The sequence below is a fragment of the Geotrypetes seraphini genome, chromosome 13, assembly GCF_902459505.1.
Source record: "Geotrypetes seraphini chromosome 13, aGeoSer1.1, whole genome shotgun sequence".
NCBI classification, from domain to species: domain Eukaryota; kingdom Metazoa; phylum Chordata; class Amphibia; order Gymnophiona; family Dermophiidae; genus Geotrypetes; species Geotrypetes seraphini.
Window position 1 is genome coordinate 14,485,775 of NC_047096.1, and position 59,506 is coordinate 14,545,280.

Sequence of the window (59,506 nt, forward strand, 5' to 3'; positions counted from 1 at the left end):
ATATTGTGATGTCATGTCTCATTCCACCAATAAAAGCCAAGCTTATCAGTGATGTCACAATGGCTTCATTATCCTATACTTGGCTCAAATAAGAAACAGAGTATGAATGGCCACAACCACTGACCCACAAGCTTTGCTTTGAAGAATGCTGGTGTAGAAGGACCAAGGTTGAAATAGACACTAGAAAATAACATGGGATTATTTCCCGCAGCTATCCGCGGGGACGGGAACGGTGACAAATTTTGTCACCATGTGATTCTCTAAACTGAACCATCCGCTTAAAAATAAAAGAAACAAAAATTAACCGCCAAACAGTCTCATTTGCTTCTACATGGCTGTAAACTTACAGAAAAGTTTTGAGTGGCTTTCTAAAAACTAACCCCCCCCCCTTTTTACAAAAGCGCGGAAGAGATTTTTAGCTCCTGCTGGCGCGCTGAATGCTCTGCGCTGCTCCGATACTCATAGGAGCTCTCTGATCATCGGAGCAGCGCAGAGCATTCAGCGCGCTGGCCAGTGCCATAAAACCTCATCCGCACTTTTGTAAAAGATGGGGGGGGGGAAATAATGATCAATTTTTATAACGTCTAATGCTAAAGAATTCCAAAGGTTCACTCTCTAATATGAAAATGAAGAGGACATTAACCTCCCTCCCCCTTATACAAAGCCGCAGTAGTGGCTGCCGCATGACAAACACTCTGATGCCTAAGGATGTCGGAGTGATTACCGCAGCAGTAGCCTTTACCATGGCTTTGTATAAGAAACCCTAATTTAGAAAACTTAACCCTATTCACAGGGGGGAACCAATAAAACGTGGTCATGTAGACCAGTGTTTTTCAACCTTTTTACACCTATGGACCGGCAGAAATAAAAGAATTATTCTGTGGACCGGCATCGGTCCATGGACCGGCTGTTGAAGAACACTGAGCTAAGTCATGGGCCAGACTCCGCCCATCTCTACCCAATCTCCACCCCAGACCCCGCCCCCATAATAGTACTAATTGCACCTTGCACGTCCCGTGCCTCATCTGGAAGCCTTCCCTCTGACGTTGCAACGTCAGAAAGAAGGCTTCCAGTTCAGGCGCAGATTGCCCATAGGAGCCGATGCCCGTGGCTTTGTGCACTGAATCAGTTAGGAAGAAGGAGCTGGCTCGAAGATAACGCTGCATCGATCGCACCGTGGACTGGCAGTTGAAGAACACTGTTTTGGGCCTGATGCACGTGTTGGCCCTGTGGACTGGCAGGAAATTTCTGTGGACCAGTACCGGTCGTTGAAGAACACTGAAGTAGACAGTGGCGTAGAAAGGGTCGGAGGTGCCTGGGGCGTTGGCACCCTCCTCTCTGCCCTCCCCATGCCACCCTCGCGTTGGCTTTCCCTCTGATGTCACTTCCTGGCTCTGCAACCTGGAAGTGATTTCAGAGGGGAGCCAGACCGGCGTGAGCAGCAGGCTGGAAAAGTTGCTCTCGCTGGTGAAGATTTAAAGAGGTGGGGGTGGAAGTGGGGAAGTGAGTGCCCGAGCGCGGCATAGGGAGGCAGAGAGGTGTCGCACCCCCACCAAGACAGCGCCCAGGGTGGTCCACCCATCTTTACTACGCCACTGCATGAAGATAATCAGACTTACAAAAATAAAGATGTATAACTCAGAAATTTCCATTTAGTTTGGTTTTTTAAAATATTTTTTTTCATTTTGGAGCCATATCGTGAGTGCACACTTTTTTGGGGAAGAGCACATGCTATTTATGACACAGGAGTACACTTCCCTCTCCGTATTTGCGAATTCCGTATCTACGGATTCGCTTATTTGCAGTTTAAACCCAAGAAAGCATTTTCATTTTTCAGGCTATTTTAAGCCCTGTAAGCTCCCCCCTTAAGCCCCACCTGGTGGTCTAGCGGGTTTTCGGGGCAGGAGCGATCTTCCCACGCTCCTGCCCCGTGCAGATCGCTCACAGGAAATGGCTGCCTTGAGCTCCCATAGTCTCTCGAGCCATTTCCTGTGAGCAATCTGCACGGGGCAGGAGCATGGGAAGATCGCTCCTGCCCTGAAAACCCGCTACATCACCAGGTAAGGCTTGGGGGGGGGGGGGATTTCAGGTCTTAAAATAGCGAGGGGAAGCGGGGGTTAGGGCAGAACCGGCCTGAATATTATTCACGGGCCGGCTCTATCCCTAACCCTCGCGAATACAGAGGGGGAAGTGTACAGCCATTTCACACAATGCATATTTATAGTAATCCACGTCTACAAATTTTTTTGGGGTGTTATTCAGTTGTTTAATTACTCAAGGTACAAAGACCATGAACGATAAAGTCGTAGGCATAGATTTCTGCATCAAAACTGCTTTTAATTTTGAAGCATACAGCATTTATTTTAAATGTGATTCCCTGTTCACGGAGGCAAACGGTCTGTTCTAGAAGCAGGCAGAAAGGCAGGTAAACACAGCTTGAGCTGTAAAGGAAAGCACTGTGGAAGCCATCTTGGGCGCGCGTGATCTTTTCTGATGCGGAACAAGGACCGCTTAGAAGATACAGAAGTTTAGACCCTCTGTGAAACCATTTGTGATCACACGGTCATCATCTTCCCCAAAATAAAAGAGCCCCAAAGCTTTCCTAAATCAACAGATCTGTATAGGATGCAGGGCATTAAGGCACTCTGTTTCCACACTTACCACATTCCAGCCTCTAGCTTTCCTCCTACTTGATCACAAGAAGAATTATGGGATGTTGAGACTGACTGAAAGAGCTAAAGGCAATAGTTTGCTAGCTGGGCTTCATGTTATGCAATTTGAGTTTCCCTAAGAATAGGACTTATGTACATAGATGCCATGGGATGAAATCAGGACGAGTAAACCAGCAGGTACAGATGACCCAGAGTCGCCAAGAAGCAAGGTAGTGCATTTTTTAAAAATTTCTGGATACTCTCAAATGCTCTCCCGCAGAAACTTTGGAGGATCTCTTTCACGAATATTATGAGCAGCTTGTAATACTGGTAGTATAAGGTTAGCAAATCACAGTGAAGAATGATACCTGTGTGTCCCTAGTGATTCAGGCCTCTTATCGCCAGAGAAAAACTGTTTAGATAACAACATCCCCCCAGTTTTAGGCAGTACAGGATTTTTCATGGAGCCCGAGAAGACTGTGCGATTCGTTTAGCTGTCATTGTCGGCTTGATGTTTGAAAGGTGCTCTCAAAACGTCCCTTTAGAATTTATTTCTAGCCCCTCCTAATGAAGGCAGAGGTTCAGTGCAGTGCAAATCAGGCTCAGACCAAAGATTTTGCCACTTCTATGACTGGAGAGTAGGGTTTCCATCCTTAAACCTCCTGGAGATCAAAGAACAAGGAAGGGTGCGGATGCAGATATATGGCTATAAAGCAAATTTCTTCTCTTCAGCCCAGATATTTGACACCCTAAAAATCCGGTGTCTTAGCGAGTTGTCTGTGCCATCTACGCATGTATGCCTTACATTCTACCCACAATGCACTGCACTGTTCACAAAAACCAATGCCCATTGTGAGTCTACCAAGTCATAGCTGGTTGCAAATTGAAGGCAACCACTGAGTCTTTTAAAATTGTTTTATGGGCACTCAAACAGCGAATAGACGGGGGGTGGTAGCTGGATAGTGGAACCAACTGATATGGATTCCTTGATGAAGAGCCATGAAGGGCTGCCATGATGGAGGAGACAGTCATGGGCTCCCCTGCACAGTAAGTTCAGAGCTGTAGAGGGACAGCGTGTGATGTAAGAACTGGTACTGCTCACTTGTCTGGATCATCCCACCTCTGAAAGAGGAAAAGTACATTTAAAAGGCAGTGCTTATGTAACGCACTACATTTTGAAAAAAAATTTATCAACACCAAAAAAATCCAACAAAGTCTGCAGTACACTAGGCAACAAACAAAAAACCAAACTGCAGACTGATAGGTACAAGATACAGGCAATGTTTATTATACCAAATATTTAATGCAGTTAATAATACCACCTTATTACAAACCACGTCTCGGGTCCTTTGGTTTGTAATAAGGTGGTATTATTAACTGCATTAAATATTTGGTATAATAAACATTGCCTGTATCTTGTACCTATCAGTCTGCAGTTTGTTTGTTTTTTTTAATTTATAACTTTTTATTGAAGAAATCAGTAAATATACAATAATATAATACAATAAAATAGTAATTATATTAAAATTCATCATATTAATTTCCATCAAATGTCTTTCATTTCTTCAAAATATATTTTCAAATTACCCATTGCATTTCTTAATACCCTCCCCCTATTTCCTACCCCCCTTCCCTTTTCCCTATTTACCTCTCCCCCCCATCCTCCCTTCCCTACCCCCCTAAATTATGTGTAAACCTTTTATTAAATAAATAAAATAACCCAGAAATTAAACCCCCCCAAACCCAATGAAAGTTGACAAAAATAAAGAATAATAAAAATAAAGAACTGGAAATTTAAATAAATAATCATAGCTTCAATGTAAATCATTAAGAATTAAACTTTTTGCCTTAGCTGAAAGATTCTGAATATACGGATCCCATCACTACATTTTTTAAGAGTTGCTACCGTTAGGACTTAGATAGGGTTACCATTTGGCTCCAGAAAAAGAAGGACGGATTGAGACATCCGGGTTTTCCTTCCATTGCTTTCCATGGAAGTAAAACCCAGATGTCTCAATCTGTCCTCCTTTTTCTGGAGCCATATGGTAACCCTAGTTTAGGCCTAGCGGCAGAGTGTGATCCAGTCCAGGTTTTCCATGGCACCTACTGTATTCTGGGATTTCTAGTCTTGTACAAATACCAAAGGGGTCGATATTCAGCCAATGGTAGTGTTTGTTCTATAGCTGCAACTGGTGTTATTCCTAAATCTTCCTAAATTATTATAATTCAAACAACTTAATGCTCGTCCTAAGAAATAAAATTACTCAGGTCCAATATTCAACGGATTTATGCTCCTAACTTTGGCCTTTTTGAAAATTTACTAGGGCTGAGGGCATACATTTGTATTCAAATTTTCACTTAAATTTAGGAGCATAAACAAGTGAGTGGAAGCAGGGACTGATTTAGAAGGAAAGAAGTTAGGAACTTAACACAGATGTTTTAGTCCCAGGCTTAAAAATTAGGCTAATGAATGGCAGGCCTAAAATTATGAGCATATCTTTCAAACTCCTAAAGTAGAGAGGGATTTTCAGCTGAAGAGTTATGCGTCCAAATTTGGCTGAAAATAAGGCACAGATTTAGAAGGCTAAACTAGGAGCATAATTTTAGAAGTTCGGCATTTTCTGAATATTGGGCCCAGGCATTTTCATTGATTTCCTGCTTAAGAATGTAAGAACTGCCATACCGGATCAGACCAACGATCCAGCTAACTCAAGTGGCCAACCCAAGTCACAAGTACTTGGTGATAAATAAAATGTCTTTAACAGATTTCATATCTTGGAATTCTTGTTTTGGATTCGCTGTTGTGGTGTCTTGCAGCCTCAGAAGTACCTACCTGTCTAAACGTAATTTGCATACTATGCCCATTATGTCCACCTGGCCTTTTGTCTTCAGCTCTTGGCATCCGATGCTAGTGGCAATGAAGCAACCTGTCCGACCAATCCCTGCACTGAATAAAAGCCAATATAAATTGGAAGAGATCTTCACTGTAAACGGTTACTTCTAGAAAGGGGGTAAATCTCAGGGTCACCGCATTGCCTATCTGCCCCTTGCCCTGGGTTCACCTCACCATACCACCTTGCTTGGCGTCTTCTCCACTGTCTAATCTCGGTGTGCTTTTATTTAGGGCTTCCCGATCTTTTCTTCAGGATCCCATAGCAGAGTGAACAATTTGCACTTACCATGCAAAGATGCACACCCAGCTTATAGAATACTGCCAGTTGCACACATAACTTACTTTAATAATCAGCTGCTAACTGGTATTTACAACCAATAATTGCTTTGAACTGGTGCTAAGTAGCTCTAATTTGCAATTTATACATCTAACTACCCTTGGTCAGTATTCTACAAATTGTGTGTGCAAAATCCATACTGTGCAACTGCAAGGAGGGTGTAGACCTGGGAGGTCAGGGATGTGCCCAGCACTTATGCATGTGTGTTACATACTTAACTACCAACATTTAGGCATGAGCCGTTGATGCCCCAATGCTCAAAAGCTTGCCATGCAAATAAGACTGGTTGTAGCCAGTCTTGTAAGGCAGCTCAGTCTCTGATGCACATTGGTTTAGCGCTTTTGCACATCGCCTAGAAGGCTTGATTAGGCAGTATAAGAACTTTTTTAAGAAAATATTTTTATTTTTATTCATTATTATATTATTCACAAGTAATACAACTTGTTAAAGCAATACAGTGTCATAATCCATTATGTAGAAAACCAAAAGGAAAGAAAAAAATCACATTATTATCAATAAGAAAACCAATTCTAAATGGTTATTACTCTTTCATAGACCTCAAATTAGTAGAACGATCCAGTTACAGGGAGATAATCAAAGAAAAAATTTCAAATTAAAGAGTAAGAAAAAGGCTTTATATATCTACCTTCCCCCCCCCCCCCCGGATTTTATTTAGAGCTAGACTCTCCACCTCTGATTAACCCCTTAAGGTCTAAAAAGGATCTTAGATGATCAGGTGTATAAAAAGCATATTTTAAACCCATGTATTTAATTAAACATTTACAAGGATAAGCTAAGGTAAAAGTAGCTCCCAATTTCTTGGTATCTTCTCGCATTGCTAAAAAAAGCTTACGCCTTTCTTGTGTTGGTTTTGTAACATCATGGTGTAGCCATATACGTTGACCACAGAAAGGTGTACCTATTTTTTTTTAAGAATAATCTCATGATTGAATTAAGATTTTGCTCAAATATGAAATTCACAATTAATGTAGCTCTGTCCTTAACGTCCATAAGAGTCTTCCAAGACTGCTGTTAAATTTTTTAAGTCAATGTCAACTAATGAATTCCCAGGAAGTAATACTTTTTCAGAAAGAAGTCCTTCTTCCAGACCAGCTTTTCTTTTGGAAGGTGATAAGTAATAAACATTGTTAATAGGCGGTAATTGATCTGGTGGAAAAGACAAATTCTCCACCAGAATTTTTTTAAAGAGATCGCAGTATAAGAAATTTTAAATAAACTTGAAACTCTTGGGGGGAGGGAGGTGTGCTACAAATCACGTTAACAGCCATCGAGTTATTTATGCAAATGCATTGCAAGGCGCTTATTAGTATTAAAATGAGCACTCCTTATGATGCACAGCAGGGAATGCCCATCTCGTACCGTGCAAAATTTTCTGGTAGGTCTGGAGCTGTCAGTAGCTTTGGCAGGAGCATTTTGGAGCTGTTTTTGTGCTTGTTTTATGTGCAAGTGTATCTCACACCTCACAGCTGCGCTCTGACCTTAGGCGCAGGACAGAAACGCACAACAGCTGCGTTCAAATCACAACGTGACTTTAAAAAAAACAACAACTTATTTTACTTCTGCCCTAGCAAAGAGCTTGGGCTGTAACTGTACCTTTAGAATCCGTGGTGGTCTAGAGGTGAACCGTGGCAGGAGCGACTTTCCTTCACTCCTGCCCGTGCAGAGCCACTAGCTAATTGGCTGCTGTGAGTTCTCACGGTCCCATGACAGCTCGCGGCAGCCAATCAGCTAGTGGAGAGCAGGAAAGTCCATCTAGGAACCCAGACAGTCCTCTAAAAAGAGGACGTGTCTGGTAACCCTAGGTCTACTGTATTCTCTCAACTGAAATGCAATCCAAATTTTCACAGCTTCAGACTAGAGAGTTCCACGGGGACAGAAATCCCACCCATCTCCACCCGTCCCCGTCAGGATCCTCTCCATCCCCACCCATCCCCCGCAAGGAATTACCTCCATCCCCGCCCGTCCCCATAAAAAGCAGCAATTACTTCTGACAGGATCATCAATTCCACAGTTTCTTTTGTGTTTGCGCTGCTGTTTTCCTTGTGGAATCTTTTTGGTGGAACCCTTTTTGTGTTTTCTGTTCAGGTAATTAACTTATAAACCCCCCTCTTTTACTAAGACTGACGTGTCCATCATATTATATGGACGAATCCTGCTTCCAAAGCCTTCCATCCCCGTGGGAGTCTCGTGGGCCAGAGGAGGGTCCCCGTGGGAGTCCCGTGGGTTGGGGGGGATTCCCGTGGGACCCCCGCGATTCCCGCGATCTCCGTTCCCGTGCAGACCTCTACTTCAGACTGGGCCGAAGGAAATGTGCTCACGCCAATCTCATTTTAAAGCAAGAAGGGGAATCAGCCCAATAAAAGTACACTGAGAAACCATATCACCAGAAGGCAGCAAGAGCTCCAAGAGCACTGTGTGGGGTTACCAATGTCCGGATTTCCCCGGACATATCCTTCTTTTCGAGAACATGTCCGGGGGTCCGGGAGGCTTTTCAAAACCCGGGCAGGCCATGGGGGGTGGGGCTAGGGCGGGATGGGGGGCGGGACTGGGGTGTAACAGGGCAGGGACAGGTAGAACTGGGCAGGGCTGGGGGGGCGAGAACCAGGGGTCCGGATTTTACTATAGTAAAATCTGGCAACCCTAGCACTGTGGCAAGGATGGAAAGTGTCCAGTCTGCCCGCTGACTTACCTACAGTGAACGATCACTGGCCCTTGGCTAGTGGCCTCCTGCCTCCTCTCTTCCACTTCTGCCATCAGTCGAAGCAGTGGCTTGGCAGACTCGGGAGTCTGGTGGTCTGGCCATGTGGAGTACAAGAAATGCTTCACCTGCCGCTCTTCACCTTCAACCTTTGGTAAAAACAAAAGTGACAGAAACGACAAGAAGAGATTCTGCAAGGACAGGAAAAGCCACTGAGACCCTATGAAAAATATAAAGACCCCAGTTACATTATAAAACAGAGTAACCGATTATATACACTTCCCCTCCCCATTCGCGGTTTCTGCACTCGCGATTCCACATAATCGCAATTTTTTTCTGTTATTCGCAGAGGATACGGGCAGAGCCGGACCGCGAATGGCAAAAAAACGCAATTATCCGGTTCTGACCTACCCCCACCTCCCTGCCGCCTTCCTGGTTGCGTCACAGGAGAAGCTTCCGCCCACACACACGCGACTGCAGGCAGGCAGGCTTTGCCGGCTTCAGTAAGTTTCTTTTCTAAAGCGCAGTGAAGGTAAGGGGGAGGGAGGGAAGGAGATAGATTTGGCCAGAGGGAGGGAGGGAGAGGGCGCGATCGTTAACCATTCGCCTTCCCTCCCTTAAGTTTCTTTACTAACGTGCTGCAAAGGTAAGGGAGATTCTCGGGCCGCTGAAGGGCGGTGAGGTGGTGAGAGGGAAGGGTGGATGCTGCGGGGACGGGGACGGGGCGGTGAAGGGGACGGCGGGGACAGGGCGGTGAAGGGGATGGTGGTCCTCTGACAGGACAGATTTTTTTCCCCGTGTCATTCTCTAGCTCAGAACCACAATCTATATAGTGTTCAACGTGAAATGAACATAGCATAGGTTGCCCAATTGTCCATCAGTCACTCACTTGTCCTGCCGCCACTAAAAAGTTCTACTCAGAATTAACCTATCTGGATAGACGCGGCTGGATCATCATGGGTCCCGTTCTTTGGGCCAACCATATGCCTGCTTAGTACTTTAAAATACTCCTGAAGCTGAGAAACACAAGTCTCTCCCCCCCCCCCCCCCCCACCGACTTGAGTTTCTCAAATGTTCGCTTCCTCAGGAGGGGAACTTAACACAGCTCCCTCATTTTGGAGACAGATCAAACCAAAAGCACTTGCCCACCCCCCCACCCCCCGATTAATGTGTTTTAGACCATATAAAATGTTGCTTTTTTGTTACATACTATGGTTGAATAAAGTTATTACTTTTTTTATTGTTTACTAATATTTCAATAAAAAGATTGAACAAAAACTGTTTCTGCTCTGCACCCTTCCTACTTCTCTCTGTTACATTATGACCTCTCAACCCTGAATTTCTTTTTTTTTTTTTGGGGGGGGGGAAATTGCTGGAATAATACGACCACATCACCGCCACATACCTCAACTCACAATTCAGATTTTACGGTCTACTATTTAAAGCAATGAATGGAGACAGGGCAGCCTACTTGAACAACCGGCCTATCCAAACTGCCACAACCAGGCAAAGGAGAGCCCAGACACCGTTCACGCACCCCCCAATCAGAGGCATCAAACGAAAAAAATATGTACGATGGCCTACAAGCCACGCAGGCAGCGAAGCTTGACCACCAACTGATCACGACACCAGACTACAAAACTTTCCGAAAAGAAATAAAAACCCTGCTATTCAAGAAATCTATCGAGGCAAACCAGCATCTCAATCCCCCAAAGTAACCCGCTCAACTATGTAATCTCTTCTGGAATTGTCCAGATAACCTCTTATGTAATCCTTGAACTGCAAGGTAATGGCGGAATAAAAGTCACTAATGTAAAGTAATTTTACTGGAACCCCCCATCTTCTACACATGAATGTATCAAATCTTATCTCTCTCACTGCTTCCCATCATTCATCCAGCATCTTGTACTGCAAGAGTGGCCAGACACACATTCCTTCCTTTCAGTGATCAGATGGCTTCAAGGATAAGGGACGGGTTGAGCTACTTCTGCTTTTAACCCCCCCCCCCCCTCTATTAAAACAATGGAACTGTATCTCTTTTTGTTCTCAAAGCACCTGTCTCTTATCACGTGAAACCATCTGGTCCCTTTCCATCCCTCTACCGCTCCTGTTCCTCAGGATTCCTTTACCTGGATGGTGAGATCCCTGATGGTATATTCTAAACACTCTTTCGTATTCTGCTCATGGATTTTGAAATGCCCATAGGTCCCTTCTCCCTCAGGCCAGTAGTGGACACATTTCTGAAAGCAAAAGACAGTTATAAACATCATTGAACAGGAGTGTATAGAACTCAGGCAAGACACCATACACAGTAAGAACATAAGATGATCCATGTTGAGTCAGGCTAGGGTTACCATATGGTTCCAGAAAAAGGAGGATCGGATTGAAACATCTGGGTTTTACTTCCTGTGCATTCAATGGAAGCAAAACCCAGATGTCTCTATCTATCCCCCTTACTTCCATTGCTTTCAATGGAAGTAAAACCCAAATATCTCATTCCGTCCTCTTTTTTTCTGGAACCATGGTAACCCTAAGTCAGGCTAATGTTTATTGAACCCAGCATCCAGTCTTTGGCAGTGACCAGTCTGGGTCACAAGTACCCAAACAATCTCAGAATACAGATTAGTTTCTTATAGTTCCTTTCCAGGGGTAAGCAAAGGTTTTCTCAAGTCTTTGTGATTAATAGTGGTTTATGGATTTTTCTCTAGAAACTTGTCATCAGTTCATAAGAATATAGAATAGTCTGAAATTTGGCAGCTAAAATTTAATGCTAAGAAATGCAGGGTCATGTATTTGGGCTGCAAAACTTGATGGAATGACAGAAGAGCGGGACCTAGGTTTTTTTTGTCTGTGATGATCTTAAGGTGGTCAAACAGGTTGAAAAGGAGACGGCAAAAGCTAGAAAGATGCTAGGGTGCATAGGGAGAGGTATGACCAGTAGGAAAAAGGAGGTATTGATGCCCCTGTATAAGACTCTGGTAAGACCTCATTTAGAATATTGTGTACAATTCTGGAGGCCGCACCTTCAAAAAGATATAAAAAGGATGGAGTTGGTCCAGAGGAAGGCTACTAAAATGGTGCGTGGTCTTCATCATAAGGCATATGGGGACAGAGTTAATGATCTCAATCTGTATACTTTGGAGGAAAGGCAGTAGAGAGGAGTTATGATAGAGACGTTTAAATACGTACATGGAGTAAATGCACACGAGTCAGGTCACTTTCATTTGAAAGGAAACTCTGCAATGAGAGGGCATAGGATGAAGTTAAGAGGTGATGGGCTCCAGAGTAATCGAAGGAAATACTTTTTTTACAGAAAGGGTGGTGGATACGTGGAACAGTCTCCTAGAAGAGGTGGTGGAGACAGAGACTGTGTCTGAATTCAAGAGGGCCTGGGATAAGCACGTGGGATACTGTAGATAGCCAGACTGGATGGGCCATTTGGCCTTTATCTGCCATCATATTTCTAATATATTTTGGAAGCCTGTTAAAACTATTTGCCCATTAATTTTGGCTACAGAAAGAATCTTCAAGTTTCTGGCATTGGAGAAATCAATTGCATCGTTTATTTTTATTTGAGAGTTGGGAGGTTCAACATTCGCCTAGAAAAACTCTTTTTATGGAGGTTTGGGACCCTTATATTCAGAATCTTTCACCAAGAATACAAAGTTTGGTTATCAATGATTTTCAATGAAATAAGGTTTAATAATTACATTCCAGTTATTTATTTTAAAATCTTTATTTTTGTCAACTTTCATTCGGGGTGAGGGATTTCATTTAGGGGAAAATGTAGGGGGATAGGGGATGGAATTAAGGGGGGTGTAGATACAATTGGATTAATTCATATGGAAATTTAATTTGAAAGAACGATATAAATTTGTATGAAATATTATTATTATGGTTTTTATTATATTGAATGTATTTTTTATATTATCCTATTGTATTGATTATTTGATTCTTTCAATAAAAATTGTTATGCTTATTAAAACTATTTGCATTAAGAATTTTGACATACAAGCTGTTTTAGAGCCAAATTTTGCAAGATGTCCTCCTATGTACGAGTTTTAATGTTTTCCTCAAAAGTCTGAAGGGTAGATTTATGTTGAATCATGAATGAAGACAGAAATAAACCAATTGGCCCATCCAGTCTGTAATGTCCCAATATGATTGTTCTGATCTACATGTCTAAGGATATATCCCTGCTGCTAACCATAGAAATTGGACTGCCTGTATGATATTGCTACTTTTCCAAGTTCGTCATCATCATACTTGAGTAGATGAACATAAAAGATCCTATAAAAATAAGGTCCTCATGTAGGGTTACCATATTTAAAAAACAAAACCCCCGGACACATGACCCCCGCTCTGTTCCGCTTCCAGCCCTGCCCAGTTATGCCTCTAGCTCTGCCCCATTGCCGCGCTGGTGTCAGCTCTCTCTGATGTCACTTCCGGGTCCCACCCTTAGGAAGTGACATCAGAGGGTGAACTGATACAACATAGATAGCAAGTTCATGATACTGCTTGTGTTGGGAAAATTAAAGAGGTATGGTGGAAGGGAAGGGGGGTGCACAGCAGGGGGGGTTGGGAAGGAGTGGGGGGCGGAGAAGAGGGAAGGGGAAAGGCACCCAGGTGCCCCTCACCCTCACTACACCACTGATATTAGATATAGGGGCTCAAAAGAGCACCATAGGTTTCTATGGTACTTTGTTTTTCTTAAGTGCTTTAATAATGAGCCCCAGAATAACTTTAATGCTGGTCTTTAAAATCAAACTTTCTGAGGACTAGTGTGTGATTAAGTAGAGAAATAATTTCCTATTATAGTTTGATTTATTTTCTGGATGGAAAGTAATTTTAAATATTATGTTATCTTAATTACACTTTCTGTACAAGATGATATGCTTGTTAATTGATGTGAAAAATTTATTAAAAACAAAATCAAACTTTCGCGTCTCCCATCTTTTCTTGATAAACTCATCATCCCTTTTTACCCTCCCCAGACCCTTAGATCGGCTGATCAGAATTTACTGACCAGACCTTCCATCAAAGAATTCTACTACACTAGAAAAACTAACTTTTCCGTTGTAGCTCCAACTTTATGGAACGCCATGCCACCTCAACTCTGCCTCGACAATTCACTCGACAAATTCAAGAGTAAACTAAAAACGTTCTTATTCCAAGACGCATACCATATTTCCTTTCCAACAGTCTGCAAAATAAACACAAACTGCTTTTAAGAAGCAACCCCCATTCCTGGTGTTTTATCCTCCTCCCCTCTTCCCTTTAATTAATTTGTTTTTAATGATGTAATTATTAACTGTCCCCTCCCCCTTTCCCCTCAAGCTCGTGTTTGTATTTGTAATTTGTCTATTTAATGTTCACATTCCCCCGCCCTACAAAAATTTATTTTAACCTTTCATTTTTAGCATTGTAAACCAGCCAGGTGCACGTCGATGGTCGGTATATTAAAATTAATTAAACTTGAAACTTTATTTATTAAAACATTTATATATCGCATACAACCATGCGGTTTCCATATCACATACATAAAATCTTATTTCCCTCCGATTTCCACATATAACATAGGCATGTCTGGACAACATCATAATCATCCCCCCAATAAAATATCAATAAATCAAATCAAGACAAAATTCATCGATTAAAAAACAAAAGACTTCAGATCAAATGATCGATTCCAAAGTAGGTAAACAAATCAATTCACATTTGTTATGTAAAGCAAATCAAATTCAAGCAATTCAGAAATACAAACAGGCTTTAAATCATACACTGCTGTCTGAAAAATCTAAAGAGGAGATTATCAGCTGGAATAAGCATTAGCATAAGAAGGCATTGGCCAATAATTAAGTCTCCACCATATGTGTGATCAAAGGACTGATCCAATTCCAAGTTATCCCACTGCATCTAAGGACTTGTAGACCTCAGTGTTCAATTGCAATATTATAGATTCAGTGTGCACAAAACCAGTCCTGATATGGAGCTACCTGGCCATTCTAAATATGTACCTCTTTTCCTTCTTTCAGCTTGGTGATCATGACAATGATGGGTGCTCGCTCCTGCCACACCATCTGCCAGAAGTCGATCACTGTGTTCAGCATGGGACCTTGAGTAGCAATGAAAGCTCTCTCCTGCTCTGCATAGCCCTAGGAAATGAGAAAGGTGAACATTAGAGCTGACGAGCCTTGCTTTTGGAAGCTCCTGCCATTTCTCAACAGATGTGGCACTGCAATGTCCGTCCTGAAAAATCTTGGCTGTTTTCCTTTTACAGAAACATCAAGACTTCAGGAAGCACCTTCCCCAAATCACTGCTGCCAATGTTCAACCCTTTCACAATGTTTATTGTAACTGTACTGAAATGTCCCAGGTCTTAAAGGTCTTAAAAGGTTATAATTGCTCCAGAACACAGTGGCTAGACTGATTTTTCGCAAGATCCGGTTTGAGCGGGCCAGTTCGCTATTGGCAAAGCTACACTGGTTGCCAGTCAAGAGCAGAATCCAATTAAAAATTGCATGTATGGTCCACAAGGCTGTATATGGGGACAATTCAGGTCATGCATTCTTTCTACAAGTTGAGAACGATCCAACGCTTCAAACTGCTTTTTCCCTCTTCACATCATATCCAGAGAAGATCACTTTTCGAGTCTATCTTCAAAATCCAAGGCCCAAAGATTTGGAACTGCCTTCCAGCCTCCTAGTGACAGAACCCTTCCTACTTTCTTTTTAAAAATTAATTAATTAATTAATTAATTAATTTATTTATTTATGCTTTTACAAGTTGAATAATCAATACTTGAAAGGAAATATAACAATCCCAAAACCTGAAACAAATAATACAAATTATAAAATAATTCCACACAAATGACTATGACTAAAGTCCACATTTTGAGGAGAGAGAATCAATCACTTCCAAGGGTAGTTGGATTCCAGGAAATATTACTAAATTAAATCAAATTACAGAGTTCAGTTGGAGTCAATTAACTAATGGCCTGGTTGGCTGATTCCATGGAAGTCTCTGGAATTCTTATAGTTGCTTTACCTTCTAGAAAAAACTGCAATTGATCGGGTTCATAAAAAAATATATCTATTACCCTGATATGTAATGCAACAGAACCCTTCCTACTTTCAATTCAGGAAATCGCTAAAAACATACCTATACTCACTGTAACCCAGGACTATCCTCAATATAACCATGATCCTTGATGTTTCTGATATACCTATTAATCTTATTGTAAGCCGCAAATGAGTCCTTGCTGATAATTATGAGGTATAAGAAACTCTATGGTATGGTATCTTCCAAATTTTAGGGCACATATGTAGGAGCCAATATTCAGAACAGTATAGCCAGCTGCTGACTGGTTAAATCACTTGATCAGGGCTAGCCGCTAATATTCAGTAGCAGCTCCCACGAACTAACGACCAAGTTTGGCGCCTATCTTCCAAATAATGCCAATTATGAGGTGTTAATTTCCAATTATTGGTGCTGATTTAGTCTATTAGTCAATTAAAATGGCACTTACATTGGCTAGGCACATCAATATAACATCGTAAATGACGGCAGATAAAGACCTGAATGGTCCATCCAGTCTGCCCATTAGTTATTCTTATTAAAAATACATGATTAAATTAACTTGTCTCTTCTTTGATATTTCTGGGCCATAAACTAAAGTCCACCTGGCTCCAACTTCTGCAAGTTTCCATCTAAGCTCACTCCAGCCTATCCAACCATCCTGTTGTTTGCAAAATATCTACTGTCAAGTCTGGCCAGTAACGTCCTCATGTTCCAAGTTAGTGGAGTTCCCATTGATGCCTTTTCCAACCCAAGCCATCAGAGAGGACCCCAGAGATGCCGGGAGCATTGGCCAAGATCTAAGGAGCATCCGGCAGAGGGACCGGCTGGGTTGGTGGCAACCGCCAGAGTAACCGGTGAATGGCACCAGAAGATGCTGAGGGCCTGGGGGGGCCAATACAGGGTCGGAGGAAGGACTCAGGAGAGACCTGGAGGGACGGAGTCCAGGGAGAATGAGGAATCCGGGGAGGAGAGGAGTGTGTGGCGCAGTGGTTGAAGCTACAGCCTCAGCACCCTGGGGTTGTGGGTTCAAACCCCACACTGCTCCTTGTGATCCTGGGCAAGTCACTTAATCCTCCATAGCCCCAGGTACGTTAGATAGATTGGGAGCCCACCGGGACAGATAGGGAAAATGCTTGAGTACCTGATTGTAAAACCGCTTAGATAACCTTGATAGGCGGTATATAAAATCCTAATAAAACTTGAAACTTGAAGACCTCGGGATGACCAGGAGGTCAGAAAGACCTGGTCATTTGTTAAGAACTGTTGTTTAACCCTTTATATTTTGTGTTAACAGAGACCTAGAGAAGACTAGAAGTTGCCTTGGGGTGTGGATATATGACAGGTATACTGCTCGGTCCAGTCATATGATCACAGCAACCCTACACGAACCTCATTTGCAGGCGTGGTTCTTTGAGAATGGCTCTTTTTTTTTTTTTTAATCGTAAGATTTACAGCCGCTACAGCAACCCATCGGATTATACTGGTGATATTAGAGAATCCGTCCCTCAGATTCTTGCTCCCATAGATGAGCATGAACATCTGCACTTCTGGCACAGACCGAGAATAAACAGCGTCTTTCACATAGTAAATGACGGCAGACAAAGACCCGAATGGTCACCTAGAAAGCAACTAAGATTGCCCAGTTCCGATCCTTCATAGAAACATAGAAAGATGACGGCAGAAAAGGGCTATAGCCCATCAAGTCTGCCCACTCTACTGACCCCCCCACTTCCTTCACAGAACTCCACCATATTTATAATTTTGACATTTTCAGCTTTTACTTTGCTGCAGGATATTTTTTTAGGGTAGGGACTCTGAGGTCCACTTGTCCCCTTTAAATTAAGAAAGGAGCTGATGCTTGAACAGTATATTAGCCCAACTAGCTGCTGGCTAGGAGAAGGAGATTTTGGATATGTTATGCATGCATTCACCTGCAACGTACCCTGATGTAGTTTGCATTGATGTAACTGCTGTCATCTTGGCTTTCAGCTCTGCTGAGGCACACACGGGTCTGAGGATCTTTAAAATACACAGAGAGAGGCATTAGCTTCATGTGTTTCTTCTTTAGTCATAATTGCACAGTTGTGTCACCCAGGACAAGACTCAACATTTTGACACCCATGCAAGAGATTAGAGAGGGTGGGGGCAGGAGCAGTGGGAAGATTGGAGAGCGTGATGATGCCAGTCTACAGTTCAAAAGCAAAAACAGGAAAAAGCTAGTTTATTTAATGCATTCAAAAGTTGCCCTAAAATTTGCTCATGCCTGGCATCATCTTGAGATCATTAAACAGGTACAAGATAAGACCCTCCTCCTTTTCATAGCCACACTAGCGTTCTTTAGTGCTGGCCAAGGCGGTAAGAACCTCGATGCTTAGCGTTCTTACCGCCACGGCTGGCGCTAAAAAACGCTAGCGCAGCTTTGTAAAGGAGGGGGAGAATGACAAAAAGATCTAACTCGAAACTCAGATGTCCTTGTTGCGTCACTAGAAGAAGAGTCGCTAGCAAAGAAACAGGATTACAGATTAGTTTGGAGGAAATGTACCAAGCCCTAATTTTATTTGAGGTTTGGGAGGTTTGTAAATTTCCTAGAAGAACTCGGTTATTTTTGAAAACTTGGGATCCCTATGTACAAAGAATTATCCCCTGAAGAAGACTTTTGGTCGAAACGCGGACCGTGTTGGGTCCTGTATCCCTAGCGGACTAGGTCCTTTAAGGCTCTTATGTGGATGATTTACTTTTATGTGGATGGAATTATTTTATGTGGATGGAATTATTTTATGTGGGTGATTTACTTTTATGTGGATGGAATTATTTTATGTGGGTGATTTCAGTGTACCTTTGGAACTTTGACACTTTCAAATAAAGTCCATTTGGGAACATCGTCACTCCACAGAGTTTTTGTTGGTTTTCTCTGGATTTTCTTCTTTGTGGATATTTTGGGGTCAGTTCCTTTTGTTTTTTGCTTCTTAGGATTTTAAAGTGTTTGAGGCTTGTGCAGATGAGGATGGAGCTTAGGCATTGGTGGAATGAGGCGTTATGACATCACAAACTGAGCTCTAGAATGTTGCAAACACAAGCAGTGTCTCACTTCCGGCTCACCACACAATTGTTTCCCACGTACTCCCCTTTATAGGACCCCCAGGGACCCCTGAAGAATACTTTTTGTCGAAACGCGGACCGTGTTGGGTCCTGTATCCCTAGCGGACTAGATCCTTTAAGGCTCTTATGTGGATGATTTACTTTTATGTGGATGGAATTATTTTATGTGGATGATTTCAGTGTATCTTTGGAACTTTGACACTTTCAAATAAAGTCCATTTGGGAACATCGTCACTCCACAGAGTTTTTTTGATTTTCTCTGGATTTTCTTCTTTGTGGATATTTTGGGGTCAATTCCTTTTGTTTTTTGACTCTTAATACTTTACATTGAAGCTTTAAAATTGTTCATTGCATTTTTAATACTTGGTAATTGATGTCACCTTTCATTCTAGGGTCGGGGTGGGAATAGGGAGATGATAGTAACATATGTGGAGTTATTTGAATTGTATTTTGTTTAATTCATTTATTAGAATGTTATAATTAAAAATAATGGGGGAAAGGGGGGAGAGGTGAATAGGGGGAAAGGGAAGGGGGGAAGAAAATAGGGGGAGGGTACTGAGAGTTGTAATGGGTAATTTGGAAATATATTTTGAAGAAGCGAAAGACATTTGATGGAAATTAATATGGTGAATTTAAATGTAATGACATTTATTGTATTATATTATTGTATTTTTACTGGATTTCTTCAATAAAATGTTATAAATTAAAAGGAGCAAACCAGTCTTTAGGATCGTGGTCAATTTCCGTTATAGAGTAACTATTAGAACAAGTTCTGCATCAGTCAGTGCTTCTCAACCTTGTCCTTGGGAAGTACCCAGCCACTTGGATTTTCAAGATATGCATAATGAATATGCATGAGATCGATTTGCAACATTGCCTCCTTTGTGTGCAATCTGTCTCCTATGTGTCCCAAGGACTGAGCTGATAGGCTCTGGCCTAAGCAGAGCTGACTCAGGGGGCAAGTACTAGAGAATGACACGGGGAAAAAATTGGTCCACGTTCCCGCCCAATCCCCACGACCACTGTACAGACAGTGCAGGCCAGTGTACAGTAATAATTAGCAACTGTGCCTTGTATATTAATTGCAGGACACGGAAACCATATTACAGGCATCTCTTTTCTTCTGAGACTGTTACCGACACGTTCTCCTCAACCTAACTTACCACATTCCAGGAAGAACATTGTAGGCCAGTCTTGGTTTCCAAATTACGTCCCTGATGATGCAGGGTGGTGTTGTCAAAATTCCAGGACCGGCCTAAAATTTATTTCTGGAATTGGGTAAGCCATGCAATCACATCTGTGACGTGTGAAAGCAGCCATCACTTCATTGGGGTGCTGTCGTTCTGATACAGAAGCACAGGCCCAGGCATTCTCCGAAGGGGACTGATAATATCGCACTTGTTTATCTCACATTTAACCCTGTATCTGATGCACTGATTGCAGGGTTACCATAGGGCTCCAGAAAAAAGGAGGACAGATTGAGACATCCGGGTTTCAATGGAAGTAAAGCCCGGATGTCTCAATCTGTCCTCCTTTTTCCGGAGTCGTATGGTAACCCTAACTGATTGCCACTGATAGGTGGCGTTCTCTGCCCAAAATGAAGCCAAATTCTTTATCTTCTTGGGGTTTGGTTTCCTGAGGGTGGGACATATGGAAGTTTAGCACCAACAGCGGTGGCACAGCAGTGAGTGAGACTACACAAGCAGCAGATAAGGATGTTCTCATCTCTGTCATTTCCTTCCACCTACTCCCCGAGTCTTGGCAGTGGAGGAGGAGGAGGTTTCTCTTTTTAACAACTCATGAATGACTTGTTTATTGTCCTCTAGGTCTGAGAAGGAAGAGGTGCTTCCTTTCTGTGAGACTGATAGTGTTTATAATGTCAGCGAATGTCTGGCCTCCTCATCCATTCCTGAATCTGCCTCTGTTATCACTGCCTAAGGATACAAACCAGTTTGGTTGCCCCAGTGGCCATGCTATGTGCTGCCATATGGGTCAGCGAGTCCTTTGTCCATGCTGGCTCCAAACAGAAAATGGCTGCTGGGTCTTCCCATGGCAATCTTGTGAGGCTGCTGTGGGAAATCCTGGATTGGAGCAGCACACGAGGCAGGAATGAGTGGGGGTCTGTTCCTGCCCCCCCCAAACCACTAGACCACCAGGGCTTCATTAAAGTAAGGTGTGGGGAGACCCCATCGCCCCAGGCGCCTCCTATCCTCGCTACGCCACTGTATGCACTAAACCCTCAAGTGCGTCAAAACATCCATCGTTTTGCCAACTTTGTGAGCAGGTGCATTGACTTGCAAAAAGAGAATTCCTTTCCGCAGCTTCCCTCTCCTTTTTTCTTTCAATGCCTCCTTTAATCGGCACAGCAAGCTATATTAGTATTCTACATTAACTGTTTGGCCCCTTGGAAGATAGTCAGTCATTACAACACCTTCTCCTGATCCCATAACACTGTAGCTATGACCTTTCCTGCTAATTTTTGGCTCTTGAATTTCCTTGGCCTTGGAGAACCTGACTGCCACTATTGTATATCAAATTCAAATAAACTAGTTTTATATATATGGTAAGTCTCCCTCCAACTTAGGAATCAAGGAAACTCTTATATCTTGGCATCCCAAGTCCTCTAAATTTTCTTCACACTTCTACCTCTAACCCTCTGTTGTAGTTCCTTCCTATTTCTCCTACTGTAAACCGCGTCGAGCTCTACGAACGTGGAGATGATGCGGTATACAAACCTAAGGATTAGATTAGATTAGATATATATATATATTATGGGGATTGATATTCAAAGCGATTTAACTCCCTTCCAGTTAAATTGCTCGTTCGGGCTAATCAGCTGTATTTAGAGACATTTAATTGGATAGTGATGCTAAAAATATCTGGTTAGTGATGAATTTGAAACTATTTGGGGGAGGTGTTCTGGGGGCGGAGTCAGCACTTGGCTGGTTAAGTGCCGATGGTCAGTGACCAAAGTAACCTCTTAAAACATGACCACATAAAAGTCATTCCTATCTTTATGTGGTGTGCCATAGCCAGTTAAATGACTGAATCTGAAACCCACCCTTGGTGTTAGGCAGAAGCATTCTTACTTGGTAAAATGGTTTTATATCTGTCCTTTGAGGCTCGTCCAGGAATATCGAGTTCTTCTGAATTCACATAATTGGGGGGAATTCTCTGTCAGAGAAGAAGACAGCCAGCCATTAAACAGAAATGAAGGCTCAACATTCTACATGGTATAGAACAGGGGTGTCGAAGTCCCTCCTTGAGGGCCACAAACCAGTCAGGTTTTCAGGATTTCCCCAATGAATATGCATGAGATCTATTAGCATACATTGAAAGCAGTGCATGCAAATAGGTCTCATGCATATTCATTGGGGAAATCCTGAAAACCCGACTGGATTGCGGCCTTCGAGGAGGGACTTTGATACCCATGGTATAGAACAAAGACCATTCTCGTGCCAAAACCTGCTCGAGGAGGGCTTGTACACATATCAACATGCTAGCTGTTGCCAAATTAGGCTCTCTTCTGGCCAATCCAATCTACCCATCTGCATCATTGTAGATGCACTCATCCTCCTGGTCATCTCTATCCCTGGACGGACGAAAAGAGAAGAAAACAGATCTTCCTCAGAGTTCCAAACAACAAACGACACATCAAAGGCGACGAAACCAGTGGAATTAAGTAGAAGAAGACAGCCAGGCATCGCTTAATTAAGTAGGAACGCTTTATTTAATATCACAAACTGACTCGATATGAGTCGTGTTTCGGCAAAAGGCCTGCATCAGGAGTCAAAAGCCTGCAGTTGTTCAAGGACGTTCCAAACTGATTTGGTCCCAGTTATAAGTCTCCAAAGTTAAAAAGTTACTACTGTGCTTCACACCAGTTTTTGTTGTTTGTTTTTTTTATAAAGTTATAAAGTATTTTAAAAAACTGGTATGAAGTGCAGTAGGACATGTGTATAGGAGTGGGAAGGGAGGGAGCAAGTTTTGAGCGGGGGTGAGGAAGGAGCAGAAGTGGTTGGCATGGAAAGAGCGGGGGTGGAGAGCAGGGCTTCACCCCCCCTGGGTGCCTCCTATCCTCGTTACACCACTGCAAGTGGTACTCCAGGACCGACTTGGGAAACACTGGTCTAGCACATAAGGATAGGACTGTGATTTCTGCGGTGAAATGTATGCACTAATCCTGGCCACTTAAGTTCTTAATATTGGAACTTAAGTGGCCAAATGCTGACTCTGCCCCCAAAACACCCCTAACATTTTTCATTTAGGCACCAACTACACATTTTCAGCAAAGATAACCATTTGAGTGTCACTGAAAATGATCGGATAGTCACAAACAAGTGATTTAACCAGTCAGCGGCCGTTTCTGGCTGGTTAAATCACTTTGAATATCAACCAGAAGTCATTTAATTTTATCAAGTTTGTAAAGGAACATTTTGTGTAACGTTTATCACGATGAATATCAGATCACCCTCAGCCCCCTTTATGTGCAAGACTTTAATTGCAGCTTTTTATATATCTAAGTGCATTATGACAGGAAAATATCTACTGAATTGCCAAGTCTTGTGGCTCAGTACTTACTGTGTTTATTGTGTGCTGCCTAGAGGTTAGTTGATAGGCAGGATTAGGATTACCAGATTTTAAAGTAAAAAAGGAGGACACATGGCTCCGCCCCCAGCCATGCCCTGGCCCCTCCCTGTTCTGTCCCAGGCCCCGCCCTGTTCTGCCCCCAGTCACGCTCCCCCACAAACCTTCGTCATTTTCCCTGAGCTCGAGGCCGCATCTGGAGGGCCTCCGAATAATGTTGCACGCATGCATGCGACATCATTGCGTCAAATCCGCACATGCTCAGAGGCGCCCCACCACCACCAGACATGGCTCCAAGCTCATGCTTTCCAAAACCCAGACAAACTGCCAGGTTTTGGAAATCTGTCCGAGCACTCGGGCCGTCCTCTAAAAAGAGAACATGTCCGGGTTTTCCTAGACATCTGGTAACCCTAGGCAGGATGCAGCTGTCTTAAATAATGAATTAGTGACTAGTGTGGCATTGGTGGGGGAGTACTTAGTTTCAACGTCAAGGTCTGGGCGGAAAAGAAAAGCACTTGCTTCTTAGTACTGCAAGTAGCTTGGCTATGTTTTGCATTCTAGGCCACAGGAAAGGAATACAGTTTTTGGCTTCCACTTAGGAAGGATATGGGAAAATTATGGATGGCTACTGCTTGATGAGAGCTGACTAAAATGGAGCAAAGCTAAAGGCCATGCATAGCAGGGTTTGAATAAGAGTTGGTAGGGAAGGAAAGGAAAGGAAAAAGTAGGGTTACCAGACGTCCAGATTTACCTACACATGTGCTCTTTTTAGAAGACTGGCTGGATGTCCAGATGGATTTTTTTTAAATGCAGCAGTTCATCTGGGTTATTAAGTTTGGGGCCACATCTGGAGGGCCTCCGAGCATGCTTGGGCGTGACACGATGACATCACGCACAAGCGTGCATGTGTGTGACATCATCACATCACACTTACACATTAGAGAATGACACGGTGACAAAATTCATCACCGTTCCCATCCCCGCGGATAACCGCGGGAAACCATCTTCATGTCATTCTTTAAGGAGAGAGGAAAGAATCAGAGTATGAATGGCCACAACCACTGACCCGCAAGCTTTGCTTTGAAGAATGCTGGTGTAGAAGGACTGAGGTTGAAATAGACACTTCAGAATGACAGTCTCTGGTATCCAGAGCAGATATTGTGATGTCATAATGCCTCATTCCACCAGTGCCTAAGAGCCAATCACATCAGTGATGTCACAATGGCTTCATTATCCTTGGCTCACATAAGAATCAGAGTATGAATGGCCACAACCACTGACCCGCAAGCTTTGCTTTGAAGAATGCTGGTGTAGAAGGACCGAGGTTGAAATAGACACTAGAAAATGACATGGGATTATTTCCATCGGTTATCCGCGGGGACAGGAACGGTGACGAATTTTGTCACTGTGTCATTCTCTATTACACATGCTCGAAGGCCCTCCAGACATGGCTCTAAGCTTGAGGAAGAGGTTTGGGGGCGAAGCTGGGGTGGAAAATGGGGGACTGGAGTGGAACTTGGTGGGGCTGGGGCCAGGTGTCTGGATTTTAGCATTACAAAATCTGGTAACCTTAGGAGAGAGTATAATATAACTCATGTGTGATACCTTGCTGATAAGAATCAGTTGAGAAGCAGCCACTAATTAATCATCAAGGATCTCTTGCTAGTTTCGATTTCTTATTAATGGGCTCTGCTCTATTTAGCGAGCGTATTTTCGTAACTTCATTTTATGATAGGTCTGAGAAATTCCTCCAGCAATCACTACTGAGTAAAAGAGGAAGTTTCTAGTAGATGTTTTGGTGTGAGATGGGTAGGACGAAGTGAGGAGACAGGCCATGAAAAATAGATCTCTGATAGGCTCTGATCAGCTACACAGGAAGTAAAGTGAAATCAGATTGAATCATGATCAGATTCTGTCTCCCTGGCGGGGAAGATACATAAAACTAGACATCATAGGTGAAACGTGTGTTTGTGTCTTTAGGGAAATGCTTCTCAACCCTCATCTGGAGTTATAGCTAGCCAGCTGGACATTTTGGATAGGGTTACCAGGAACTCTATGAGTGTCGGGAGCAGCACGGAGCATTCAGCGTGGCTTCCTTCACTAAAAACCACTAACACGGTTTAGTAAAAGCAGGGGGGGGGTGTGGTTGTAGTGGTAGCAGGAAGAGCCAGCTCAATAGAAAATCTATAACACTATGAAACAAGAAACTACTTTACAGAAAATTCCTCCTCCAGGGCCTTCAAGTTCTTGGCTCGTTCTTGCAGCTTCTCCTTGGACAGAACTTGGCTTGATGTCCTCAGAAAGTGCAGAGTGATTTCCCGGGGAGTAGAAACAGACAGGATAGGCTCCACATTTCCCAGGGAGCTGACGTCCAGGGTCAGGGACACGTTGGAACCTCTCCTGCCAAGGAGAAAGGTGAGTGGGTATGAACAGGATATAGCACAGCAAGGAATAACTGCGTCTCAAGTATGCTTATCGTGAGGTGTTAAAACTCGGTGAAAACAAATGCAAGACTTCTATGTTTTGACACGTTAAGTTTGCTCTTCTGTGTCCAATAATCATGACCAACCAGAAACTGTCTAATACAGACACTTTTCTAAATGGTCAACCCAGATTATAGCAGCTTCCTAATTGGTTAGAAACATAAAAACATAAAAAGATGACGGCAGATAAGGGCCATAGCCCATCAAGTCTGCTCACACTATTTATCCACCCTCTTAAATCTACTGACCCCCTAAAGAATAATTGTAATTATACTGTCACTCTACTGACCCGCTCATTCAGTCCTAGTGACCCTATCCCTTGGCATGACCTCGTAGGGATCCCACATAGGTATCCCATTTGTTCTTGAAGTCTGAGATGCTGCGTGCCTCGACCACCTGCACTGGAAGCTCGTTCCAATGCTCAATCACTCTCTCCGTGAAGAAGTATTTCCTGGTGTCTCCACGGAACTTCCCTCCCCTGAGCTTGAGCGGATGTCCTCTTGTGGTCGAGGGTCCCCTGAGAAGAAAGATATCATCTTCCACCTCTACCCGTCCCGTGATGTACTTAAATGTCTCAATCATGTCTCCCCTCTCCCTACGCTCCTCGAGAGTGTAGAGCTGCAATTTGCTCAGTCTTTCTTCGTACGGGAGACCCTTTAGCCCCGAGACCATCCTGGTGGCCATCCGCTGAACCGATTCAACTCTGAGCACATCCTTACGGTAATGTGGCCTCCAGAATTGAACACAGTATTCCAGATGCGGTCTCACCATGGCTCTGTACAGTGGCATCATGACTTCAGGTTTCCTGTTGACGAAGCTTCTCTTGATACAGCCTATCATTTGCCGTGCTTTAGATGAAGCCTTCTCCACTTGAGTGGATGCTTTCATGTCAGCACTGATGATTACTCCTAAGTCTCGTTCTGCCGTAGTCCTGGCTAAAGTTTCTCCATTCAGGGTGTAAGTTCTGCAAGGATTTCCGTTGCCGAGATGCATGACCTTACATTTCTTGGCATTGAAGCCCAGCTGCCAGATCAAGGACCAACTTTCTAAAGTACGCAGGTCTTGCTCCATAGCATCCTGAAGATTAAAGCCGTTTACTACATTGCATAGTTTGGCGTCATCAGCGAATAAGGTTACCTTGCCTTGGAGCCCTTGAGTCAGATCCCTAATGAATATGTTGAAGAGGAGTGGGCAAGGTAACCTTATTCGCTGATGACGCCAAACTATGCAATGTAGTAAACGGCTATAATCTTCAGGATGCTATGGAGCAAGACCTGCGTACTTTAGAAAGTTGGTCCTTGATCTGGCAGCTGGGTTGTTTATAAGAAAAACCATGAAATCTTGTACAACACCACTGCAGTTTTTTTCCTTTGTCTTTCAATTCTAAATCTCAAACATATTAATAACACCTCCCCTATGAAACAAGCTAAATTGTAGTAAGAGCATGAATAGCATTGTTCTTCATTCTTATTAACATCGATCAGCCAAAACTGATCCTAATTTCCATCCAAACCACTGTATGAAAAATATATTATAACTATTGAAAAAAATTTTTTGAAAACACGTCTTAGAAAATTATCCCCCCCCCAATTTTTTCACCACCACATGTAATTACAGTGTTCCCCTGCGAATTCGCGATTCGCAAACTCGCTCATTCGCGGTTTTCTCCGACTGCCTCTTCCTGTAGTAAAGTCAGGCTACACCAATCAGGAGCTGCGTGTCAAAGCAGCTCCTGATTGGAGTAGCTCGACTTTACTACAGGAAGAGGCCGTCAGAGCAGATCACGAGTGATTTTCTTCACCCGCCGGCGCTCCAGCTACCCTCTCCTGCCTTTCGACAGACAAAAAACCGCATTCACGTTTTTTTTAAATTCATGCGGGGTTAAGTACTGGGGGACTGCTTTTGTTACCTAGAACAGTCCCCCAGTACTGAAGTCTCTTTAACCAATTTTATATTTTGGAGCTTTTCATTATATGTGCCTTTATTTGAGACTGGCCCATGGGGATTATTCCCTTAAGTATATTCATAAATATATATTTTCCTGCTTGTTTTTCTTTTGTATCCCTTATTGAGCAAACAAACAATGTCAAAGCCACACATAGACTTGATTAAAGATAGACCCTAACCCTATCCAGCTAATGTTTCAGCTAATCAGCCTTCCTCATGGGTTTATAAAGCAATGAGTGCGCTGCAGGTAGCCCAGAATGCGATTGTTCGAACTCTGTTTCGATTATTATTTATTTCTAAAATTTTTTAACTACCTATAACTAACCGGTTTACAATGTAAAACATTCACAGTGTAAAACTCCCTGTTGTAGTCTCGTGAGACCACAGGAACTCACAGCACGGCTCTGCACGGGGCAGGAGTGTAGGAAGATCACTCCTGCCTGCGTCACCGCTTGACCACCAGGTAAAGTCCGTGCTCCTGGGGCGGCTGCTCGCCTCCTCCACCTCCATTCACCCCCCTCCGCCTCCAATCGCCTCCCTCCTCCTCTGAATGCTCCCCTCCACCTCCAATTGCCTCCCTCCTCCTCCGATCGCCCCCCTCCGCCTCCAATCGCCTCCCTCCTCCTCCGAACGCCTCCCTCCTCACTCCAATCCAAGTCCCAGGGCCATTTTTTTTCAATGCGAGCTGCCACAATGAGCGATTCTCAGGGAGGGTCTGGGGGGGAGCAAAAATCACAAATAATAGAAACCGCGAACGTCAAAACCGCGAATAGGAAGGGGGAAGTGTAATCTAAACATACACCCAAGATCACCATCTCCCTTTTTACTTTCAGGTTCTAACCTTGAACCTGAATTTCAGCTGGAAAGTTCTCAGCCTGATCATTACTCACTATCATCACTTCAGATTTCCCAACATTCAATCGTAATCCATGATCACTCATCCAATCATTCACTGACTTCACGTACATTAATCAGCTCTTCACCAACTTCCATCATTCCATTCTCAATAGGGAAAAAGAAAAGAATATCGTCCGCATATAACTATAATAGACCCCTCACTCACATGATTTTTTTTCCTAGAGTAGCCACATATAGGCTGAACAACCTGGCTGACAAGGCAGACCCTGGGGCATTCCTTTTTTTTAACTCCTTTTATCCCTGATATCATTTGTCCGCTCTGTGCTACAAACGATCTACCCAACAGATAGGATGGAAACCATGACACAACCTCACCACTAATTCCTAATTTACTCATTTTCAAAAGTAGTAGGTCTAAATTTACAGTGTCAAAAGCGCCTGAAACAACAAGCAACAATACACAATACGAGTTATGTTCATCAAGACCCTCCCTCAGAATTTCTACCACCGATGTTAATAATAGTTCCAAACTATGGAACTTCCTAAACCCATATTGCTGAGTGATCATGTGACAGAATGCTATATATCATTGTATTGGTTAAAATTGGAACATCGAATCCTTTATAAATTACTGGTCATGGTGCATCTCTGTATTCACAATAAGGCATCGAAGCATTTGTTGGATAGCATTCTGCCATATGAACCGCAGTGCATGTGGCGCTCGGTGACTCACGAGGACCTACATATTTCGACAGTGAAACAGCTGCGGCTAGCCGTGTCTCGAGCTAGCGTGTTTTCGTGTGTGGCTCCTCGGGAGTAGAATAAAGTTTCTGGCATATTTATGACAGCAAACAAGTTTGAGTAATTTTAAGAACATGTTGAAGAAACATCTCTTCTGTAAGATGAAATATAGGACTTGATCTATAGTTTTTCGATGCGAGGCGCTGGTAGCCTCTTTGTAACATGTTTTATTCATGTTCTAACTGTTGTAATGTATGTGATTCTGTTTATGTATGAACTTTATTGCGACCCGCCTTGGGAAAGGCGGGGTATAAATCAATAAATACAAATACAATTCATGATTGGAAGATAAATGAAAAAGACTCAGTGATGTTAAAAACATTTAGCAGCCAGTCGCTCATTTAAGACACCAGTGGTGTCTGTCTTCAGTCAACTCTATGTATGGCTTTGGAATTGTATGTTTGATTTATTAAGGAATCTACTGTACATATCCTGGGACTGTATGTTTGATTATCTTTTTGTCAATACAAAAAATCAACAGTGGCTACAATCTTCAGACCTCCACCAAGTACAATCTAATCAGAACATCAACTGGGAATATTGAAGCGCCCTTAGTTCAACACTGGAGGGATAAAAAGCATAAGATTACTGATATTAAGTGGAGGGTCATTGATCAGGTTCGTGTAGGGTGGGAGGGTGGCGACGCTAAAAGTAAACTGAACTTTAAGGAGCAAAAATGGATTTATTCTTTGAACTCAGTGACTCCTATGGGTTTAAATGCCGAAGTAGAATGGACTACCTTAATATGAGGCGAAAAAAAAGGGGGGGCGTGTTTTTTACGTTAAGATCGATGTCATCACGTTCTAAAGGGAGTTAGGTTATTTAAAAGTGTGAACGCCGCGGCCATGTTTCCTGTCTTGAATTTCTAACGCGGGAAGCATGAGCAGATAGATTTAAGGTAACCTAGAAAGTAATAAGATTGTCCTTTAATGATCTATGTTATTTCTATCAAAGCTACTGTGTAAATTCGATACTACTATGTAAAATTATTTGTTGCAGGGGGATTTCCTTGACACAGCCCTAAGGGGCGAAACGTAGCCTACGTCGGAGTGCTTACCCCCACCCGCGTAGCATAAGATAAGTACCGATATATTTAAAATCTAAAATATATATAAATTATTAATGAGAAGAAAATTGAATTATAAGGGACCGATGACGATTGGGGGTGCCAGTGCTCTGCATGTTCTAAAAAGTTTAGTGGCATGCAGACGGTACCACTGAGGTCCATGAGAAAATAAAATAATAGAATCTATTTTGAAAACTTTTTGGGACTCTCCAGTTGATGTTCTGATTTGATTATCTTTTTGGTCATTCCCACTCTCTCCTGTTCTCTTGGTATCTTGTGAGAATGGTTTTCTTTTTGCACTAGGGTAAAACCTGTTTGGGGCTGGCCTGGATGAGGTGGTAATTCTAGCACTTACCTCTCCTGGAGACACGCATGCTTCTTGATAGAGGAGAACTGAGAAACGGGGTGATCCATATCAGTTCCTAAAGCCCAGTTCGGGAGCTCGGCAATGTGATTTGAGAAGCAAATCCAGCACCACTGGACCATACTGCATTAATGCAGGAGGCCTCTGACTGAGGCATGAGCAGAAAAATGGGTCGACAATATCAACATAAATCCATCCCAATTAATTGTGTCTGGGGAAGAGGAGATGAGAAAACACCATCAAACACATGTGTAGCAAAGGAAGAGGCGACTAGGGACTACACTTCCCCCTCCCAATTCGTGATTTTAGGACTCGTGATTTTGATTATTCGCGATTTCCTAAAACCGGAATCCTTCCACCTGCCGCCTGGACCTCCCCAGACCTTACCTGGTGGTCTAGCGATCTTTCGGGGCAGGAGCGATCTTCCTACACTCCTGCCCCGTGCAGATCACTCATACAAAATAGCTGTCGTGAGTTCCCGTTGTAGTCTCAAGAGACCACAGGAACTCACAGCAGCCATTTTGGATGAGTGATCTGCACGGGGCAGGAGCGTAGGAAGATCAATCCTGCCCCGAAAGACCGCTAGACCACCAGGTAAGGTCCGGGATGCCGGGGGGAAGGTGGGAAGGAGGCGGGGGGTAAATCAGAGTCAGCCCAAAAGTTATTCGCGAATTTTCAATATTTGCGGGCCGGCTCTGCCCCTAACTCCCGAATATTGAGGGAAGAGTATACATATGTAGCCCCTCCCCAGCTAAGTATTAAGTTACCTCTGCAAATTCCTTTATAAACTGTCCTAATAACTGTCTTTACTCTGTATAGAAAGTTTAAATAATCTGCCCTAGATTTCAAGACTCTTCTCTACATCCAGTTTGACTTAAGGGGTATGGGCTAATATATGGCTCCAGAAAAAAAAGGATGGATTGAAACATCCAAGTTTTACTTCCATTGAAAGTACAGTGTTCTCCTGGTCGTTTGCGGTCGGCGGTTCGCGGTCCCGGTCATTCGCGGTATTTTCTGACCGCGAATTGCCGACAAGGAGAGGGCAGCCGGAGCGCCGCGAGTGCAGGAAATCACTCGCGGTATGCTCCAACCGCCTCTTCCTGCACTAAGTCGGGCCTTATCCAATCAGGAGCTGCTTTGACACGCAACTCCTGATTGGATAATGCCCGACTTAGTACAGGAAGAAGCGGTCGGAGCGTATCGCGAGTGATTTCCTGCACTCACAGTGCTCTGGCTGCTCTCCTGCTGCCCTCCCGCTGCCCTCTTCAGGCTCCCCCATGAAAAACCGGTTTTGCGGTTTCTCGAGATTCGCGGGGGTTCCTAGAACGGAACCCCTGCGAATATCGGGGGAGTACTGTAATGGAATTAAAACACAGATGTCTCAATCCATCCTCCTTTTTTTGGAGAGATATAGTAACCCTGTTCAGAGGGCATAGAGAAGGACAGTCTCGGGTGATGAGGAAGATAAGAAAAAGGCACAGTTACAAAACAGAAAGGCTCAGATCTGAGAAGACAGATTAAAGTTTACATCTTTTGACCTATGCTACTTCTGTGATTCTAACATCTCGCATAATATACAGTAATAAATGGTCATCAACGAGCTCTTACCAGAAAAACAGGTGACTGTTCCCTTTTGCTTCTGTGCAAAGACCAGGCTCCTCTGTAATCAGACCTCAAGCCCATCACACAGTACAGTGATTCTAAAGTATGATAGGTACAGACAAATTACAGCACATTTTCACATCCTCTCTCCTAGCAATATAACTCTTCCCCCCCCAAAAAAAAAAGCTGAAATTTTTCTAGCCGTTGGGGGGGGGGGAGGAGGAAAGAGTCTTAACCAACGTGTTAAGCAACAGCCCACGTTGTGAGCAGATTGCTGGACCCTTGTCACAGATCCTTCCTGCCTTTCCCCCCCCCATCCTCCCTCCCTGGTGATGTGGTATTTTCAAAGATGACCAAAGACAGAGCATTCCGACCTGAGGGGTGATCCTCATCCTCTGACCCATGATCAAAACCGCCGGTTGGCGTGCCTCCTGCCCAGTGAAATGACCGGCGTTCAGGGTGAAGGCAGAGCACAGTAAAATAACACATTGGAGGAATGAGCCTCAGCCTGCAGAGACAGCTAAGTTTCCAGGTTTATTGGTTTCTGATATACCGTTTATCTACAATTGGTTGAACGGTTTACAGTAAGTTTAATAAAATATCACTTAAAATAGACATAAAATTAAACCCCCTCCTTTACCAATGCGTAGCGCGGGTTTTAGCGCTGACAGCGGTGGTAACTGCTCCGACACTCATATAAGGGAGGGACGGGGAATTGGGAAGGGGGGAGGGGTGAAAGGGGGGAATAGGATTTGTCTTATAAAATATTTGGAGGAATGATAGTATTTAATGCAATATATGGATTTGAATTTTCAAAACTGGTGAAATTATTTGTAATGAATATATATTATATAGTTGTTTCACTTTGTTTCTTCAATAAAAACTGTTTGAAAGTAAAATTATGCTTGATAAATAACTGGCTTAACTTTAAATGGCTAAGGACCAGTGGGAGTGTGTGGTGCAGTGGCTAGAGCTACAGCCCCAGCACCCTGGGGTTGTGGGTTCAAATCCTGCCCTGCTCTTGTGACCCTGGGCAAGTCACTTAATCCTCCAGTGCCCCTTAATCCTCCAGTGCCCCAGGTACATTAGATAGAGTTTGAGCCCACAGGGACAGATAGGGAAAAAAATGCTTGAGTACCTGAATAATTTGTAATCCACATGGAATATAAATAATTAAAATAAAAAATAAAAATATTCACTGGTTAAATTAATATTCAGTGGCTGTTGATGATGGTCCTATTTTACTAAGCCACGGTAGAGGTTTCTACCGTGGCCCTAAATGCTCCGACACTCAGGAATTCTACGCATTGGAGCATTTAGCGCTCTGGGCCACAGTAGAAACCTCCGCCACAGCTTAGTAAAAGGGGGCATATAAATAAAGGCCCCCTTTTTATCAACCCACGTAAGGGGTTTTTTTTATTTTAAAAAAACCCTTATGCGGCTTGATAAAAGGGGACCCATGTTAAGAACCAGAGCTAGCGCTTCACATTATATCCTAGCTAGTCCAGTTAAATATCAGGTCCTATATGTCTTTTTTATAGTACTACTCGAAAGGGTACAGAGAAGAGCAACAAAAATGGTTAAGGGACTGGAGGAGCTGCCGTACAATGAGAGGCTAGAGAAACTGGGCCTCTTCTCCCTTGAGAAGAGGAGACTGAGAGGGGACATGATCGAAACATTCAAGATACTGAAGGGAATTGACTTAGTAGAGAAAGAGAGATTGTTCACCCTCTCCAAGGTGAAGAGAACGAGAGGGCACTCGCTAAAGTTAAAAGGGGATAGATTCCGTACAAATGTAAGGAAGTTCTTCACCCAGAGAGTGGTGGAAAAATGGGAACGCTCTTCCGGAGGCTGTTATAGGGGAAAACACCCTCCAGGGACTCAAGACAAAGTTAGATAAGTTCCTGCTGGACCAGAACGTACGCAGGTAAGGCTAGACTCAAATAGGGCACTGGTCTTTGACTTAAGGACCGCCGCTTGAGCGGACTGCTGGGCACAACGGACCTCTGGTCTGACCCAGCAGCAGCGATTCTTATGTTCTTAATTTAAAACTTGAAAACAGAGGACTGCCCTCCTAGTTCCTTTGGGGTGGGGGGGGGGGGGGAGGGGAGGTGGTTGTTGTTTTTTTATGATTCTTGCTCGTGTACGTCATTAGCTCCTTATTTTATTGGGAATTTTATTCCCTTCCTATAGCAATAATTGCAAAGTGACAACACAGTGACAAATTCCTAGCACAAAACAAAGAAACAATGAGTTCCAGAATGCTTTCTCTCGTCTCTTCTTCCTCTTCTCCATCCCCCTTCCCCCCTTCCCTGCAAGGCAATTAAGTTGACAGATAGAATGATGCATCTCTTCATTCTCCTTGTAAAATGACTAGGATTACTCACTCATCACGTGTGGTGGCCTTCCAAGGAAGGCTGAAATAAGCCACCCCTGCTGAATAGGATTCAGAATATACCACAAGGTTAGCCAGACCTAAGGGACTCAAGATCCTCGACAGGGCCTGTCACCTAAAGACTATGCTGAAGTGCTTTAGAAAAGAACAGAAGTGCAGTCAGGGGCATTGGGGCGGTGGGGTAAGAGACAAACCAAGCACTCTTTAGTCCTTCCTACTTCTCATTCTCCAGGGGCCATAGTTGTCTGATGCTGTGTGGAACAAAAAGCTGAAAGACCATGGCATCTCACTGCTTATGTCTGTTGTACTGCTGTTTGTGAGTTAAGAACATAAGAATAGCCTGACTAGGTCAGCCCAATAGTTCATCGAGTGGCAATCTGTTTTCCTGTCCTATTGCTGGATTGATCACTGCCTCACATTGGCATGCGGTTAGGGCCTTTAGGGGATCAGCCCCACCACCTAAAGTCCCTGAGAGCACTGCTCTGAATTTGATTGGTTGAGCAGGCAACAGGCAGATGCTGCTCAGCCCATCAAATCCAGATTAGCACTGCCAGGGCCTTCAGGGGGGTTCAGAGAATCCCCCAGCCCAAGAGCCCTGCTTTTTTTTTAAACATTTTTGGTTTACTTTGTGTTTGATGCAGTTTGACAGGTTGAGCAGGCTGCCCACTCGACAAATCAAACTGCATCAAGCTAAAAGTAAGCAAAAAATAAGAATAAAACAGCAGGGTAACCAACAAATTAAATTTTCTCTTCCTTCCAAAAAAGGGATTCAAGGAGTCAAGATTTTTTAGTCAATCTCTGATCTTTAAGTTTCATCAACTTTGGAATGATCTTCCATTGCTTTTAAGGAGTTCCGGCTCACTTCAATTTTTTCGCAAATCTTTAAAAACTACTTTATTTGCTAAACACTTTAAAAATTAATTTCCCGAAATTTAGTCTTATTTTTTATGGTTTTTATTTGTTAAGTTAATTATTGTAAACCGAGTTGAGCTTTCTTAGAATGATGACTCGGTATATAAAGTCAAGCCTTAGATTAGATTAGGGTTGCAGAGCTGGGGATTCACTGAATCCCCTGAATGCTCTCACTGCACACCACTGCTTCTTTAACCTTTGTTTGGCAGAATATTGTAGACATCTTCCATTGCCTACTGCGGCCCCCAGTACCTGGTTTGTTCTGATGAATCCTTATCTAGTAACTGGGCAGGCCTAACCCCTGAGATGTCAGTGATCTGAATGTATGTGGAATGTGCTTTAACGAAAGACATTTTTATAGTAAAAGTCGGCATCCTTCCTGCCTCGGTTACCCTATGTGTCTATTTCAATACTCTATTTTGGATCTCTTTCTTGCATCCTCTCTAGAGGTCTGCACGGGAACGGGGATCGCGGGAATCCCGCGGGTCCCACGGGAATCCCCCCTAACCCACGGGACTCCCACGGGGACCCCCCTCTGGCCTACGGGACTCCCACGTGGATGAAAGGCTTTGGAAGCAGGGTTCGTCCATATAATATAATGGACAAGTCAGCCTTAGTAAAAGAGGGGGTTTATAAGTTAATTACCTGAACAGAAAATAAAAAAAGGGATCCACCAAAGAGATTCCACAACGAAAACAGCAGCGCAAACACAAAAGAAACTGTGGAATTGATGATCCTGTCAGAAGTAATTGCTGCTTTTTATGGGTACGGGCGGGAATGGAGGTAATTCCTGGCGGGGATGGGTGGGGACGGAGAGGATCCTGGCGGGGACGGGCGGGGCTGGGTGGGATTTTTGTCCCCGTGCAACTCTCTAATCCTCTCTCTTGATTTCTCCCAAGGGCTTCACACTACTATATAATGTTTGCTTAACCCAGATTCTGTGTATTGGGAACATTAATTTGTTAGATATTTATTACTAGTATCAGTGTTTCCCCCTGGATTCTATATATAATGCTCAAATTTCTATGCCCAACTTTGTGTGCGAATCGGAGATATGCAAGCAACTAAGGGGTCCTTTTACTAAGGCGTGCTAACTGATTTAGCGTATGCCAAAGATTAGTACATGCTAAATGCTAAGGCATGTTAGCATTTAGCATGCGATAATCTTTAGCATGTGCTAAATCAGTTAGCACACCTTAGTAAAAGGTCCCCTTAATGAACTAATAAAGACATGGGGAAAAATTCTGTCTCCTTCACTGCCCTGTCCCCGGACCACCATCCTCTTCACTGCCCCATCCCCACCATCCCCTTCACCACCCTGTCCCCGTCTCTGCCGTCCCCTTCACCGTCAAGTCACTGTCCCCGCTCTCCCTTTCACCGCCCCGTCCCCGCCTTCAGCGTCTTCTCCTCTCCAACCCCCCCCCCAGCATCCTTCAAGCGGTCCAGCAGCTCCCTCCCGCCGGCCAGCCGTGCATTTCTCTCCCTCCCTCCCTCTTAACTTCTCTTGTGGCGAAACTGGCAATTTGTATAAGGCTATGCGCTGTATTACAGCCGAAACCTTGAAGTCGCGTCGGGTTCCCTGCTAGAAAATACTCCTCCGATGCAACCGGAAACAGGAAGTTGCGTCAGAGGAGATTTTTCCAGCAGGCAACGCGACGCAACTTCAAGGCTCCGGCTGTAATACAGCTCTTAGCCTTATAGAAATCGCCAGTTTCAACAAGAAAAGGTAAGGGAAAAGGAGGGAGGGAGGGAGATGCATGGCCGGCGGGAGAGAGGGAGCTGTCAGATCGAACGCTCGTTCACCGTGCGTGCTAACCATTCACCGCTCCACAGGGCGGTGAATGGCCTTGTCCCCGATTTCGCGGTGACCTTTTTTTTGGGGTCACCGTTTTGGCGGGTTACCCGCTAGCCGCGGGTAACAACCACCTTGTCATTCTCTACTCGTACTGGCAGTCTTAAAATTTTATTAAGATAGGATTTGTCATAGAGTCGTGTTTCGGCAATATAATGTTTGAGTACTGTTCTCTCAAATTTTGCAGTCTCTGTAAACCTAATGAATCTCATGTACAACTGAGTTTAAAGAACTCAAATCTCCCCTGGCCCTGAAAGATGTGCGGCAAGTCAATAATGAAATTCTTAACCACTATGTCGATTGGTCCCTCTGGCAGGCTTTCCTAGATCATCTGCCAGAACCATGCCCAGGTTGTTCACCCTCTCCAAGGCAGAGAACGAGAGGACACTCTCTGAAGATAAAAGGGGATAGATTACGAACGAACGTAAGGAAGTTCTTCTTCACTGCCTCACCCAGTGGTGGAGAACTGGAATGCTCTCCCGGAGTCTGTTATAAGGGAAAACACGCCCCAGGGATTCAAGACAAGGTTGGATAAGTTCCTGCTGAACCGGAACAAACGTAGGTAGGGCTGGTCTCGGTTAGGGCACAGGTCTTCGACCTGGGGGCCGCTGCATGAGCGGACTGCGATGGACCACTGGTCTGACCCAGCAGCGGCAATTCTTACGTTCTTATTGCCGTTCCAATTAGAAATGCTTTTAAAGAAATGATCTGTAAATTAGCAGTACAAATTATTCAAATTCAAATTATTCTTTACAGAAGTCTAAATCACTGTGACTTCATGAACAGTAAACCAGTGCCTTTTTTTTGTTTGTTTTAAACATTTTTGAATGCTTGAAAATTGAGTAGTCAAGCTACAAATTCTGTAACTTCATTGTGTTTAAAGATAATCTTATGCCACTCTGCACATAAATGTAGATAGTAACAATAAATAAATCTATAAAACTTCACGTTGAAATTCCAAGCTGTTGCTGAGAAAACAGCAAAAATAAATCTAGGTTTCTTTGTTTTTTTGCCTTACCCTATAGCTATATACGAGGGGCCGTTGAAATGTTCTCAGCCCAACCAAGAAGAGAATGACGTGGAGCCAAAAAACTTACAAGTTATTCCACACTTTTCTTGACATTTTTCATTTCAATGAGGCAAATGCATCTAGCAAAAAGGCACAAGTATAGGGAAGCCAAGCCATTGTGGCATCACCAATGAGGTTGCCTCATAGGCACTGATGGAATGAGGCATTATGACATCACACTAGGAAGGGCTGCTGAAAAGTTCTCAGCCCAACCAAGAAGAGAATGACGTGGAGCCACAAAACTTACAAGTTATTCCACACTTTTCATAGGGAAACCAAGCTATTGTGACATCACCAATGAGGTTGGCTCTTATGCACTGGTGGAATGAGGCATTATGACATCACACTAGGAAGGACTGCTGAAAAGTTCTCAGCCCAACCAAGAAGAGAATGACGTGGAGCCACAAAACTTACAAGTTATTCCACACTTTTCTTGACACTTTTCGTTTCAATGATATGGAATGAAATGAAAAGTGTCAAGAATAGTGTGGAATGTATGTTTCAAGGCTTCACATCATTCTCTTCTTGGTTGGGCTGAGATCTTTCCAGCGGCCCCTCACATATATATATATATATATATATATATATATATATATAGGGTTTCTTTTCTTCATCCTGGTGATTTCAGCTGGTTTTGATAATGTTATCACAAATGAAGCTGCACTTTCAGGGTCACCACAAGGACATAACTCCCTAGATGGAGCTGCAGCAGAGATTCCATAGGGAGTGCAACATGCACACACATGGTGGCCTCGGAAGAACAGTTCTCACTATCTAGAACAGATACTGTTTCCAATAGGGATGTGCACAGGCAAAAAAAAAAAAAAGGTTCATTCTCAGAATTTTTTGAAATTTTCTGTGTTTGGCTATTTCTTCCAGTTCGATTTTAACATGAATTAGAACTTTTTAACCTGTGCATATCAACATAATACATGCTTTAAAAAGACGGGATAACAAAATTTTTTTAAAATTAAAAACTTGAAACTAATTGAGCGACGTATGTAAAACTCAATTTTATTAAAACCTTTAGTGCAAACTGGATGCTAGCTAACTCCTTGTTTCCAAACTCATATCTAGCCAAGCTTGTCTGATTTGAAAACGTTCTCGTTCTTACAAGCTTTGAATCACTGACACCCCCCCCCCCCATCCAAATTCAGGGCTCCCTTTATGAAGCCGCGTTAGCGGCTTTAGCGCACGCACCTTGTTAGCATGCGCTAACCCCCCGTGCTAGCCCGAAAAACTACCGCCTGCTCAAGAGGAGGCGGTACGGCTAGCGCGTCTGGCAAATTAGCCCGCGCTATTACATGCGTTAAACCGCCAACGCGGCTTCGTAAAAGGAGCCCTCGGTGTGATTCAGATGAGTTGGATCGGTTTGGCTTGCCTACCTGATCAACCTTCCTGTTCGACTTGAGTCCACTGATGTCAGCGAGCCTCACGTTGTTCCCCTGTGTCCCTCAGTATTCCATCATAGTAAAGGTTTTTAGGTGCAACTTTATCTCCTCCTGTATTTGTTCGAGTGGTACCTCCCTACTAGACATATTTGGTACAATTATTTTAAATAAGGAAAGGTGGTCTAGGAAATCCAATACAGTAAGCTAAATTAAGCTGAAACCTTCCGTGACGAAGGATTGCAATAGTACCTTACAAAAATACACCCTCCCTTTTACTAAGCTCAGGGCGCTAAATACTCCGACACTCATAGAATTCCTACAAACGTCGCACCTTTTAGCGCCCCGAGTAGTGGTAGAAACCTCTACCACGGCTTAATAAAAGAGGGCCACAGTTCACAAAAATCCTTCATGCTTCGGGGTCCTTTCACTAAGGCGCACTAACAGGTTTAGCGCATCCTAACAAATCATTGTGCGTTAAATGCCACGCAGCCCATAGGTATACTGTAATCATTAGCATGTGCTAAATCCATTAGCACACTGCAGTGAAAGGACCCCTTAGTGTAGAGATCCTGTGGAGAAATATCCTAGAGTCTACTGGGACTTTGGTATTTACCCCCAGAAACTTTGATTATAAATATGTCAACTTTCATTCATTTTTTTTGATGATGACTTTAATTTTAAGCTTAACTATGTGATAATTCTACGTAGTGTACACATGAGTGAAAATACACATAGACCACTACACATTCCTTACACTTTGGCAAAAGTGGAGATTTTATCCTCCGTTGAAGCTTCATTGAGACTTGATTGAGTACATTGTGAAGTCACGGAAGCAATTGTTAAAACTGCCTTCTGATTGGTCAGAAGTTACCTTATGATTTATTGAACAAGCAGTAAGAGTTGGATGTAGGATTTATTTGATCTAGACCAGTGGTCTCAAACTCGTGGCCCGCCAGGTACTATTTTGAGGCTCTCGGTATGTTTATCATAATCACAAAAGTAAAATAAAACAGTTTCTCTTTAGCTATAAATGACAATATTATTATTAGCCAAAAGGAAAGATTTATAAACTATAAAGAGTTTTATTTATTTTATTTTATTTATTTATTTATTCGATTTTCTATTCCATTCTCCAGCCCTGATGAAAAGTTGTCATTTCTTTAATAAGACATTAAGTATTTTTTCTGAGGCCCTCCAAGTACCGACACATCCAAAATGTGGGCCGGCAAAGGGGTTGAGTTTGAGACCACTGCTTGCATTGTCCTGCTACTTGGTCCTTCACCTCCCTACTAAGGACACTTTCGGAATTAACAACACACCTGCTCCTTTCATTGTTGGTAATATGTAAGCCACAGTCTGTTTACAGAATATACAGTGCCTGCGTCATGCTTGCACGACTAGTGCTAACTCTTGAGACTGTCCCACAGATGCCGCTCAAATTCTTCTTGCATTCTTTAATCTCAGATCATCATCACTCTTTTCTAATCTTCCTCCAAAAACCTGCATTTAACTTACCAAGAGCTCTCTGCCCTCATCACCTCTCATGCCGATCTCTCCCTCCTAGCTATGATTTCAGGAAACTACATTTATCAAGTAGACCCGTACAGCCTCTGTTGCTTCCTCTCTCGCTTTTCCTTCCCCCCCCCCCTTCCCCTCCCTTTTCTCTTTTTGCCACCCACGCAAATACCGGCCCACATACTCCCAGAACTCAGCTCCGCCTGGTCTCTGGAAACCAAAAAAAAAAAAAGGTGAAAGCTAGCTGACAAATAGAAAATTTGCCTGAAGGATAAATGGACTAAAATACCGACTGGCCCCAGTGGCAGAGATAAGAGAAGGGGGACACTGGGTTTAAGATGAAGCCTGTCTGCCCTCCCTGTCCTACTTGACTGGCAGGTGTACTGCCCGTCACAGGGCTGAAGACGCCTACACAGGGCAGCTTTGTTCCAAGGTCACATTGACATGGTAGGATGCCCTGGAGCAGTTTCAAAAGGTGAAGAAGCCCTTCCCCACCACCTCCAGGGAAAAATGCACAAGAGAGAGAGAGAGAGAGAAAAAAAAGTATGTACAGATAGAAAAGGACAGTGATCATTTCAGTGCGCTGAGGGGCCACCTGCTAAGAGAGGACAGTTTGCTCCTCTTAAAGCCTGCCTGCCTGAAGACACTTAAGAACATAAGCAATGCCTCCGCTGGGTCAGACCTGAGGTCCATCGTGCCCAGCAGTCCATTCACGCGGCGGCCCAACAGATCCAGGACCTGTGCAGTGATCCTCTATTTATACCCTTCTATCCCCCTTTCCAGCAAGAAATTGTCCAATCCTTTCTTAAACCCCAGTACCGTACTCTGCCCTATTACGTCCTCTGGAAGAGCATTCCAGGTGTCCACATTGGGTAAAGAAGAACTTCCTAGCATTTGTTTTGAATCTGTCCCCTTTCAACTTTTCCGAATGCCCTCTTGTTCTTTTATTTTTCGAAAGTTTAAAGAATCTGTCCCTCTCTACTCTCTCTATGCCCTTCATGATCTTGTAAGTCTCTATCATATTCCCTCTAAGTCTCCTCTTCTCCAGGGAAAAGAGTCCCAGTTTCTCCAATCTTTCTCTCTCTCTCACACTCTATTTCTGTCTCTCTCCCTTTCTCTCTCTCTTTATTTTTATTTCTCTCTCTCTCTCCGTCTCCCTTTCTCTCTCTCTTTCTGTCCCTCTCTACTCTCTCTATGCCCTTCATGATCTTGTAAGTCTCTATCATATCCCCTCTAAGTCTCCACTTCTCCAGGGAAAAGAGTCCCAGTTTCTCCAATCTTTCTCTATCTATCTATCTATCTCTATTTCTGTCTCTCTCCCTTTCTCTCTTTCTTTCTATCGCTCTCTCTATATATATTTCTCTCTCTCTCTCTGTCCCTCTCTACTCTCTCTATGCCCTTCATGATCTTGTAAGTCTCTATCATATCCCCTCTAAGTCTCCTCTTCTCCAGGGAAAAGAGTCCCAGTTTCTCCAATCTTTCTCTATCTATCTATCTCTATTTCTGTCTCTCTCCCTTTCTCTCTCTCTCTCTATTTCTCTCTCTATATATATTTCTCTCTGTCTCCCTTTCTCTCTCTCTTTCTATCCCTCTCTACTCTCTCTATGCCCTTCATGATCTTGTAAGTCTCTATCATATTCCCTCTAAGTCTCCTCTTTTCCTATCCTGTGCATATGGGAGGAAAAACACTTTTAATAATAATAATAACTTTATTTTTCTATCCTGCCATAGTCAAATGACTTCTAGGCGGTTCACATTGAAAGAAGGCTGGACAATTTAATAATGCCCATTGATAGCTCAGAAGGATCCGCATTAGCAGTGCTGTCCAGTCCTGTTTTATAAAGCCCACAACCTACTGCATTCTAGTAGATTAAAGTACTGCTCGAAAGCCTGATATAATTCATAGGGCTCCTTTTACTAAGCCGCGATGGCGTGTTTAGCGCATGCAGGATTTTAGCACGCGCTACGCGGCTAGAACTAACGCCAGCTCAATGCTGGCGTTATGGTTTAGCACGCGGGGCAATTCAGCTGGCATTAGTTCTAGCCGCGTAGCACGGGTTTAGCGGCACTAAAATCCTGCATGCGCTCAACGCTATCGCAGCTTAGTAAAAGGAGCCCATAGTCTAATGTCTGGGGTTGACAATACAGACTTCCAAGTGACAAGTACCTGGTACAGATGTTTGGAAACCCATCTTAACCTCGTCTTCCATCGCTGCACCTATGAGTCTGTGCTTAGACTTCCATTATAACCCTTTTAGGACAGAGACCTCTTGGCCAAATCTTTCTCCTTGTCCAGTGCCCTGCTTCAGCTTATTTCTGAATAAAACTGCATCTGCTCTTTTATGTTCAAACATTTTATTGAAAGAATAAAGCAAAAATACATATATATTATACAGAAATATATTCTTTACAAATGATTTCACAAATGTTAAAAAAATTCTAATCCATATATTTTATAAAATTCTATTATTCCTCCAAACATTTTATATAATAAACCATAATCCCCCCCTATCACCCCTTCCCTACCCCGGCCCTCCCTATTCCCTCACCCACCCTCCCTCCCTCCCTCCCTCCTTCCAAATCTTTCATTTATCCCCCCCTTTCCATCCCATTTCCCTCCCCTCCATCCCATAATCAATTCCCCCTCCCCGGATGAAAGAGGGCAAAAATAAAGAAATACAATAAAGATCTGGAATGTAATTTAGACAACCTTAACTTCAATGTAAATCACTGAAAATTAAACTTCTTGCTCTAGGTGAAAGATTTCGAATATAAGGGTCCCAAACTTCCATAAAAAGACAAGTTCTAGTAGATCGCCGAACTTCCCAAATTTCAAACAAAAGTAAACGATGCAACTGGTTCCTCCAATACCAAAAGCCCTGCATCTGCTCTTTCATCGTCAAGGAGTCACTCACCATGAACCTGAAACACGGGTTATACATAACCCTTTAGTTGCAATGCAGATTTACAAATCCCCCTCCCCCTTCCCCAGTGAGCTGATTCTGCTGCTCTTTGTATTGAATGTCTGCCCCACGCAGTGTTCACTTACTTGGTTTAATCCTCAGCCTCCTATTCACTTCATGCTTTCTTCAATGCCAGGTCACCGCCACCTGCTTCTGCTGCCACTCAGATGCCATCCCACGCTTTGCAGATGGCAACTTTGTTTAAGCGGGACTTCATTTGTAAAACTTGTGGAGACTTTTAGTAGTAGAGACAGCAAGGGGTAAGATTTGGGGGGGTTTCTGATTTAATTTTCAGTATAAAAAAGAGCGCTGTCACATGAAAGCAGTAAGATGCTTTTCTGCATGGTGTTAAAAAAAATTCATGTGGAAAGTACAAGCCTCGTTTGCATTCACTTTTCCCCATGCCAGACTGGTCCTGCATCCAATCAGATCTGGTTCAGATTTCTCTTGAATTTTCTGCCTTCTGCTACAGTATACTGACTCAGCCTGGACCAGGATTGCCAACTGGCTGCGTTGCTACTGGACAGGAAAATCCAATCCTCATTTCACCCCACCACACATTGGACTGACAGTGTTCATAGGTACAGGCAGAACTGTATAGCAGGTGTGTGCTGGGAGTAAATCCTGGACCGGATTATCCTGACTGGTAGAAATGGAGGGTTCATAGACAACAACGCGGAAGACAAAGGCGCGCACCAACAACTGAGCGCAAGACAGAGGTGCACGCCAAAGAAAATTACTGTTTTTAGGGGCTCCGACGGGGGGTTTTGTTGGGGAGCACCCCCAGTTTACTTACTACAAATCGTGCCGGCGTTGTGGGGGTTTGGGGGGTTGTAACCCCCCACATTTTACTGTAAACTTAACTTTTTCCCTAAAAATAGGGAAAAAGTGAAGTTTTCAGTAAAATTTGGGGGGTTACAACCCCCCAAACCCCCCACAACGCCCCCACAACGCGGTGCGATTTGTATTAAGTAAAGTGGGGGGGTTCCCCCCCACGCCCCCCCTTCGGAGCCCTAAAAATAGTAATTTTCTTCGGTGTGCGCCTCCCCGCTGCGCTCAATTGTCTGCTCGCGCCTTTGTCCTGGCGCGCTTTTGACCTGACACCGAAATGGAGTGACATGACAATCACAGTCTGTCCCGTTGGACACAAAGCTGTTTGGCAACCCTACTGGTTGAGCAAATGTTCCATTTTCACAAGGTGATTTAGCAGCACATCACTGAAGATGGTCACTAGAGAGAAAAGAAGTTAGGCTTTTTGTGCCATTTTTCTGTGAGGCTCTTCCAGGACTCGAAGGTTACGACTGTTTGCTGCTTCTTTTTTTGCTTTGTTTTTAACAAGTTTAGTTATTATATCTCTGAAATTGAAGAGGTACGTTCCAAAACCTGGGGGGGGGGGGCCTCAAAAATGAGTTCATAGTGGAAACAGACTGCCTTTAGACCAGGGGTCTCAAAGTCCCTCGCAATCCAGTCGGGTTTTCAGGATTTCCCCAATGAATATGCACGAGATCTATGTGCATGCACTGCTTTCAATGCATATTCATTGGGGAAATCCTGAAAACCCAACTGGATTACGGTCCGCAAGGAGGGACTTTGAGATCCCTTAGTCCAGGGAGTATTCCAGTCGGGTTTTCAGGATTTCCCCAATGAATATACATGAGATCTATGTGCATGCACTGCTTTCAATGCATATTCATTGGGGAAATCCTGAAAACCCAACTGGATTACGGTCCTCAAGGAGGGACTTTGAGATCCCTTAGTCCTGGTAGTATTCCAGTCGGGTTTTCAGGATTTCCCCAATGAATATACATGAGATCTATGTGTATGCACTGCTTTCAATGCATATTCATTGGGGAAATCCTGAAAACCCGACTGGATTGCGGCCCTCGAGGAGGGACTTTGAGATCCCTGCTTTAGACTGTAGATAGCCAAAGGATAATAATTAATAATAATAATTTTATTTCTTATATACCGCTGTACCGTGAGGTTCTAAGTGGTTTACAGTAGAAACAGAAGAAATGCAATAAGTAAGATTAATTAAGATGAAGAGAGAGTACTTAGAGTTCCCTGACTGTCCCAAAGGCTCACATTCTTGCTAAAGTACTTGAGAAAAATAAATTAGTTAGGTTATAAACATAGAGTAGAAGAAGGTAGGAAAACAGTTCATAGGAAAATTAATTTCGAATACATTATACATTATATATTGTTCAAGGCGGAATACAAATTATAGGAATTACCAAAAGAATTGCGTAATAAAGATTATCTAGATAAATTACATAACAGTGATTCGTGTACATTACATGGTGTGGTAGAGGATTCAATTTTGAGAATTACATATCAAGGGAATCAATTGATAACAGAATATATGTGTGAAATTTGCTCAAAAAAATCATTTTATGATATTCAGAGAAAAAAAATGGACCGTGTTAGGTAGAATTCTTGGGAATAAAATCTGCGTTTATCCAGAAAACAGCTCTGCGTACGTAGCATGTTCTGGAACTCACCTTTTCAGCTGCTTTAGATCAGTGGTCTCCAACTCAAACCCTTTGCAGGGCCACATTTTGGATTTGTAGGTACTTGGAGGGCCTCAGAAAAAAATAGTTACCGGTAATGTCTTATTAAAGAAATGACAATTTTGCATGAGGTAAAACTCTTTATAGTTTATAAATCTTTCCTTTTGGCTATGTCTTTTATGTTCAAACATTTTTATCGAAGAAACAAAAAGAGAATACATTCATATACATAAAGATATTCCTTACAAATAAATTCATATATATATATATAAAAATTCCATTCCATATATATATGTATATTATGAAATAATATTCCATTCCATATATATATGTATATTATGAAATAATATTATCATTCCTTCATACATATTATATTATAAAACATAATCCCCAATTAACATCCCCCTCCCTCCCCTTCCCCCCACCCTCCAACCCAAACCCTTTCCCCCCTCCATTCCAATCCCCATACCCTCCAACCCATTCTCCCTATCCCTTCCAGGATGAAAGGTGACAAAAACAGACAAGTTTTGGAATGCAATTAAGAAAACCATAGCTTCAGTGTAAATCATTAAGAATTCAACTTCTTGCTTTAGGTGAAAATTTTTCAACATATGGATCCTAAGTTTTCATAAAAAGACAAGTTCATCTAGACAGGGCTGCCCAAGTCCGGTCCTCGAGATCTACTGGCAGGCCAGATTTTCAGAATATGCATGAGAGAGATTTGCATACCAAGAAGGCAGTGCAGGCAAATCTTTCTCATGCATATTCATTGTGGATATCCTGAAAACCTGGCCTACCAGTAGATCTCGAGGACTGGACTTGGGCAGCCCTGGTCTAGGAGATCTATGAACCTCCAAAATTGTCATTTATAGCTAAAGAGACATATGACCAAGAAACTGTTTTATTTTGCTTTTGTGATTATGATAAACATACTGAGGGCCTGTGGATTTACGTTTCAAGTTTCAAGTTTAATAATGTTTTTGATTAATCGCTTAATCATATTTCAAAGCGATGAACATAATAATAAAATTACAGTATTAAGGGAGTAATACAATACTTAACAAAAAATTAAGTCCAGAAAGGACTATTAACAAACTTAACATGTGGCATTAAGTGAATTTAAAATGAATCATCTGAAGAACTGTGGCCAGAGGAATCAGAAGTTTACTTTATCATAAACAGTGTTAATATTGACTTCAATTTGGAAGGAAGGAGCACAAGGAGGGTTTTTGAGTCAACGAGGATGATCCCCTTTCTAGTCTGCACACAAGACTTGTTCTGGCAGTAAGCGGGGATCTGAGGCATTTTCCTCCTTTTGTGACTGTCAGAGCACCTGATAGAAATAACGTTTTGTAGAAATCTATGGTGTACAGAAAATGAGATTATAAGAAGTTTGTTAAAAGGTTTACTGGGAGGTTGTATGTTATAGACCAGGGGTAGGGAACTCCGGTCCTCGAGAGCCGTATTCCAGTCGGGTTTTCAGGCTAGCCCTAATGAATATGCATGAGAGAGATTTGCATATGATGGAAGTGATAGGCATGCAAATTTGCTTCATGCATATTCATTAGGGCTAGCCTGAAAACCCAATTGGCCTGGTGTTCCTCCAGGACAGGGTTGGGAACCACTGCTATAGAAGATTAATTTGGACCTCTCTATCTGCTTGTATTGTGAGCTTAAATAGTGGGGTTCCCCAGGGGTCTGTGCTGGGACCGCTGCTTTTTAACATATTTATCAATGATCTAGAGATGGGAAATAACTAGCGAGATAATTAAATTTGCTAACCACACAAAGTTGTTCAAAGTTGTGAAATTGCAAGAGGATCTTGTGAGACTGGGCATCAAAATGGCACATAGCACTTTTCCCCTTCTGTGGGTTTATTGTCTGATGGTTATCAATAACAGGAAGTGAAACAAACACAGAGATGCATGCATCAGAGAAAAGGAAGTGGTCAGAAGCCCCAACACTTCCAGCTAGACCTTGTTGCTAAGCAACCCAACGCCCACGCAGGGCTTGCTCAAAGCCCAACGGGTACCACCTTCTTACCAAACAGACTTTTAAGTCTTTATTGAACCAAAAAATATGGTAAAATACATTTTTCTTTCATGAAGAAAGATAGAAAAGAAAGTAATAGAATTCAAAGGGGTTTTTCTGGTACATTTAATTTGTGTTTTCCAAATTCCTTTTTAAAGGAATGCAATCCAATTTCTATGTTTTCTGCTCCCACATGGAACAATTTCCATGTGGGAGATTTTTCATCTCTAACACATCTCACTCTTTCTCTGCCTCCTTTCCACCTCTTGCCATGCCCCTTCCACCCACTTCTATGTCACCCGCTTTTCATTCAGTCTACTGCTTCAAGATGGGAACCTATCAACCAAGGGGACCTGCGGCAAGAAAGTCCAAACTTTCTTCCTTGCACTTTCTACTGTTGATCTTGAGTGTTGCTAGATCAGCAGCAGGAAATGCTGGCTCATGAGGTTTGAACCTGCTCATTGTGGCAGCCAGCATGTCCGCAGAGGATATTGCATTGAGCAGGAGTTTACTGCTCTGTTTGGAAAGTAAGCGATGGCTTTGTGAAGTTATAGACTCTCATCCAATGCGGAACTCTTGGCAGGTATGTCCTTGGAATAAGGTAAAGAAACTGTGACTAATGTGGCCCACCGATCTATTACTAGTGTGGCCACCAGTCTTGGTTGTCCCCCCCCCACCCCCACCCCCATCGCATGCAGGGAAATTGGAACTACAAGCTCATGCATGCAATGGGGACTGGATTAGAATCCACTGGACAACGAAGCTTTTGCTTCTTCAACACCTTCAGGTGTATCTTGCAGATTTTTCCCTGCTGATCGTGTAAATCACATTTAAAATTACGTTTCACATACCGTTTTAACAAAAAAAAGTACATTTTTACAATCTCTTATTATACTTTCAGGCTAATGCAATTAATCACACGCCAAGATTAAGGAAGGCATTTTTTTGTCGGTCCACAGATCAGACAAGTCATAAATGATGAGAGATTTGAAGATCTGTTAGTCAGTCCAGAAAAAAATCACCTGGAAAGCATCCAGGGATATTGTTGAGAATTTTTTTGTGGGGGGGGGGGCAGTTACAGAGCATCAAACTATATTCAATTGGTTGACAAACTTCTTAGAGCATACAAAACCATGGAGTACGACATGTCAATGAAGATGCACTTTCTACATTCACACTTGGGACTTCTTCCCCACAAATCTAGGTGCAGTCAGCGATGAACATGGCGAAAGGTTTCACCAGAGCAAACAACAAGAAGAAAAAAATCCAACACAATCTGCAGTGAATAGAAGACAAACCAAAACAAAGAAAACTGCAGACAGATGTACAAAGATGCAGGCTAAATTTATTGAACCAAAAGCATGAAAGGTTTCACCAGGACATTGCCATTATGGAAAAAAGATATCAGGGCAACTGGAATCCATCAATGCAACACAGTGGTCTCCAACTCAAAGCCTTTGCAGGGCCACATTTTGGATTTGTAGGTACTTGGAGGGCCTCAGAAAAAAATAGTCAATGTCTTATTAAAGAAATGACAATTTTGCATGAGGTAAAACTCTTTATAGTTTATAAATCTTTCCTTTTGACTAAGTCTTAATAATAATATTGTAATTTATAGCTAAAGAGACGTATGTTCAAGAAACTCTTTTATTTTACTTTTGTGATTATGATAAACATACCGAGGACCTCAAAATAGTACCTGGCGGGCCACATGGAGGTCCCGGGCCGCAAGTTTGAGACCACTGTTGTAACGAGATGCACAGACACTGAGTACAAACAAAAATCAGCAGGAAAACACTTTTAGCCACGAACTATCACAACATATCAGAAACTTTGCGCATTAAAACATGTTACAGTCAATTAAAGATGCCATCGTGTTTCTCAAAATTCCTACATGATACAGTGAGTGGGAAATTATATTTGTGTTTATTTTGAAGGGGTCTATCATAATCACCAGTTTGTTTTAAGGAAGCAAAACTTTTGGAAAATTTTGTTGACCATTGCTATCATTGTGGCTACCCCAGCCATAGTTGGTTGACCTCCCGTTAAGAACATACCTGCCCCGTCACCTCCCCATTGTGTTGACTGGCTTGAGATGTAGCCCAATGAGTTAAAACTTATTGAAGGGAGATTTAGTGAGGAGGGAGAAATATTGTGACCCAGGACTCATTTATTAAATACTTGAAAGGAAATCCTCAGGTTGGTAAATCTGCTTTGCTTTCATCTTTCTTCCCTTCCTGAGCTTAGAGACGTAAATTGGATGAAATTAAGTTTGGAGGGTAGAATGCCGACTAGCCATGCTAAGATCAGAGCTCCAATGATATCTGTGGCTGGCCACAGAACTATGGAAGGCCTTGCCTGGTATCCTGCGGTTTTGTACAGGGAGGATGAATTTTAAGAAAATGCTGAAAACTTGATTATTTCCCAATGCCTTCTTATGCTAAGGTATATCTCAGTTGATAATCGCCTTCTAGAATTTTTTTTGACAGCAATGTATGATATAAAGCTTGCTTGTATTTCCAAATTGATTGAATTTGCGCTCTATCCCTGTTTGCCCTTCCTGCTGATCTTCGCTTAGAAAACTTTTTAAATAAATTCAAAATCAAACTCAAAACCTTCCTTTTTAAAGACGCCTATACCTTGTAAACCCTGATTTCCACAACCATCGTTCCTCTTTCGTAAAACCTCTTTGACAATCAAAACGCTTCTTTTGAAGTGACTCCCCCTTTCCATTTTGCCTCCCTTTATTTTATTTTTTTTCCATTTCGATGTATTTAATAACTCTCCTCTCCCCTTGTTTTCCTTCCGTATGCGTAAGTGCTCCCCCCTTTTAGCTTAACCTTGCTTTTATTTTAATTTATTTTAAGTTTTATATTCTATTCTATTTTATTGTTAACCATTTAGATACTTGTATGGTAAACGGTATATCAAAAATAAAGAAAACTTGAAAACTTTATAACAGGGATGATTAATGATGTTTGTTTAGACATGTCTATGTTATATGTGATAATCGTAGGGAAACAAGATTTTATGTATGTGATATGGAAACTGCATAGTTGTATGCAGTATATAAATTTTAAAATAAATAATAAATAAGTCTGATATACTGCCTTTATGTGGTACAAGAAAAGCACTTTACATTTATATTATATGCAGGTACTTTCTCCGTCCCTCCTTTCACTCTGATTGCAGTACGACTCACATTATTTACATTATGCAATGCCCCTGTGATTTGCTATATGTGGGCTAAACCAGAAGAAAAGTAGACAAGGATGACTGAGCCTAAGAGCTGCATTAATAGGGCCATTATGACAGAAAGTTTCCAAGTTTATTCAATATCAATATACCATTTACAGCAGGGGTGCCCAATAGGTCAATCGCGATCAACCGGTAGCTCGCCAAGGCAAAGTGAGTCGATCATCCAGGACTCCCTTTGCCTTGGCGATCTATCGGGCCGATCAATCTTCCTCTCCCCGATGTCAATTCTGCCGTCGGAGAGGAAGTTTGGGCCAACCAATCGCTGCCTGGCTGGCGGAACTTCCTCTCTGACGGCAGAATTGACGTCGGGGAGAGGAAGATTGATCGGCTCGAAGCAGAGAGAGCATGTGGCGGCAGCGGTGGCAGCTTTGGGGTGTGTTTGTGGCCATTGGTGGCGTTCGGGTCCTGTTCCCCGATGGCAGCGGCAGTGGCAGTGGCTTGGGAAAGGGCAGGGAGAAAGAAAGAAAGGGGTGCAGGCAGGGAGACAGAAGGAAAGAAGAGAAACAGGAAAAAAATAAAGGAGGCATGAAGAGAGAAAGAAAGAAAGGTCAGGGAGAGAGGAAGAAAAAGTTGGGGGAGGGAATGAGGTTTGGAGGAGAGGAAGCATACAGGCTGAAAGAAAGATTGGATGCACAGTCAGAAGAAGAAAGTGCAACCAGAGACTCATGAAATCACCAGACAAGGTAGGAAAAATGATTTTATTTTAAATTTAGTGATCAAAATGTGTCTGAATTTATATCTGCTGTCTATATTTTACAATATGGTCCCCTTTTACTAAACCGCAATAGTGGTTTTTAGCGCAGGGAGCCTATGAGCGTCGAGAGCAGCGCTGGGCATTCAGTGCAGCTCCCTGCGCTAAAAAATGCTATTGCGGTTTAGTAAAAAGGGAGAGGGGTGGGTATTTGTCTATTTTTGTATGGTTGTTACTGAGGTGACAGTGCATAGAGTCATCTGCTTTGACCTCTTTGAAAAAACCCCCGGAATAGGAATGATAATTAACAATTCTATGCGTACAGTGTGCGTTGTGTTTTTTAAAAATTTTATTGTTGGTAGATCATTTTGACTTGGTCATTTTAAAAGTAGCTCGTGAGTCAAAAAAGTGTGGGCACCCCTGATCTACAGTATAATCTCATTATAACAGACTCGCATATAAAAGAACCTCGCCTATAGCGGACGAGGTCCGCATTTCCCGGCCGTGCGCCTTTATAAACATGCAGAAAATCATCGCATATAGCGGACTCGCATATAACGGACTTTCGGATATAACGGACAACCAATTTGGTCCCCAGAGCTGCTTTTAGCTGTAGTTTTCTTCGGCTATAACGGACTTGCAGGCTCCGCCTACAAGGCGCATGGCGTACCGGTGATATAGTATCAAAATGCAGCCCAGAAGAAAATGACAAAGTATTTTTATTTCCAGAACAGTACGACATAATGCTTTAGAACATATTTTAGTGTTCTGGTTTTGCAATCGTTTCGTGCCGTACCAATGTTTTGCTGAGTTTTGTTATTGATGTTGCAGTTATGGTTGTGCAGTGACTGTTGTTCATTGATTGAACTTTGTTTCAAGTTGACTTAAATAAAGTTTTAAAAAAATGCAACTCTGGATATAACGGACTCTGGATATAACGGACTGTTTTTCCAGGTCCCTTGAAGTCCTTATAACGAGATTATACTGTATCAAGAAATACCTAGACAGTTTACAATACTAATTAAAAAACAACAATAAAGCCTTTAAAAGTTAAAATAAGAGGAGGGAAGACAAGACAATAAAACTTACTGGAACAAAGGAGGCAGGGGGGCAGGAAAGAAAAAAATACATCGAGATAAAAAAAGGGGGGGGGAGAGGAAAGAGGTGGTGGAAAAGACAGTGGGGAGGGGGTCACTTCGTGGAACAGTTTCTTGTTCCTTGCTACTGCGGATCTTGTTAGCCGAGTATAAAGTCTTCAGTTAGATCACAAACTTGAGGTATTACAAGTCTGTTATTGAAGCATTGTTGTCATTAGGTGCCATCGACTTGATGAATTGTGGATTTAATTTAATTTATAACATTTTTATTGAAGAAATCAGTAAATATACAATATTATAATACAATAAAATAGTCATTAAATTAAAATTCATCATATTAATTTCCATCAAATATCTTTCATTTCTTCAAACTATATTTCCAAAATACCCATGACATCTCTCAATACCCTCCCCCTAATTCCTACCCCTTCCCTTTTCCCTATTGACCTCTCCCCCCTCTCCTCCCCCAAAATTTAGTTTTTAACTTTTTTATTGAAAGAATCATACTAAACCCCCCCAAACCCAAAGAAAGTTGACAAAAATAAAGAATAATAAAAATAAAGAAGTGGAATTTTAAATAAATAATCATAGCTTCAATGTAAATCATTAAGAATTAAACTTCTTGCCTTAGTTGAAAGATTCTGAATATACGGATCCCAAATTTCCATAAACATACGAATTTTCCTAGCCGAACGCCTAACTTCCCAAGTCTCAAATAACAATAGACGATGAAATTGATTCCTCCAATGCCAAAAACTAGGAGCTTCTTTTGATAACCAAAATTGCATAATACATTTATGTCCTATTATACACGCCTTTTGAAATTAAAGACACTTCTTTTTACCAAAAACCCCACAAGCCGCAGCTTTTCCAAAAAGTACTCCCCTTGATGAATCTACAACAGAACTACCCCATATTGAGCCTAAAAATGACAGGATGGCAGACCAGAATGACCTAATTAAAGGGCATGACCAAAAAGGGGGATTCTTTATGTCATAAATTGATTTTTGAATATTTATAATTGGGATGGGTGTGAAGATATCAATATTTAGAATAGATAGGTCTAAATGACTAGCCTGTATTTTGGCACTCATTACTACGTCCTGGGAAACCTCATGGCTGGAATATTGTGTGTTGGCTTGGCTGCATACGTCAGGGCTCAAGGAGCATACCAGCTTTCGCTCCTTGGCATATCGTCTTTATGAACTTCTAACATCAGAACCTATTGTCTGACTGGAATTTACTTTATTTCATTTATTTTATTTTTATTTATTGTTTTCTCAGGTACTTTAGCTAGATTGTGAGCCTTCGGGACAGCTAGGGAAATCCAAAGTACCATTTTTATTTTTTTTATTTTAATGTATTTTTAATCTATCTTCATTGTAAACCGCTTTGAACCTCACGGTATAGCGGTATATAAGAAATAAAATAATAATAATAATAATAGGATAGTTATGAAAATATATGTTTGTGTTATACGGAATGATAATTGTTTGGGTGGGTGGGTGGGGAGGGGGAAAAAAGGATGATTATGAACATGAGAAAGATGAATGTGCTTTTATTGTATTACTATGAGTTGCATTGGTTGTATGTTTCAAAACTCTAACAGGATCTTCCCCAATCTACTTGTCTGAGCACCTTGAAATAGCAGGCCCCTCTCGCACACGAAACGCCCACCTATTCACCTTTCCCTCCCTAAAAGGCTGCCTCTACAAGAGATTCATTGATAGAACACTAGCATTCCAAGCGGGCAAATGGAACAATTGCCTTACTGCCCTCATTTCCAACTCCCCGCCCTACCACCTGTTCAGGAAGTCACTAAAAACCTACCTCTTCGACAAATTCCGCTAACGCTGCCTTCCCCCCTTCCCTGCACCCTCCTGACCTCGATATGCCTCCATGCCCTCCGACTACGCCCCCCTCCCAAGCCACTATGGCCTCTCTTACTCAATCTCTGCTTTATCTAATTGCCCTGCCTTATCATTGCCTCTCATTTAACATCACCGTAAATGTATCACCGCTATAACATGTAACATCGCTGTATACGCACAGCCTCCTCTTTAGTATATGCCTTTTTACTACTGCTATTCATGTAACATCTCTGTAAATGTAACAACACTATAATATGTATCATCGCTGTAAATGTACAGTCTCTTCTATTGTTAACCGCATTGAACTTCCATGGTATTGCGGTATACAAGAATAAAGTTATTATTATTATTATTATTATTATTACACTGTTGTAGTTTTGAAAATTAATAAAGAATTTAAAAAAAAACCAACAAAACATTAGTAAGTGCACTTTAAGTCCGCACTGATCGGGATTCTTGCATACTTCTTTTTTATATGGGTATCTGTTCTCTGAAGGTTCATATATGCTAGTCCTTACTGTACACATTGTCTTTTTCAGAAATTGTGAAACTTGTAGGAGCTGATTCTATAAAGGGCACCGAACCTACCCCACCCCCCCTTTTATTAAATTGCAATAGCGATTATTAGCGCAGGGAGCCACGCTGAATGCTCCGCGCTGCTTATGACGCTCATAGAGTTCCTATGAGCGCTGGGAGCAGTGCGGGCCATTCAGTGCGGCCCTAAACTAAACTAAATCTTGGGTTTATATACCGCACCATCTCCACATTTGTGGAGCTCGGCACGGTTTACAGGAATTGTAATGAGAAAGGAACTCCAAGGAAGGGTTGGGTGGAGATCGGAGAAGAAAGAGTGTTAACGGGCTAGGATGTCAGAAGAGGAGGGAGTGTTAGGTTTTTGAGAAAAGCCAGGTTTCCAGATGCTTACGGAAGGGTTGGAGAGCACTCAGGTTCCGAAGAGGGGAGGCGAGGCTGTTCCAGAGCTCGATGAATCTGAAGAGCCAGGTTTCCAGAGGCTTACGGAAGGGTTGGAGAGCACTCAGGTTCCGAAGAGGGGAGGCGAGGCTGTTCCAGAGCTCGATGAATCTGAAGAGCCAGGTTTCCAGATGCTTACGGAAGGGTTGGAGAGCACTCAGGTTCCGAAGAGGGGAGGTGAGGCTGTTCCAGAGCTCGATGAATCTAAAGAGCCAGGTTTCCAGATGCTTACGGAAGGGTTGGAGAGCACTCAGGTTCCGAAGAGGGGAGGCGAGGCTGTTCCAGAGCTCGATGAATCTGAAGAGCCAGGTTTCCAGATGCTTACGGAAGGGTTGGAGAGCACTCAGGTTCCGAAGAGGGGAGGTGAGGCTGTTCCAGAGCTCGATGAATCTAAAGAGCCAGGTTTCCAGATGCTTACGGAAGGGTTGGAGAGCACTCAGGTTCCGAAGAGGGGAGGCGAGGCTGTTCCAGAGCTCGATGAATCTGAAGAGCCAGGTTTCCAGATGCTTACGGAAGGGTTGGAGAGCACTCAGGTTCCGAAGAGGGGAGGCGAGGCTGTTCCAGAGCTCGATGAATCTGAAGAGCCAGGTTTCCAGATGCTTACGGAAGGGTTGGAGAGCACTCAGGTTCCGAAGAGGGGAGGCGAGGCTGTTCCAGAGCTCGATGAATCTGAAGAGCCAGGTTTCCAGATGCTTACGGAAGGGTTGGAGAGCACTCAGGTTCCGAAGAGGGGAGGCGAGGCTGTTCCAGAGCTCGATGAATCTGAAGAGCCAGGTTTCCAGATGCTTACGGAAGGGTTGGAGAGCACTCAGGTTCCGAAGAGGGGAGGCGAGGCTGTTCCAGAGCTCGATGAATCTGAAGAGGAGGGAAGTCCCCAGTTTTCCAGGGTGGGAAATGTCTTTTAGTGAGGGGAAGGATCATTTCGATTTTTGGGTAGGTCTGGTGGTATTAAGATTTGAGGAATTCCAAGAAAGTGGAATTAATGGAGGCCCTCTGCGCTAGAAACTGCTAGCGCAGTTTAATAGAAGAGGGACAAGCGATTTTTAGGAGAACGATATATGTTCCCAATGTGGTGTATCTGAGATCTTTTCCTCCACATAGGCAGCAGTTGTATAGTCAACCCATTGATCAAGTTGACATACATCTTTCACTGTTATTTCTAAGGCTGGTGCGCACAGTTCCTTCCCCACTTCCTTTCTTGTTCTGGTTTGTTTTTGTGGATTGCATCGGTTTAAGTTCTCACCAGGTATTCACATTCCATCTTCCTGGTGTAAATCCATACTAATATTTGAATTGAGCAAACTGCAATTCAGACTCAAATAATAATAATAATTTATTCTTATATACCGCCATACCAAAAGAGTTCTAAGCGGTTCACAACAACTGGGCAAGTACATAAAATACAGATGAAATACAACAGATTGGAATAATAAAATTTAACAATAATCAGAATGCATATTACAATATAATACCAGTGAAATACATTAGAAGTAAAAAGAGTATAGAAAAAAATACTCTCTAAAGGCAAGAAAATGATGCATGTAATCCAAATAAAATATCAGCTGAGTCTAAATTAAGAACATAAGAACATAAGAAGTTGCCTCCGCTGAGGCAGACCAGAGGTCCATCTTGCCCAGGGGTCTGCTCCCGCGGCGGCCCATCAGGCCTATTGTCTGTACAGTGGTCCCAGACTAATTTTGTAACTTACCTCTAATCCTATCCCTAAACCTACCTCCACTCCTATCTGTACCCCTCAATCCCTTTGTCCTCCAGGTACCTATCCAAACCTTCTTTGAAGCCTTGTAGCGTGCTCCTGCTTATCACATCCTCCGGTAGCGCGTTCCATGTATCCACCACCCTCTGGGTGAAAAAGAACTTCCTTGCGTTTGTTCTAAACCTTCCCCCTTACTAGTTAAGAGTATATAACCCCCCCCCAGTTAAAAACTAACCTAACCACCAAGTTAATACATATAAGTACAGATAAAAATACATCAGATTGATCTAAATAGACTTGTTTAAAAATAGCAATGCATTAAGATACCAACCTATCAAAAAGCTGTGTTTTTAATAATTTTCTACGTCACTCTTCTCCCGCCAAACAGAAATGATTTCATTCTGATGAAATCATTGTTAATAAATGCAAAAATAATCATATTGTGACGTCACCAGGCAAGCAACGTGTTTCATAAAGAAAACTTGCCAGTTGATTCCCTGGGTTCGTTAACAAACGTATGTCTTCTCTATTTCCATTCAGGCATTCCCAGTCTCTTACAATTCTCTGCCCACTCCCTTCTGACCAAGCCCCGTTTTCAATGCCAAATGCCCTCCTTTTTCCCCCAAGTTGTTTTATTGAGAACCTAGATTGTAAAGTCCCGTCCGTTCCCCTCCCCTCCCCCCGCTGTGCTGCTTCTGAAGTACAGCAGCCTGGGAGATAGGCAGGGACTGCGCTGCCGTTTTCTGGAAGATGTGGGCAGCGGATTTCCTGTCTTACT

At 42.8% G+C, this 59,506-nt stretch overlaps 1 protein-coding gene across 4 annotated transcripts; it reads right to left on the reverse strand.

The window, feature by feature from the left end:
• Positions 1–2,241: 2,241 nt before the first annotated feature.
• On the reverse strand, positions 2,242–41,741 carry PTPN7 (protein tyrosine phosphatase non-receptor type 7). 4 transcript variants are annotated; one of them, XM_033919279.1, is made up of 12 exons: positions 41,622–41,729; positions 40,101–40,245; positions 32,494–32,585; positions 30,877–31,096; positions 25,583–25,766; positions 21,869–21,953; positions 17,623–17,699; positions 14,618–14,755; positions 10,730–10,840; positions 8,592–8,749; positions 5,485–5,598; positions 2,242–3,773 (listed from the first exon to the last, which is right to left on the reverse strand). In XM_033919279.1, exons 4-12 carry the CDS (start codon positions 31,005–31,007, stop codon positions 3,680–3,682), a joined length of 1,092 nt encoding a protein of 363 aa, XP_033775170.1. In that variant the 5' UTR covers positions 31,008–31,096; positions 32,494–32,585; positions 40,101–40,245; positions 41,622–41,729; the 3' UTR covers positions 2,242–3,679. The 4 variants fall into 4 exon arrangements, with proteins under 4 accessions (XP_033775170.1, XP_033775171.1, XP_033775169.1 ...); XM_033919280.1 differs by having other exon boundaries at positions 40,101–40,242; positions 41,622–41,710; XM_033919278.1 differs by lacking the exon at positions 40,101–40,245 and having other exon boundaries at positions 41,622–41,741.
• Positions 41,742–59,506: the final 17,765 nt, after the last annotated feature.

Excerpts from the sequence above, each read along its gene's own strand:
- PTPN7 (XM_033919278.1), bottom strand. The coding sequence starts at position 31,007 with ATGGTCCAGTGGTGCTGGATTTGCTTCTCAAATCACATTGCCGAGCTC. Across the intron at positions 14,756-17,622 it reads TCAATGCAAACTACATCAGG|GGCTATGCAGAGCAGGAGAG; the intron begins GTACGTTGCAGG and ends CTCATTTCCTAG. Across the intron at positions 10,841-14,617 it reads AGCTGAAAGAAGGAAAAGAG|AAATGTGTCCACTACTGGCC; the intron begins GTACATATTTAG and ends TTTTGCTTTCAG.